Below are 61,671 nucleotides of genomic sequence, written 5' to 3' on the forward strand. Positions count from 1 at the left end.
GTGGGTGGATGGATGGGTGGGTGGATGGGTGGATGGATGGATGGATGGATGGATGGATGGATGGATGGATGGATAGATGGCATGAACCTCAGTCCTCCCCCAATCGGAGCTGCACGCCCGGCAGGGGTCACTGCGCACTGAGGGGCAGGAAGGGGGCGCAGGCGCAGCGGGCGCAGGAGCCCCCCCTGTCGGGGGCGGGCTGGGGGTGGGGTTAGAGGAAGGCACGAGAGCAGGATCCAAACTTCCGGTGCCTGCGGAGTGCGGGCAACGGCTGCGCCGAGCGAGGCTGCACCGGGAGCGGCTGCAGGCAGACGCGGCGGCGCAGCCATGGTGAAGATCAGCTTCCAGCCCGCCGTGGCCGGCGTCAAAGGCGACAAGGCCGACAAGGCTTCGGCCTCGGCCTCGGCCTCGGCCTCCGCCCCGGCCGCTGAGATCCTGCTGACGCCGGCTCGGGTGAGAGGGGCCGGGCCCCGGGAGGGTCCCGGGGGTGCCGATGCCATCCGTCCTACGGTGGGGAGGGGCCCGGGGCCTGGCTAAGGGGGCAGCGAACGCCCAAGTTTGGGAGGGGGCCCGGGCCGCTGGCGCCCAGGTGGGAAGCGCTGAAGGACTCCCCCAAAGTACAGGGGCCCGAGGAGCAGCCCCCGCTGGAGGGAGGGGGCTGGGCCAAGCAGTTGGAGGGACTGGCGTTCGCGTCTGGTTCCAATCAAGGGGAAGGTGGGGGATGGGAGGAGGGCGAGCATTTCCCCGAAGCTGGGCGGTGGGTCGTGGTTGGTGGGAAATGGGGCGTGGGGGGGGGGGGGGTCCTGGTGCCGTCAGGGGGAAAGGGGAGGGGGGGTCTGTCCGGGGCGGGGGACGGGCTGCTACCCTGCACCTGAACTGGTGGAGGAAGGGGTGCCGGATGAAATGGAAATAAACCAGAACCCGCCCGGCTGCACGTCCTGGGTCCAGAATTCGGGGATCCTAGGCTGATCTCGATCCCCGAACCCGCTGTCCCCTCTTCCTTCCTCTCCGGGCTCTCCCCGGGCTGCCCCCTCCCCGCTGCCCGGGCGTCCGACCGCCGCTCAGCTGCGCTTTGTGGGGGCGGGCCCGGTGCACCCCGCCCCCGGCGCACCCTCCCCCGCCTCCCCCCCGCCTCCCCTCCTCCCCAGCTCCCCCCAGCTCCCCCGCCTCCCCCACACAGCTCCCCTTGCCCCCTCCCGGCTCCCCCTGCCTCCCCCACCCCTGCTCCCCTCCCCCCCAGCTCCCCCCACCTCCCCCGCCTCCCCCACACAGCTCCCCTTGCCCCCCCCCCGGCTCCCCCTGCCTCCCCCCTGCCTCCCCCCTACCTCCTCCCCACCCCCGTCTCCCCCGCCTCCCTTCCCCCCCCACCTCCCCCGCCTCCCCGCCTCGGGCTGGGAGAGGAGGCATTTCCGCGGCGGAAAACGGAGCGGGTGAAGTCTGACTGGGGAGGCCCGAGGGGGCAGGACCGGTGGCTCGGGCCGGAGGCGAAGGGAAGGGGGAGCGGGTCCAGCCAGGCGAAGGCGTCTTCGCAGCGTCGCCCACGACGATCCTGGGCCGCATCAGGGCCCCCAGAGCCTCTGGAGACAGGACTTGGGAGGAAAGTTACTATCCGCTCCCTCCCCCTGATGGAGGCTGCGTCCTGAGGCCTCCCCTCCGCGCCAAGGCCCTCCTCAAGTGTGTGGCCTGAGACACACCTCGCCCAGGCTGGATCTGCCGGGGCTGCAGGGGAGATGGGACCCTGGAGAGGAGTCTCAGCCATGGCTGTCAGCCTGAGCAGGCACCCTGAGCCCGCAGCATCACGGACCACCTGGGCTGGGCTGGGGGGTCGCTATGCCCCCCACCACAACAGCTCCATCTTGTTTGGACGCCTAGGTGGGGAGGGGAACTCCATATTAGAAGACTGATCTGCAGCTTTAAAAATTTCCAATGAGCACCTTTCCAGCCTCTTTCCTCCCTTCCTCTCTGCCGAGGGCGGTGCAGGGATGAGGGGCCCAAAGCAGCATTCTTGCCCCTTCTCCCAGCTCCTGGCACCCAGCCAAGGCCTGGAAAACAAGACCCTGTCTCTAAGAGCTGCAGGATTTGGGCAGGAGGGGGACCGGCCAGATTAAGGAAAGATGTAACTCCAACTCCATCAGAAGGCCCACAGGTTTGCGGGAGCGGCACATTCTCGGAGGCACCTTGCTGATAGTGCAGGCCGGTGGCAGATGCTAGCTCGCGTCACCTTGGCAGTAACTGACATCTAGCCTCTGACTCTTCCCCCTCACCCAGCGTGAAAAGGAAATATCCACCTTCTCCTGGTGCTCTCGGTAATGGCCTTGAGCCTGCTGAGCAAGCCTCCTCCCTCGACCTTGTGGGCAGGGTCCCCTGCCTCATTTAATCCCGGAGAAGGGGGTAAGGAGGGCCTGGGAGGAGGATTAAAATCCCACCTGTCCAGGACAGGTGTGCATATTAGTGAAATGTTATAGCTGCTGCAGGCCCCCAGGTGATGCCCGGGGGCTTGGCTGTTTGCTCTCCTGCGGTTGGGGTCTTGGGAGGACAGTTCAGCTCTGACGGCCTCCGGTGGCCTCTCCTGGCCGCTGGCACATTTCTCACATCCAGCGCCAGGGCAGTGAGCACGGCCCACCAGCATTCACAGATGTCGCCCAGGACAGCGTACCAGCCATTGATTAGGGCTGGGAAGGGGAGGTGAGTGGGACAGGCCGGCTGCCCTAGGAGCTGCTTTAAGACAGGTCATTTGGGTTTTGTGCCACTCGGGTGGGGACGCAGAGGAGAGCCTATTAGAAGGTGACCTCCGGCTGGGGCTGACTCGGACCCCTTCTTGGTTACTGAACTGGACTCAGCAGTAAGACTCAGAGCCGAGGCAGGACCACGGGATGCACAGATGAGCTTGTAAATGTGATAAAATGTCACCTGTGTGCAGGCCTACGGGCCAGGGTGCGGTAGCACCGCCCTCAGGGCAGGCTCCCCTGCTTCTGGGCAAAACCTGGGACCCAAGGAGGATTTTGTCCCCAGACCCGCTGCTGGGAGGCAGAGCCTTGGTGAGCCCCGGAGGGATGGGTGGGGGCCCAGCCGGGCCTCCCGCTGACCACTCTCCCCACAGGGTGCTTGCCTCTGAGATAATGAGAAGCCTGCACGGATGGGCAGCTGGCGGGGGAGCACCCTCTCTTAGTACCTTCTGGCCATATCATTATGGGCGAAAGGGAACAATAGAGGCCCAAGAGGAGGATTACAATCTGTCCTACACCTTTAGGACATGCGCATGTTAGTGAACACGGCCAGCTCTACACCCCTCAGCACCCTCCCCTCTCCCACAGTTCCTCTGTGCCTTAGGTATTCTCTCTCCCTCTCTCTCTCTCTCTCTCACACACACACACACACACACACAGCCAGGAGATGTGGACATGTCCTCACTCGACCCAACTTCGGAGCTATTAGAAGAACGGAACAAGTTCAATACTGTCATCTTCTCAGCGCTGCAATTTTCTCTGGCTTTTGCCTTTGATTAATGGCCCCTGTGTCGCTCCCTCCCAGCCTGCATACCTGAGAATTGGATTTCGCCTTCTGTGCCCTGGCCTCAGGCCCTTGGCAGGGGGGAGCTGGGTCTCCCGGAGTGGTTGCGGGGGGAGGTCCCTGCCAGCCTGGAGGGTGGGTCTGGCCAGGCGTGGAGTCCTCCTCTCCCACAGGCCCCAGAGGCTGGGCTGAAAGGACCTTCGTGAAAATGCAGGCCAGCGCTGGGTCCGGCCCCCATGGCAGTGGGGACATGGGGCTGTCCTATTCCTGGCCTGCCCTGGGCCTTCCCAGAGCACTAGACCTTTCTACTCTCTGTTCCGTTTCCCTCAGCCTGCCCTTGCATGTTCCAAGGCTGTGAGCAGCGTGCCAGGGAGGACGAGTTTCTCTTAGCGACAAAAAGAGCAAAATGATGTGATAAAATCACAGAAGCGCAGCCTCTCCGAGCTCGCTCCCCGGGAGAGCTCCAGCAGCCCGCCTCATCCTCCCAGGCCTCTTCCGGGTCTCGTCCGGACCGGACCGTGGGGAATGGGGCAGAATCCACCCCGAGCACCAAACGGAGTGGAGGACTGTGCAGGAGTCCTCAGGGTCTCCCAGTTCTCCTCACCCTCCGCACCGGGTGCTGCTGGGTCCCACCATAGGAATGGGTTCCAGTGATGGCAAAGTCATGACCCCTGTCAGCATCTGAGCACAGCTCTGCATTTGCCCATTCTCACCACCACACCCTGTCAGTATTCTGTCTCTCTCTCCGCCCCCCCCCTCTCTCTCACAGACACACACACACACACACACACACACACTGCCCTTGTCTCTGAGCTTCAGCCTAGGAAAGAAAGATGCTGAGGAGGGGAGGGGAGACCCCTCGCACCAGCCGGCAGTCCTGGCCTGCTGGCTCCCCGTAGCCTCCTCCTCCAGCCTGCAGCTGTAGCTTAATCCGCGTGCGGTTCTTTTGGACCTCGCCGCCAGGGGAAGGTGGCTGGGCGGCTCTCCCTGAGCCGGGGGTCTGCTGAGTTAATGCTCCAGTTGGCTCGGTTCCCCTGACTGCCTTGGCCTTGCCTTCGCGAAGTCGTTTAACGAGCGCCGTTGTGGGGCTGAGTGAAGCAGGCGGGCCTCTCCTGGGTCCCCACAGGTCTGGCTCACGTGCCTCACAAGAGTACAAAGCCTGGCACTTGGCTCAGAAAGCCCAGTTGCTATGGAAACAGTATGCAGTTTTTTTTTTTCTACTTTCTAAATGGAAGCTCCCGAATGCCTGGATGTAGTAACTGCTTCACGTGGGGGCTGCGTTTTCCTGGGTCTGGAGCGCGGCAGGTGAGGCTGGCCATCTGCTGAGTGAGCTGGGCAGCCAGGGACCCCAGCTGACTGCAGGGCTTTGGAATTCGAGCCTTGGTATTTTTTTCTTTTTTCTTTTTTAATTTCTTTATTGATTAAGGAATCACATATTTGTCCTCATTCCCCCATGAGCCTTGGTCTTGACGGTGTAGTAAGGGGCCGGGGAAGCAATGGCAGCGTTGGGGCAGGATTCGGGGGCCCTCCCTCCTGTGTGGGCCTTTTGTCTGGAAGCAGGGACATCCATGGTTTCCCATCTGCCTCATGGCGGCCTCTGGTCCTGCTTTTTCTCCCCGCCACTGCTCCGCCAGGCTTCTGGGGTTCAGCCCCCACTGTGCACTCAGTGGGTGTCCACAGAGGCAGGAGAAGGAGCCATTGGCCCACTGCACATCTAGGAAAAGGGGGGATCCCCAATCTTCACAGTGACTGACCCCCACAGAGATGTGAGGGGACAGGGCAGTGTCAGGTGTCCTGGCTGGAGGCTGTGTCCTCAGCCACATTAGCCGCCCTCACATTCAGCTGTGGGCGGAGGCCTCACCGCCTCCCTCCGCCCTCCTTTGTCCTCTCTGACCTCCGCTCCTTCCCGCCCTCTGCAGCCGCCTCGCCCGCCCCTGAGAAACACCTGACCTGACCGGCAGGAGCAGAAAGGCAGCTGTAACCCGCAGGCCTCACCTTGACCAGGCACTTCCTCTGTGGAGCAGGCCCTGGGGCTCTGGCGTGTAGCACTTTGTTCTGTTGTTAAAGCAGATCTCACAAGCTTGCTTCTCTGGTTTTCTTGAAGGAGCATAAGCCTGACCCCCTTGCAGCCTCAACAGCTGTCTCAGTGGCGGCCCTAACCAGGGAAAGTTGAGCTGATAAAGATCTGCTGTTTATGACAGCATTTATCTGAATCAAGGGCTTTCAGGTCTTTGTCTCCTTTACTCCCCACAAACCCTCTCTGGACAAACGCCCCATCAGGACAAACCCCCTAGGACAAAACCCTGTGGGGAGGCAGGGAGGAGAATCTGCCGGATCCCAGCCCCTGCTGGGGCCTCAGCGCTGGGTCCCACCGAATGCACATGTGGATCCAGAGGGGCACGAGGCACAGCTGGCAGGGTCCCGGCTTGTTCCTCTGAGCTGCTGGCAGAGCCTGGCTCTTGGGTCGCCCTGTCCAGTGCTGCTCCTGGGAGCCCACTGGAAAGTCAGAGCCATTGCTTTGAGCAGGGTGGGCAGGGGCACCTCTCACCCCTTGGCGGCAGAGGCTGGAGCCTGGAGCCACTGGCCTGGCGAGGGATGTGCCCAGGGAGGGGGAGGGTCCTCCAGGCCTTCTTTGCCCTCCCCAAGCAGGAAAGCAACAGCCCCTCTGATGGGACTTTCCTCTGCTCCTCGAGGCCCGGGCCACCCCCCCACCCCAACATATGCTAAACCGGGGCCACAGGGGAGAGGACTTGAGGGGCACAGCAGGCCACGCCCCGTCTCTACCAGACCAGACCTCCTGTGCTGAAGGATATGGGCCTGGCCTGGGTAACTAGGACCTGAACTGTGTCCCCACCCTCCCGCCACCCACTCCAGGATGAAGGGAGAGAGGAAACATGGCACAAAGAGGGAGGGCTAAGCAGGCAGTGAGGAGCTGGGGGCTCTGATCTGGAGCTCCTCCCCTCCCCCCACATTGCCCCAGCTCCTCGAGGGTGGGGTGGGGCGGGAGTCTTTGGCACTGGCCTCTACCCTCACCTGGCTGTGTCTGGACGCCACGGAGGAGGGTCTGGATGGTGGGCCCTGGAGGCAGAGACCAGCCTGGCACCTTTAGAGCAGCTCACAGGGTGAAGGAGGGCCTGGGGTAGGGAGGACGGGCGTAAAGAGGGATGAGCGAGGTCACCCAGGTCCAGTGCTGCAGGTGAAGTGATTATACACATCCGCCATCCACCCGCCCGCACACGTGGTGTGGCCTGCAGCTGGGTCCGGTTGGCTAGCTGCTGCTTGGCAGCCCTGCAGCTACTGTCCTGAGCCCCAGCCTGGCTCCCAGGGCAGGTTTTACCGGAGCCTCCTGCCCCAGCTCCCTGGTGGCAGCAGCTGCTGCCACAACCACGTTCCCTCCTGGCAGAAGCCTCCTGACAGCCTGCCCGGCACTGCCAGCCAGGCCTGTGTGAGGCCATCACTGCCTGGAAGGCTGAGCTCTGCTCAGCGAGGACAAGCCCAGTGCTGCCTGGCCGGACGGAGACCAGCCAGACCCTGTGGGCCTCCTGGAGCCCGGGTCCCCATCAGTCCGTGGCTGCTCCCTGCCACGGCCCCCTCCCGCGGCCGCAGTTCCAGTCCACCTGTGGACTCCAGCCTTCAGCTGGATCTTGTCACTCCCCACCCCAAAGCCTCCCTGGCTCCCCACTGCCCAGAGCGCCCAGTTCCCATAGGTGACGAGGCCTGGCACAGTGACCGAGGCCGTGTCTGTGCTTCCCCCTCCCGTGTTTGAAAGCATACCCTGTGGTCACAGCGGGCCCCATGAAGGGGCCTGACGCAGGGGAATTCCAGATGCGCCTGCTGAGCCTCTGTGTCATTTTGTGGCCTCTGTGACAGGAGGAGCTAGGAGCGCCCGCGGCTTCCTTTTCCTCCAGATAATTTCCCGTCCATCACCCATCCTCTCCCCTGACCCCAGGCTCCCCCAGCCAGCAGGGCGAGGTCTCACTTCGGAAAGGGGGGGGGGGGGGTTCCAGGGCGCAGGACCCCCAGCTGACTGACCTGCGCTGCTGTCCGCAGGAGGAGCGGCCCCCCTACCACCGCCACAGGAAGAGCGGCTCCGTGGGCAGCGTGTGCTACCTGTCGATGGGCATGGTGGTGCTGCTCATGGGCCTCGTGTTCGCCTCCGTCTACATCTACAGATACTTCTTCCTTGCTCAGGTGAGGCTGGCGGGGGCGGGGGGGAAGGGGTGGGGAGCACTCAGAAAGGGGAGTGTGGGAGTTTGCAGCAGATGTGGGAGCTAGCAGGAGAAGGCAGCATGAGCAGTTGGGAGCCAGGTGCTTGGGGTTTGTGAAGAGGAGGAGCGGGACGCCCTGGGCATGACCCCAGATGGGAGGAGTGCCCAGGCTGGCCCAGAAGACCTGCCCCCTCATCCTCCCCGGAACGTCCTTGGGCTCAGTCAGCTCACCCTTAGCCCCTCATCTTGGGAGCCTCGCTCTGGTCCAGGAGCCAGGCCTGGGCCTGTCCTCTAATGCCTACAGACCCTGGACGAGAGTCCTTACCCATTTCCTCAGACACACCTGAGGTCAACAGGAAACTCTCCCAGGAGTGCAGTCAGCGTGGGGAAGCCGGGATTAGAACCTGGGCCTGTGGCCGAGGCCCCTTCCCACAGAGTCACCCTGGGCTGTTGTCACCAGAAACCCAGACCGAGCACAAATCAGAACTCTGATCCCTCAAACCCTGTGCCCAAGGGTCACGCTTTAAGAAATTCCATCCAGTTTTATGTTTGGACATAGGTGAGTGGAGACACCCACTCACCACCCCCAGCTGGCCCACCCCCAGCGATCTGCTCCTGCAGCCAGGCTGGGCTTCAGCGAGGCCTGAACTGTTCACGGTCACAGTGACCTTGTGATCAGCCATGACCTGGGGAGGGAGGCAGTGCCCCTCGAACTCAGAGCTGAAGATAGCTCAAAAGAAGAACCTCAAGCACAACAAATGAGGAATCTCGGAGGGATGAAAAGGCTGCCCGTCATTTATGACCCCAGTGACCTCTCCCACACTTAAGCATTGGCCTTTACCTCGGTCTTCACTCAAGTTTCCCATAAGGGGAGTCACTGAAGAGTTTCTGTTCCTTGGGAGTTTCCCCCTGGAACCCGCTGACTTCCCCTTTTGTCCTCCCTCCCCTCAAGGCCTATTCCCCACCTTCCCCTGGTTCTCACTTTCCTGAGCGGACCCGGGGGCCTTTTCCTTCGTGGCCACAGCCCTCTCCTCCACCCACTCTGGCTCCTGGCCCCTCTCTTCCCAGTCCCCGCTCCCACTCCAGGGTTCCTCACCCGCCACGATACCCAGGGCCTGGGGCACCTCAGACTACCCTCCGTCAGTGCCCTGGGACCCTGTGATTCATGCGTGCTCACCCCTCCTGGAGCTGGCTCGCACAGAGACAGCAGGAAAGCCCTGCCCAGTTCAGGCCAGCTGTCCGGGCACAGATGGAGGAGCCCCTGGAGAATTACCAGTGGGCCCACCCGGTTGGTCCCTGGCCTCGATCATGTCACACTGCCTCCCTCCCCTTATTTTATTAAAATATACTTTTATTGATTTCAGAGAGGACGGAGAGGAAGAGAGATCAATGATGAGAGAGACTCATTGATTGGCTGCCTCCTGCACACCCCACACTGGGGATCACGCCCACAACCCAGGCATGTTCCCTAGCTGGGAATCAAACCGTGACCTCCTGGTACTTAGGCCGATGCTCAATCACTGAGCCACATTGGCTGGCTCCCTTTCCTTATGATGGAGTGACGAGGCCGGCCACTCAGAGAAAACAGCGTTTGCCAAGGTTTCTCATGAGGCATGGGGCTCAGGGAAGGTGGGGGCTTGTGTGAGGCTGGACATGGAACCGGAATCACAAGGGCTGCCTCTCGGCTCCTCCCCGCCCCCACTCTGCCCCCAGGTCTTCAGGGCCCCACAGCAGGTGGCGGTGTAGGGTGCTGCCTGCCCCCAGAGCCCAGCTGATTCAGTGCAAGCTCCTATGTCTGCCCCTGAGGACCCTCCTGCTCACCCCAGGCTCTTTCTCAGGTGTCTGTCCCTCTGGGTCCTCCCCGTGCTGGTCCACCCCATTTCCCAAGCACAGACCCATGCACCCGAGGTCAGAAGAAGCCTGAGGGAGCACCTCATTTTACAAATGGGGAAACTGAGGCCCGGAGAGGTCACCTGCCTAGGAAATGGTTGGCCCAGCTCACCCTCCCTGACTCCCCACGTTCCTCAGTTTCTCCATCTGTGAAACGGGTCCCACAGTCCCACCCTTCCTGTGTCCTCCGGCCTTAAGAGAGTGAAGTGGTTGGGAGGTGGTGGTGGCCGTGCCCAGGGCACGGCGTGACCAGTCTCTCCCCACCTTCTCAGCTGGCTCGGGACAACTTCTTCCACTGCGGCGTCTTCTACGAGGACACCCTGACCTCCCAGGCCCACACGCGGATGGAGCTGGAGGAGGACGTGAAGATTTACCTCGAGGATAACTACGAGCGCATCAACGTGCCGGTGCCCCAGTTTGGTGGCGGCGACCCTGCCGACATCATCCACGACTTCCAGCGGGTGAGGCCAGCGGGGGCTGAGGCTGGGCCGGGCGGGAAGAGGGGCGCCCGGGGGCCGAAGCCCCCTTCCAGGAGTCACGAGGAAGAACAGATGTGAAAGGAGGATGCTGGCAGCCCTAGTACATCCTTTGACTATAGACAGAGTGATATCAGCTGTGTGCAGGGCATGGCTGACTACGGCTTAGCTTTGTTGGGGTTTTCTAGACATTGCTTTCATTATGCCAGGTGCTAAAGTTAAGTTTATAGCTGCGAATATACAAAGCACGAAGTTTTTGTATTACTCGTTAGTAATGGTATCATTTTCATACGAACAACTGAGCCCACTTCTGCCATCCCTGCGTGGGGGACGCAGTTACCTCTGAATGAATGAGCCACGGGTTCTCCCCCGCCACCTGCGGCTGCAGACCGGGCTTCGTGGGTCAGGGCGTCCCCTTTTATCGCCCATTCCTGTGCCACGTTCATCGAGGTGCAGCACAAGGAGGGCCCGGGATCGGGGTTTCTCCCTGAGGGTCCACAGAAGTGGGCCTCCCAGCTTTGATAGCATGCAGTCGGGACATCACTGTTTCCCACACCTCAGCTCTGTCACCCAGGAGAAGAGCCCTGTGACACTGAAGGGTTTCACACTGGGTGTCTTGCATCTAATAAATGAAACACAGGCTGGGAGAGGAGCAGGAAAAAGGGGTGTATCCCCATGGCGGGGTGGGGTTTCTGCCTTTGCTAGCCAGAGGCCTCTCCTAGCTCCCCCTCCCCCAAGGGCGAGGCCCTCACCTGCAGGGCCTGACATGGCCCCCTCCTTCTCCCCAGGGCCTGACCGCCTACCATGACATCTCCCTGGACAAGTGCTATGTCATCGAGCTCAACACCACCATTGTGCTGCCCCCTCGCAACTTCTGGGAGCTCCTCATGAACGTGAAGGTGAATGGGGTTTTGGCCGTATCTTGTCCCTCCCTGTGGAGCCAGGCCTGGCGCGAGGGAGGTTCCACGTCCTCACTCTGTGCCCCCGCCCATACCCCACTCTGTACCTCACTGCGTACCCCAGCCCGGGCCCCACTCCGTGCCCAGTCACAGTGCAGGGAGATGCGGAGGCCCTGCCCTCAGGGTGCGAGGCCAGACTCCCACACGCAGAACTCAGGGCAGCGCCAGTGGCAGTACATAGCCCAGCAGCACGTGCCTGGGGCATTGGAAGGCCACGCTGTGGAGCCTCTGAATGAGGGAGGGGGCATGTGTGCATGTGAGTGTTGGGGGACACAGCTCGCGTGCGCAGAAGGGTGGCGACGGGGGAGCGGGCAGTGAGCTAGTGGAGACCACGGGAGGGGAGCCCTTGTGCCGACCAGAGCTGTGGCCACTCCCTTTGCAGAGAGGCACCTACCTGCCGCAGACGTACATCATCCAGGAGGAGATGGTGGTCACAGAGCACGTCAACGACAAGGAGACCCTGGGCTCCTTCATCTACCACCTGTGCAACGGGAAGGACACCTACCGGCTGCGGCGCCGGGCAACTCGGAGGCGTGAGTGGCCCCTGCCCGGGCTCCACCCCAGGCCTGTCCCAGACCCAGCGTGCCGGCCCCAGAGCTGGAGACCAGCGTCAGACAGCTCAGATGGCAGCAGCAATAAATGTTAATTGAGCACTTAGTACATACCACGCATTTTACTTAAACGCTCTTTATGTCCTTAAAGTTATCATCATCATCATCATTATTGCTGCCCCCTTTAAAGGTGAGGAAACGGAGGCTCTGAGAAGTTAGTTAATCCCTCTAAACTTTAGAGTCTAAAGTCACACAGCAGGAGGGAGGCCATGCTGGCCGTGATGCCAGCTCCTGAGTGCTCAGCATTTTACTGCACTGCCTGGGATGAACTTGGGTTTGTTTTCCTGGGCTGCCTGCCCCTCCCTTCCGGTCCCCTCAGGCTCTGAGGCTGGTGGCTTTGTAGCCCAGCCAGTTCTGGGCCAGGACACGGCCTCACTGGGAATTCTCTGTTCCGCGCAGGAATCAACAAGCGTGGGGCCAAGAACTGCAACGCCATCCGCCACTTCGAGAACACCTTCGTGGTGGAGACGCTCATCTGCGGGGCGGTGTGAGGCCTCCCCGCCCTCCCAGCCCCACCCCTGCCTCTCCTCGTTTCTCTTCCTGCCCCTCTCTGGCCTTCCTCCTTCCCCTCTCTTAGCTTGTACTTTGAAGGCCATTCCGTAGATGTAACGTGCCTCCCCATCCCGTCCAGCCCTGCCCACCTCCCTGTACCAGAGCCAGGACCTCTCAAGGCCCTCACCTCTGCTGCCGTCCTGAGCCTGGGGGACACAGAGGGCGCCCTGAGATGGTTTCTGTGACCACCATCTTAAAGTTGGGTCCTGTGGGGAGGACTGGATGGAGGGGCTGGGCCTGTGGGGGTCCTGGGCTAAGGGATAGGGTGTGGGAGGGGTGTGGAGTGGGGTTCAGAAATGTCTGCACTGTGGGGGAAGTCCCAAAGGCTTTTTCCTTGGATGGCACACTTGCTCCCGGGTCCCAGCCCCGGGTCTGGGCTGAGGATGGTGGACTGTGCCAGGGATGGACCCACCGGAGCACAAGGGAAGGTTGTTGTCCTGGGGGCCTCCCCGGACTCCTGTCAGTGCCTTCGGCCCACCAGAGGGAGCCTGGAGCTTGGGGGTGGGGATGAGTTTGTCAAGCACAATCGTTCTCTGAGTGGAACCAAAGAGGGAGGAGCCAGGGCCCCCCCAGGAGTATGGCAGAGCCCCACAGCCACAGCCATGCCAGAACAGGGCATAGGAGGGTGGCTTTTGTCGCTGTGGGTCTGAGCATGCCGAGTGGGCGGGGCTCCTGGCTTCCTCCACGCTTCGGGCTGTTGCAGAAGATAATGTGGAGGGGAGGGAGAGCACCTGGTACCTGCACACCCTGCTCCTCGTTCTGAAATCCGTGCCCCTCTGCTTTGGGGGATGCACCATTTTTCCTTTTCCTCCTCACTTTTGCATGTTTTACTGATCATTCCATATGCTAACCGCTCTGAGCCCCGAGCCTTGAAGAGGAGGCTTCAACGCCTCCAGTCAGGCTTAAGTGCTCCCTGGAGATGAAACTCTTAAACGCTTTGTATATTTTCTCACTTAGATTTCTTTTCAGAAGTGTCTGTAGAACAATAAAATTCCTTGACTTCTGACTTTGACTCGAAAGTGGCAGGTGGGGGTGGGCAAGGCAGGGGTGCTACAGCCTGGGGGCAGAGTGGCAGGGGATGGGGTGGGGGAGTAGGCCGGGGCAGCCAGCAGGCTTAGGCGTCTGATCCCTGCAGAGGTGGGCCAGTTCCCTGGTCCAGCCCAGGACCGTAGATGTCCCCTCATAAGCCAGGCAGATTCACGTTTTACATGTGAGGGGGCTCTGAGGGCTTGCACAACCTGCCCAAGGTTATGCTGCTTCTAAGTGCCTCTGAACCACCCCGGAAGATGACATCATCATTGCTTGTCCTGAAGCACAAGGGCACTGACGTATTCTCCACGATTTCTGGGCATTAAATAACCAGGTTGGTGGGGCTGAGCTGAGATTGGCATGAGTCAGGTCCACGTTCTGCAAAGAAGGAAGAGGGAGAGCTGCCCAGAACCTTGACCGGATGAGCCCAGCGGTGGGATGAGGACAGGTACCTTCGCTATAGGTCCCAGTCAGGCTCAGTAATCCTGGGAGGGGCATAAAAGGCTCAGGTTAGTACAGACACGCCTTGTTCTAAATCTTGCAATGAAATCAGTCTAAATCCAATCAATTAAAATGCCAACAGTTTATTTTTTTAACTTGACTTTCAGTTCTTTTAGGAAAGTATGCATGGAGAATAGCCTCAGATATTAAGCATTATAAACTACAATTAAAGAGTTCGCTGTAGCAAAGGGAATGGATGTGGTGGAGGCCTGGAAGTTAACTTACATTCAAGAAAATTTAGGGGGGACGTGAATTTTAGTGGGACAACTGGGTAACTGTTTTGACAATAATTAACCAGGATCCTACTTACTTGCAACAAAATCCTAGATCAGGCGTCCTCAAACTTTTTAAAGTGGGGGCCAGATCACAGTCCCTCAGAGAGCTGGAGGGCCGGACTATATGAACTAATTCCTACTGTAACACCTCGGCTGCGCTCACTGCCCAAAAAACCTGGTGGGCCGGATCAGACTCCTCTGCGGGCCGCATGTGGCCCGCCTGCTAGATGGAGCAAAGGTTTTGAGTATGAACTGAAACCATGAAAGTATTTGAAATGATTTAAAAGATAATCTGGGAGGAGGAAAGACCTTTCTAAATGGGACATCTATCAATAACTTGAATTATGAAAGATTAGAACTTACATAGAGCAAAACACCAAGGCAAAAGATTAATAAGCTGCAAACTGGGGGGAGATGTTGAAACATAGGACATAAAAAGGGCTATTTTCCCTAATATGCCAAGTTCTTAAAATCATGAAAAATGAACAACTCGGTACATAAAAAGGCAAAGAATATAAATAGGCAGCTCACAGAGAAATACAAATGGATCATAGCTAAACATGAAAAGATGTTTTATTATTATAAAATATGAAACAAAAAGGGAGACACATTTTTGCAGGGAGGATTCATATTTATATAGCAAAACAAAGAAAAAATGTTATCTGTAATCACTAGTGTGTAAGTTGTGAAGCACAATATATTTTATTTCTTTAATTCAAATAACTAAAACTTTTATTTCTTTTTCTTAACCTGTCTCACTGACGAGGACCTCTCGTACCATGGTGATAATCACAAATCTTGGCTTGTTCTTGATTTTAAAGAGAATTCGCCTTGCATATAGTTTTAGATATTGGAAAATACTCTTCTTAAGGTTAAAGCAGTTGTCTCCTATTTCTAGTTTTCATCTTTAATGAGGGATGGGTGTTTAATTCTTTTATCAAGTGTTTTTTCTTTATTGATATGATCACATGTTTTTCCCCTTTAACTTGTTAATGTGGGGAATAACAGTAACTCATTTGGTCATGATGTGTTCTCTTGTTTCTATACTATTGGGCTTTGTTTGCTGATGTTTTCTTCAGCAGTTTTGGATGCATGTTTATTAGTAAGGTTGGCCTGTAATTTCCCTTTCTCACACTCTCCTTTACAGGCCTTTGTGTTATTAGAATAAGTTGGGGAGACTGGTTTTGTGGTTTGGTTTGGTGTAAGTTTAATAATACCCAGTCTTCTCAAGTATGTACTTGGTATAAGCCCTCTTTGGTGACAAGAGTCAAATTTTAAAATGCAATGGGTTTGACCCAACAATTTCACTGTTAAGAGTTTATCCTATGGATATATTCAAACAAGTTTACAGAAATGTAAGTGGGTACAAGGATATTTATTGTTGTAACAGCAAGAAACTAAAAACAAAACTCCCTCATCTGGGGACTTGTTTTTAAAGTGCATATTTTGTTGCCATTACAAACACTGAAGTATCTCAAATTTGTGCTGATGTGCAGAGTTCTCCAAGACCTGTGATTAGGGTAAGTGCAGACCAATGTGGCTCAGTTGGTTGATCATTTGTCCCATGCACTGAAAGGTCACCAGTTCCAATTCCTGGTCAGGGCACATACCCAGGTTTTAGGTTCAATCCCCAGTCCAGGTGCATAAAGGAGAAAACCAACTGATGTTTCTCACATCAATGTTTCTTCCTCTCCCTCTCCCTCTCTCTCTCTAAATCCAATTAAAGAAACATATAAGGGTAGAGTAGTTGGCAGAGCAAGAATAAAATATATATCCCATTTGTGAATTTTCTGAAAGATAGCTCTATGGATGTGCATGTACTGCTTCTGGAAGGATACTCCAAACCATGTAACAGCCATGTCTGGAGGGCAGGGATCTGGAGGCCTCTATCTCTCCTGTGGAGAAGATGCATTCTCTTTATAGTCTAAGTGTGTGTATGTCTCCGTGTACATGTGTGCCCTGCAGCCAGGATGGAGGAGGCCTGCTGGCTGAGGCAATATCCTCACTGTCAGCTAATGGCACAGAGTCACCCAGTTCGCCTCTGGCCCTTGTGGTCTGTCACTGATCCTAGACAGGAAGCCCTATATTAGGCCCAGGTTTGGCCTGAAAAAATAGAGCAGTTGCAAATGTTAAGTTGACATAAATAGGAGGCTCTGTAACCGACTGTGGATGTTGCTATGGGAACTGGAGCCTGGGCAGTCTCCATGGAAACCGTTCTCAACTCTGCCTGAAGGAGTTGCCACCCACGGGTGTTGAAATCTTATCAGGGACCTGAGAGCTTCAGTAAATGCTAAGGGAGGGAATGGTGGGTTGGCCCCTGTTCGCCCAGGTGGGCTCTAGGCACCACCAGCTGTTGCTGGAGAAGGAGGAAGGGCCACCATTCCCACAGGAGGTGCCCTTATGGGGAAGCAATGTATTCAGTGTCCCCGGAGGGAGCAGGGCCCTCATCTGGAGGTCCAGGGACCTGGACTCTGCCACTGGCCACCGGTGTGCTGCTTAACGGTGGTGGACTAACTCTAAAAGGAGCCTTTTCCCTGGAAGTGACATGTCGGGCCCAGCCCCACTGAGGCCAGGGCTGAGAAGGATGTGGGTAGCAGTGTGCCAATGGGGCTGGGAGGGAGGGGCATCCTGGTCCAACATTTACCGATGGGGACCCACACTTTTTAAGCATATGCCCGGGGCTTTCATTGATTTACTTTGTTTATGTCTTACATTGTCTCTAAGATAGGTGTGCATTTCATAATCACACACTCAGGCATGCAAAAACTTATTTTTCTATAATAATCTATTTTGTATAGAAACCTATTTTTCAAATCCCCATTTAGTCTGGTGGCAGAAAATGTCATCTTGGTCATTTTGGGGTAAACTACAGTTTTAAGCTCAACCAATGAATGGTTCACCCTTTTAGTAGATGTTCATTTTTGCCTGCACCAGGGCCCTGTATTTGGGGTCTTCCCTATGATGGGGCTTTGATGGGAGATAGCGGCGGCCGCCTAACATTTCTGTGAATACACGGAATGGGGCACCACAAAGACGGAGTCACCCAGCATCCTGTGGGCAGAAGGCGGTGGGGGCACCTTTCCTAGAGTTGGTAGATTCATTGAGTCATTGGTTCCCCTCCTCGCCCCCAATTGCTGAGGCTGTTTCTCCAGCCCAGCGGGGGTTCTCTGAGCTCCCCAGTGTCCTGTCAATAGCGCCTTTCCTCCTGGGTTAGCCAGAATGCTTCCTGTTACTTAAGCCACAGTTTTAGAGCCAGAGTACCTTGTGATCAGAAAACAACTTAATTCTTCCCACTTCCTTTTCACAACCTGTTCCGTGGGGATGGTTCTCACCCAGCCTTGAATGAAATCTAAGGTAGATTTCTTGGTGTTTTTTTTGTTTGTTTGTTTGTTTGTTTTGTGTGTGTGTGTGTGTGTGTGTGTGTTTGGGGCGGGGGGGCGGGGAGGAGACAGGGAATTCATTGTAGATCGTAAAAATTCCTGGAGACACTTTTAGGCACAGAAGTCCAATTTCAAGAATTACAATGTGTAGTTATGAAAATAGTTGAGACTCCAAGTTCATTGGAAGCTGTAGCTGCTCCCCTCCACCCTCTGAGACATGGAAACCTGTGGCTGGCAAAGGAGAGCATGGTCAGCATTATCTCCATGACCCTCCTCTGGGCATGCTCCGTGCCCCCACCCCCAGGCTACCCCAGCACCATTGGGTGGGGAACCGGTGCAGGACAAGGAGGGGCAGGAGCAGTGGCTGGTGGTATCTGGCACCATTCCCCTCCCTGGAGTAGGTGCTCATGGGAGTGTTTGATTCCCCGCATCTTCACTGCTCACTGCACCTCCACGCAGGTGAGCCCTCTGCACTCCAGTCTTCTTGGGCTTGTCTCAGTGCTTTTGAGACATTCCCCCCGCGCTCTGATGCTGGGCTACAGCCGCAGGGCGCCTCTCCTTGCTCTGTGCTCCAAGCAGGCAGCCCCAGCCACTGCGCTGACCGTCACACACCAGCTCCTCAGGGGACTCTCCCGACAGCAGGGGATCCCTATCAAGCTCTGCACAGCCTCATGGAAGCCCCTCTCGCTAGGCCAAAGGCAGCAGCTTGGTGAGTGGGACACAGATTATTCTCAGAAATGTTCTGTGCCGTTAGCCAGCATGGAGTGGGGGATGGACAAGAGTGGCATGGCAGGATTGGTTTGGAGTCACTCCTTGGCAAATCCTCTGTTTTGGAATGTCCAACAAGTGGGCACATTCCTGTTTTTTCTCAGATCCCTGAGGGGTGTTAATAGGTTTCCTTTTTGGAATTAACTTCAGGTGATTTGGCGGGGGAGGGCGGGTCAATCGCATGGAGGGTCTCCACCGGAGCAGTGTTGGGGCATCAGTGTTGGAGCACAGGCCCATCCTCTGGAACAATGCCAGCATGGCTCACCCCTCCCGACGTGAAGCCCCTCCCCAGTGGGTCCCCTTGCCTCGGGGAGAGTTATTGTTGTAAAACTATGAGCTGTGTAGAGAAAGGGGGCCTTGGGAGAAGAGAGAGAAGTGGTGAGTTTAGGCTCTGAAGAGGAGACCACCCCTCCCCCCACTCATTCTGCCGGGACCTGCATTCAGGTGGCTCAGTGCAGTCAGCAGCAATCTGATGGAGCACCATGTAATTTGGGAAATGGGGCAACTCTAAACCAGTCTAGGGAGCAAAAGTCCTTTCCTTTCATTTCAAAACTTCATTCTCTAATATCCAGAAATGGCCAGTGTATGGACAGTGAGGCCAGGCCTGGCCTGTGGCAACTGTGGGCTTTGCAATAGGGGTGTTTTTTTGGGGGGGAGGTGGGAAGCTAATGCAGCCTGTTTCAGGAGTGCCCTCTTCTCCCAGGCCTCATGAAGACATCCTAGCCCCTGACCACTCTAGGTGCACCCACCTCCCAGCCCGGCAATGCAGATGGAGCCCCAGTGCCCACCCAGGTCGGTTCGCCCCTGGGGGCACCCCTCACAGCAGAGCTGCCCACACAGCCTGCCCAGCTGGCTGCAGAGTCCCCCAGCAGGCCCCAGTTCCCATTCTGGGCCACTGTTACCCAGGAAACCACTGTCACCAAGGCCCCTGGGCCAGGCTATGCTGAGAAGAGATTGCTGCCTCCAAGACAGGAGGGTTTCCAGCTGGATCTAATCCAATTCTGTCTTTGTGCTGTTGTTGTTGCTGGTAATAAAACTCGCATTTGCCAGAACTGGGTCAAACACCGGGTAGAAAGAGCAGTGTTTCGGTGACATGCACCAAGCCCACTCAGGTGGCCCCTAGCCCGGACATTTAGACGCCCTGGCTCAGAAGAGCTGTCTCCCGCCAGTTTTGTTGGGCAGCCCCGTGGCTGCCGTCCTCGGGTGAAAACACTCCACACCCTGTGTCCTGGGGAGATCAGGAGGAAACCCCACCCACCACCTCCTCCTTGCTTGTCTCTGCACAGAGGGGTGTCGGCACAGTATTCCAAGCTGTTAAAAGAAGTCATCCCAGCCAAAGCCAGTTTGGTTCAGTGGATAGAGCGTCGGCCTGTGGACTGAGGGGTCCCGGGTTTGATTCCGGTCAAAGGCATGTGCCTTGGTTGCAGACACTTCCCCAGTGGGGGGTGTGCAGGAGGCAGCTGGTCGATGTCACTCTCATCGATGTTTCTAGCTCTCTATCTCTTTCCCTTCCTTTCTATAAAACATCAATAAAATGTATTAAAAAAAGAAGAAGAAGAAGTCATCCCAGCTATAGACTGAGGTGGAACCAAAAAGGAAGTGAGTGAGGAGGTGATGTCAGTCATTTATTCAACAAATGGCTAGAAGCCTCCCATGGGCTGGGCCCTGCCCGGGGAATGGGACAGAGATGAGCAGGACACCGACTCTGCCAAGCATCTCATTTGCCTCATGCCAGCTCTCCCCTCCCCCCTCCTGCTCCATTTGCTGCTTCCAGGTGAGATGCTCTGCACCTCCCCCTTGCAGGCTGTTGGCTGCAGTTTCAGATGCATGGGGGATTTCTAAAAGGGTGTCCCCTTTGCTCTCTGGATTCCGTCTCTGAGTTACAGCTTTCTCCCAGTTTCATTATAGATAAGGAACAGTAATGATAATAAAATATCATATTTAATATGATTATGGTAATTTAACTGGTATGACCTGCTTCACCAACTTAGATTACAAATATGTTCACATTTCTTTTATTGCCCTCGTTCAATGGGGCAGAAGCGTTGCCCCAAATTATAAATAAATAAAACACACACAAAAAAAAAACACCCGAGTCCTCCTTAGTCAAAGCAGAGGTCAGCTTTGTTTCCTCACCCCAGGAGGAGGACACAGTCCCCACAACCCACGGCTACTGTTGCTCCTCGCTGTCCCCTTTGAAAGCAATAGATTCTCACCCCTTTCTCTCTGGGAACCGCTTCTCCCACTTTCACCTCCAAGCACTTTCCTAAATACTCCCCTTTCTGAAGAGGGATTCTGGTAAATAACATTTTCTCAGTTTCACTGACATCTAGTTACTAAATTGGGTCCTGCCTTAGTTCAGGCTGCTACACCAGAATATCACAGACTGGGTGGCTCAAGCAACAAACACGCATTCCTCACAGTTTGGAGGCTGAAAGTCCAAGATCAGGGGCCAGCATGGACGGGTTCTGGTGACAGCTCTCTCCCTGCCCTGGACTGAAGATTTCTCAAATGGTGGAAGGACGGTTTGGCTCAGTGGTAGAGCGTTGGTCTGCGGACTGAAAGGTCCCGGGTTCGATTCCGGTCAAGGGCATATACATTGGTTGCGGGCTCATCCCCAGTGGGGGTGTGCAGGAGGCATCTGATCAATGTTTCTCAAATGGTGGAAGGAGCAAGGGGTTCTCTGGTGTCTCTGTTACTAGGGCATTAATCCCATTCATGAGGGCTCTACCCTCATGGCCTAATCACCTCCAAATACCATCACATTGGAGGTTAAGTTTAAGGAACACAAACATTCAGTCCATAATAGGCCTCTTAACTGAGGGGAAAACCCCGCTAAACGAACTCAGTGGCTACAGAGGCCTCTGCAAATAGTTCAGCCATGGGGGGACACTGTAAGGTGGTGTGGACACTTGGCCTTTGGAATTGGACATCACTCATTGGTACTGTGGCTTTCTTTTTATTCTTTTTTTAATATATTTTATTGATTTTTTTTACAGAGAGGAAGGGAGAGAGATAGAGAGCTAGAAACGTTGATGAGAGAGAAACATCAACCAGCCGCCTCTTGCACACCCCCTACCGGGGATGTGCCCGCAACCAAGATACATGCCCTTGACCAGAATCGAACCTGGGACCTTTCAGTCCGCAGACCGACGCTCTACCACTGAGCCAAACCGGTTTCGGCTGGTACTGTGGCTTTCTCTTCTGGTCCTCTGAGCATCCCGCTACTACCCTGTTTCCCCGAAAATAAAACCGTGTCTTATATTCATTTTTGCTCCCAAAGATGCGCTAGGTCTTATTTTCGGAGGATGTCTGATTTTCAGGGAAACACAGAGTAGGAGCTGCAGAGCATCAGTTGGACACTAAGAAAGCCAACCCCCCAGCCTGCCCCGCCCCTCCAACCTACCCACTCAAAGTGGGGCTCTGCCCTGTTCTGCACGTCCTGTCCCACTCGGTAGAGACACACATGAGTGGCTCAGGAAGTACAGTCAGCTGAATTGAGTTGAAGCAGAAAGTGGTTCCACACACGGACAGCAGGGGGCACTGCCCATCAGAACTGCCAGGCACAGCGCCTGCCGGTAAGAAAAGGGGGCCTGGTAAGGAAGCTGGGCTGTGTGTCCAGAGGTCCGAAGAAGAAATCCCTGCAGAGCTGTTGAGGGGAACATAGAGGAGTGTGGCCAGATATGGGAGGTTAGGGCGACAACTCCCCAAGCCTGCTTCCTGGAAGACCCACAGGTGTCAGAGCCGCAGGCACGAGCCTCATCGGAAGGACTGCTAAACCCTGCTAAACGGACTCCGTGGCTACAGAGGCCTCTGCAAATAGTTCAGCCATGGGGGACACTGCCCTAGGGCTTGTGCGGGGTCCTGGGAGGGGGAGGGGCCCCAGGGATGGAGCTGGACGATCCTACAGTAAAGCCAATGAATCCAGAGAGGGTTACATTCAATTTGAAGAAACAAAAGAAACGCAGAGTAAATCCATATGCAACGGGCTGAATTGTGTCCCCCAAACCTCACCTGTTGAAGACCTAACCCCCAATGTGACTATATTTGGAAACAGGGCCACAGGAAACACACAGCCCCCCTCCCCTCGCACCTTTTGCGAGACTGCGGGTGCCCTGGGGAGCCTGGGGTCTCAACAGCCTCCCTGCAGGCAGCATCTGATTGCACTTGCTCAAAGGCTGCCTGAGACCTCAGGGTGAACTCAGGGGGGCCCTCCACCAAGCAGAGTTCATCTCAGGCTTTGAAGTGATAGTGCTTTGGCTCCCGAAACTTAAAAGAGCTGAGGGCCAAGTTAAGGTTACGGCTCACAGTTCAAGCACCCAGGGGTGGGGAGAAGGAGGAGGGGAGTATGTGAGGGGGCCTCCTGCAGCAGCTTAGTGAGGGGGATACCTCTCACAGGCTCTGGGCAGGGATGGGATGCTCAGTCCTGAACTGGGGAGAAGCTCCCAGAAGCTCCCTGAGCCACCCATTTGTGTCTCTCCTGCGTGAGACAGGAGAAGCTCCCATTAAGCTCCCTGCCATACACCCGGTCAGTGCCCATTCACAGCTGTGCCCTCGCTCCTTAGAGGAGCCGGCTCTGTGTGGAAAAATGCAAGAGGCGGCTATGATGGCAGTTTCAGGGGCTGCTACCCGCCAAAAGCATCACTTTTTGGGTCTTGAGTCCCCTGCCCCCTCAGCAGTAGGTTCTCACAGTGGCCTCCGTTGCCTCTCCCTGGCCCTGGGCGGTGGCTGTTCACAGCACAGCCTATTGTCTAGGATGCATGGATAGCAGTGCAGTTGGGCAGCTCCTCCAGGTCCACCCGGTTCCTGGGTGGGGACACCTCCCTCCGTACCTAGGGACTGTTCTGCACACCTGCCTGTCCTCACTTCCACACGGTTGCCCTACTCGGTTTCTGTCCTCACCGATCCACTAACAAAATTCCTCTTCACCTCCATTAGTCTCTACTGTCACCTACCAAGTCTCAGCCATTTCAAACCGCTTTGCAATGACTGATTATTTGTGACAACTTGCTACAAGGCTGTATCTTACTGTTCCAAATGCCACTAGTCTGCTGCAGTGGTACAGCATTATTAATATAATGATTTTCAGCTTCATAGGGTCCCCAGAGAGGGACTCGAGAGGAATATAGTTGACAAATGCAGCTCGTAGACTAGCATTCTCCACGTCAGATGCTCCCCAAGGGCTAACAGTCCAGGGAGAGTCAGCCCTTGTCGCTGAGGGGATGTGGCTCCTGGGTTAGCAGAAGATGACTGTTGTATCAGCCTTCTGGGGCTGCCATAACAAAATACCACAGACTGGGTGGCTTTAATAATATGAATTTGCCGAAACTGGTTTGGCTCAGTGGATAGAGCGTCAGCCTGTGGACTGAAAGGTCCCAGGTTCGATTCTGGTCAAGGGCATATACATTGGTTGCGGGCACATCCCCAGTAGGGGGTGTGCAAGAGGCAGCTGATCGATGACTCTCTCTCATCGATATTTTTAACTCTCTATCCCTCTCTCTTCCTCTCTATAAAAAAAATCAATAAAATATATATTTTAAAAAATAATATGAATTTATTTCTCATGGTTCTGAAAGCCCAAAATCCAAGGACAAGGCGCCAACAGAGTTTATGTCTGCTAAGGGTTGTCTCCTTGGGTTGCAGATAGCTACCTTCTCCCTGTGTCCTCATATGGCTTTTCTCAGTGGGTGCAGGTGGAGAGACAGAGAGAAGGAAGTGCCCCGGTGTCTCTTCTTACAAGGGCACATACATCACGAGGGCTCCAGCCTCAGGACCTCATCTAATCTAAGCATCTCCCAAAGGCTTCGCCTCCAAATATCATCATATTGGGGTTAGGGCTTCAATATATGGATTTGGGGGGGACACAGTTCAGGCCACAGCAGCTGTCGAGGAGTCAGGATGTGCATAGTTAGCCATCGACACCCAGGCCGTGAGTAGGCTGTGCTCAGGAGTGTGAGGAACTCAGGAGAAAGGAGTGGCCCAGGCCGGTGCCTAGCAGTTCTTCACGTTCTTCAGGAGGACTGGGCAGGTTAGTAGGATTCACAGGTGAGGAGCCACGAAGGAAAATTCAGATCCAACCTGGGAGAGTCAGATCCATCTGTCGGTGGTCAGGAGGAGGAGTCAGCAATGGAGGACTTCTGGAGCACTGGCTGTGTCTTCACTCCATCAGTGACCAGCAGGTCTTCTGTGCTGGGCCATGATGTATGCAGAGGAGCCAGGGCCTTTGAATGCAGCTCCAGTGTCATGGTAATGAGACCAGATGGCAGGAGAAGGGCAGCACTGGAAGGAGCACAGGGCTTACAGGGTCTGTGGCCCAGTTGCTATCAGAGAGAACCAAGTAGAGTCCAAGGTGTGGGGAATTGCAAGATATGGGATCTGGCTCCTGGCCACTTCGGACAAGCCCCAGCTGTGCCTCTGGGCCAGGCCTGAGTGTGAGTCCCTATGCCCTCACACTTGATGTCCAGGTGCCCCCTTTGATCGAGCCCACTCTTGGTTCTTTGGACCTGGATTGTTGGGTCACCTAGCAAAGATGATCAGGAGCCAGCTCTTCCCTGGAGCCAGAAAGTACAGCCCAAAACAAGGTCATGCAGCAGATAAGAATCTATCTATTTGGCAAATCAGATTCATCAACTCATTTTTTCCAATCAATTGTGCTGGTTTCACACGTGTATAAGTAACAAGTATGTCTCAGATTTTCTAGCAGTGCTAATAAGCTCACATTTATGCCCAAACACCTCCAAGTTCCACTGGCTTTAGTAACAGGAATTTCAACCTTTTCCAAAGCTAAGTTCAAGGTTTCCCAACTCACTAGCTGCACTTGCTGCAGGGCTGGGCCCTCCGAGGCATCTGTACCCTAACCCTGTCCCTGACTCTCTGCCCCTTGTTTGCCTGCTAGGTCCAAGTGCTGACCCAGGGCTAGGCTCGGACCCAGCAAGTAGACCCCCTGCAGAACAGCTTGGCCTGCAGTGCTGGGCCTGTGCCCACTCTTGAGGATCCTGAGAAGTCCTCTGTGACTTGCAGGCCAGGATGAGTCCCCCCAGGGAGAGAGAAGAGGCTCCTTTCCTCCCCCTCAGTGTACTGAGATCGGCCCCACGGTTCACCCACCAGTCCACAGTTGTCACATCGACCCAAGACTGCTATTCCCTTACAAGGACCTACACTTTATATGGGCACAGCTTTTGAGTCAAAAGTCTCCTCCACGCTCTGTCAGCTGGCTCAGGCAGGGTCATGCTGCCCACAACCCAAGATTTTGTGCTTATGAACAACATTGGAGTTGACAGGTGGTCAGACCCTGCTGTCCCTTTTCTGTTAGGAAGACTGTCTGGCCAGCACACTGGTAGATACAAATGCAGCATGAAGGGCGCCACTCACCTCCACTGGGTAAGCGCTCAGTTCCCAATGCAAAGAGAGAAATTGGAAAAGAAGTGGTTCCTAATTTCACTCTCCCATGAGCTCTGACCCCAGTTGTTTCCCCAAATGTCCTGCTGGATACAACAGCCTGGCTTTCTGACATAGCACAGGCGTGTCTCCATCCAGGATGGCCATGGGACAGTGCAGTCGGAAAGCAGGGTGAGGAGCATCCATGGCTTGGGGAAGCTGGACAAGACTCATTTCTGGGTCTGTAGAACCATGACCCTGGCCACTAGTCCCTGGAGGTCCAGTTTGAGGGTCAGGAGCCTCTGGTCCTGGGCAGATCTATCTTCCATACCCATTCCAACCCCTGTATTGATACTTTCACCTTTCCCTCCAGCCCACCAAGCGCACCTCATTACTGAGGCAGCTGCAGGGAGGCAGGGGAGGGGATCATGCCCTTCCATGGGTCTCAGTCAAGTTTGGGACCTCTCGGGCAAGAAGCAGCTCTGCCCTCCATCCTTCCTGCTCACTCCCACCTTTTCACAGAACTCCATGTCATCACGCAATGGGCAACCACCCAACCTCACCTCTTCCTCCCATTAGGTTTTATCTAAACCACCCTCTTCCTCCCCCAAGATCACCCCACCCTCTATCCACCGCTTGGTTGTGGAAGCCTCTTATCCCACAGGTAGAAGGTGGTTGCTCTTCTTCTGAAAAACCTTCCCCCTTGTCTCATTTGTCATTTCTCTTCCCACTCACTCCACCCTCCGAAACCACCCCACAATCTAATTTACCCTTGCAATCATTTGGCTCTCTGGCGCAGCTGAGTCATCGAAGGCTTTCAGCTATCACTGCTGCTCATTCTCAGATCATGACAGGAGCCTGAGCCAAGTCATGACTCAGCAGTTTACAGCCTCCAACCAGGGACTGCCAAGAGCCTTGTGTCCTCAAGATGGTTCCTCCATTCCTGGCTGACTCACTTTCTCCCTCCCAGCCACTGGAGAGGACAGCTCCATGAACACATCACTGTGGCCAGCTGCCCAGCCAGGACTCAGGTGGGCAAGACACACACATGTTCTTTATTCCCCTCTGGCTGAACCAAATCAAGCCTGACTCTATCTCATCATTCTCAGGGAAACTACCATGTGTATCAGTTAATAATGTGTGGGTTTGTTTGTTTTTCCAATAGATGCAGTTACACATATGTTAATATATATGCAATTTGATATTATGCTATTTTATTGTATTGACAGCAAGTTTCAAAACTTCATATGTCAAATTTTCTGAAGGTGTTAATGTCATAGATATTTCTACGCTTAAAAAGGAGCATTTGTGGGAAGTTTTAATTCATTATTTAGAAGAAAAGTGCTGCTGAACATTATCGTATACTTCGGGAAGCTTACGGTGAACATGCTCCATCTCAAGACACTTGAGAATGCTGGTGTAAATGCTTTAAAAGTGATGATTTCTATGTGAAAGACAAAGAATGTCTAGGTCAATTTGAACCACGCTTTGATCGTAAAACAACCAGAATGGGCCAGAAGGCATGACAAAGTAATTTTGCTTCACAATAACACAACATCACACACTTCAAAACCAGTTAAAGACATGTTAAGAGATCTTGCCTGGGAAGTATTAACCCACCTGCTGTATTCACCAGACCTTGCTCCTTTAGATTACCACTTGTTCCGATCAATGGCACACACACTTTCTGAGCAGCACTTCAAAACATAAGAAGAAGTGGAAAGTTTGGTCTCTGAATGGTTTGCTTCAAAACAATAAAAGTTTTATTGGGACGGTATCCACAAATTACCTGAAAAATGGGGGAACTGTGTAGCTAGTGATGGACATTACTTTGAATAAAGCACTTTTGATATTTCTCTTGAAATTATCGTGTTTTCTTTGATTACAAAATCTGCATTATTAACCAATACACCTGGTAAGACTAACGAATAACGGCCCAGTCTGTTCAAGATAGCAAACTAGTCATATTCAGGAATTTCCTTCCCTACAGGCTTGTTACCACCGCCTCTCCTCCCCCAGGCATGCGCTAAAACTCAGGCAAGGGACACCCTGTGGCACTGGGGGAAGAGCTGCCCTTGGCATGTCTCCTTCCTTCCCCAGATGTATCCTCATGGCTCTCAGGTCTTACCAACAGCTATCCACTCTGACCCCACTGCTTCCACAAAGTATCTGCAGCTTCACCATAGCCTGATCCATACCAGTCCCTTCATTCTTCTGCAACCTTTTCATAGGCTTCCCAGGCCTTTCAAAAGTCCATAAGACACTTGGGGCTCTTTGTGTGTACCTGATCTGCTCTGATCATCCCACTTGCTATCATCTCTTCAAGGTTGTTGGCCAACAGAGCCCCAGAAGGGACTGGAAAGCAAAGTCTTCTCCACCCTGGGATCCCCAAACTAGAGAGGAGCTTGATCCATCCCTCTCCCTGCATCTTGGCCCAGGATACCTGCCATCATGGCTGACTTTCTTGATTCTCTCTCTTCCTTTCCAGAATTTTCTGATCTAACAAGAGGTAGGGGAGAGTTGAGAACCTGCCTTGTCCATATGGACTCATCTTATTATTCTGCCTCATGCTTTTCAGACTTAGAAATCAAGAATTCACCTAGTTCTTAGGTTCATCAGGAATCTCCAAATGCTGGGCGACTTATGTTGAGCTGTCTGGGTGTGATGGGAAGGTTTTGGGGGCATAATGAGCAGACACAGCATGCAATGAGCATCTAAAGGGAAAGCACACCAGTCAAAGCACCACGTATCATCCCACCACAATACAGTCTTGGGATGGGATATCTGCTCCTGGAATTCAGGGTTGGAGTTTCCCTTCTCTGAGCAGGACTTTCTTCTCTTAACCTCTGGTGGTCTTGATATCCACCTGGCCACCAGAACGCTGGCGAGCCATGATGCCCGTGCGGAATTCTTTGATGACAAAGTAGTAGCAGAAAACATCCAGGCAGCAGTTGATGTTGGAGAGACACATGGACAACTGCAAGAACAAGCTGATGTTCCACTTAGCTCTGCACTCCTCAATAAAGCTGTTCCTCACCAGGAACTGCAAGAAGAAAGCGAGGTGGATCGGAAGAAAGGAGACCACAAAGACAGCCAGACTGGAGGCAATAGTCCAGATGCAGGCCCTCTGCTGGCCCCCGTCTTGGCTGTGGTCCAGATGGCCAACCAGAATGTGAATGCTCCTGAAGGAGCAGAAACCCATGATGCCCATAGGAAGAAGGAAGCCAAACACCTCGAGAGGGAAGAAGACCTTGGCACTCCAGGTGTCATCGGACATATTGTGGAAGCATGTGTACCCTTTTCCCACTTCCCCATGGAAGTTGTAGATGGGGATACTCCCAACCCACACCAGGACCCAGATGGTGAAGCAGATCCCAAAAATCTTCCTAGGGGACCGGCAGCGGCTGACCAGGATCGGGTACCGGATGGCCAAGAATCTGTCCAGGCTGATGAAGCAGATTGTGAAGACACTGCCATACATGCTGATAAAGTAGAGGCACTCCACAAAGGTACAGAGAGATGGTAAGGGATCCTTCCAGTGGCCCAGGGCGACCTTGAATGGGAGCGAGAGCACCAGCAGGAGGTCAAAGACCGCCAAGTTGATCATGTAGATGGAGGTGGCAGCGAACTCCGGCCACCTCTTCCTCAGGAAGGTGCGGAAGCGCCGGATGGCCAACACGTTGAGAAGCAGACCCAGGAGGAAAGTGGGGATGTGCACCACCAGCTGCACGGTTTTCATCAGCTCATCCACGTCATGCAAGGCGCAGTTCTTGCTTTCATTTGGCTCGCTCATGTTCTTCCCTACAACATCAACACAGATTAGATGAAGTTCCTCTTGATCTCTAGAAGTGATGGATTCATATGACTTTGTTACGAATGATAAACACTTCCCCTTTATCACCCAGCAATTGAATGCTCATTGAATAACCATTAGAAAACACAGGGAATAAAAACTATCTCTAATGCTGCTGTCTACATGGAACTGTTCTTATTTCATGTATATCATTCCAGACTCTCTTCTTTTCACACACACACTCACTCACCACATGTGTGTGCCTTTTTCTTTTACAAAAATAAAATTATGCTTAAACATTTGTCTTTTTTTCCCCAATCAAAACTCCTTCTGTTGAAAGGAGTAACGACACAAACCTTGACCCAAACCTGTTTAAGTAAAGAGAGAATCTAGATATATATAAAAGCCTAAGTGACCTTCTGACCATCCCACCAGTAGCTATGATGTGCACTGACCATCAGGAGGCAGATGCCCAATGCAGGAGCTGCAGAGCTGCGGTGACTTGGCAGCTATAGTTCTCAGGTGACGCACCAGGAACCAGAGAGGAGGTAGCCAGTTTCTTGGGTGCATCACCTGAGTACTGCCCTCTTGCAATCCAGGACTCCTCAGAGAATGTTGGAGGGTCAGCTTCAGCCCAACCCTGCAGGCCAGGCCAAGAAACCCCACTGGTGCACAAATCCATGTACTGGGCCTCTAGTTTAACATAATGGAAAACATGAAAACACAAGACAGAGCTGACTTAAGCTCCTCCTTCCTCTTCTCTTTTCCACCCACATTCCCAAAGGTCTGACAGAGTTCACCCTGCCTGACTGTAGGGCTGGTCACAATCAGCGCATCACACTCCTCTGAACTCGGTGACTGGGTCGTTGGTTCAGGAATGGACACCTGACTCACACAGAGGTGATGAAAAGCAATGAAACTCTTGCTTGGGTTTCTAGGCAGGGGTTGGGGCTCTTTCTGTAGGATTTGAAGTTGGGAAGATGTAAGGTCTGGAGCTGCTGTAAGTTCTTGCTATCTCATGGAGAAAACTGGACAAAAATGGAGAAATATGGAAGAGGGAAATGACGTAAGGGCCTGAGGTCTCCACAGGGCAAAGAAAGACCTTGAGACAGGTGAACGACTAGAACTGGTCCCAGGGTCAAGAAGACCGAGTCTGCGGGCATGACTGCACAGGGCTTATGTGACTTGACTGCACCAGGTGTAAGTGTGGAAAATAGACAAGGTTTGGCTGCCAGTATTCTCCAGTAAGACCATCCTAAAGATCACATTAAAATTACTGACAGACGTCAAATGGGAACTTTTCAAATGATAATTTTTGAAGCCAGAGAAAGCACTCTAGGGACTGGCAAAAGGGGGAGGGAATGTGTGGGGATAGGAAGAGATTAACCAAAAGATTTATATGCATAACCCATAGACAGACAATAGTGCTGTGAAAGCCTGGGGAGGGAACAAGAATGGGTGGATAGGGTCAATGAGGAGGAAAAGGATATCGGTAATACTTTTTTTTTTTTGAAGGCTGAGATGATTCATCAGCTTTCATTTTTTAAAAATATATATTTTATTGATTTTTTGCAGAGAGGAAGAATGGGATAGAGAGTTAGAAACATCCATGAGAAACATCAATCAGCTGCCTTCTGCACACCCCCCATCAGGGATATGCCAGCAACCAAGGTACATGCCCTGGACCAGAATCGAACCTGGGACCCTTCAGTCCACAGGCCAACGCTCTATCCACTGAGCCAAACCGGTTTCGGCATCAGTAAAACTTTTAACAATAAAGATAAATTTTTTTAAAAGCACAAAATAAATTCTAAGTATTATTTGAAAAAGTACATCATTAAATAGAATTCAAAGAGACATTGGTAAAGGTACATTGTAGTAGCAAACTTTAATATACTATCGATTTGAACACATCAAGTAGGCAAATATAAAACAAGATATATAATTATATAAGCAGTATAATGAATGCAATTTAATTAGTAGCTCTTGGATTTGGTTTTAAACCAAATATTGAATAAACAGTTGACAAAATAATTCTCTGCCTAACAAGAATAAAACCTTCCATTAGAAACACACATACACACACACACACACAGAAATTACATTGGCTATGTTCTCTGACAACAATATACAGAAATCTAGGAAGTAAAAAATAGAATTGGCTATTTACCAATAAGTAAAGTCGGAACTACAAAACAAAACTCCTGGGATATCATCTGAAATTGTAAGAACTTTCTGAATTGATTATATATATATATATATATATATATATATATATATATATATATATATATATATATCAGGATGCAGCCAAAACTATTCTGAGAGATGCATAGCCCTAACAGCTTTTTTCTCTTTGTATGAAATGTTTTGATAATTATGAACCATTGACCAGTACAGACTTTAAACTTTAATATTTCTTCTTTCCTATGTAAAACCAGATCAATTAACACTGTCTATTTCAAGTAAGACAGAATACCACAGTGTGAATGCAAGTAATAGATAGTAAAGTCTGCTTACACATCTGCTGGCTTCAGTGAAGTTAAGAACTAGAGTGCTCCCTGTTTCTCAAGTCAGCAAAGCAAATTCAATTACACATTTTTCCTGCTCGTAGTTCCAGTTGAAATACAACAAAAAAACTACTTTGCATCTCAATAGAATTTCTTATCCAAAACACAATGCCCTTTTGCAATATTTTCCCTACCCTCAACGTTCTGTGGAGTAGTGAAGGGAAGGATCAAGGACTTGTTCTTTTTTTAGAGGAGAAAACTTAAGGTGAATTTTGAACTCAACCTTGGCAACATATTGGAAATTATCTGGAAAGTTCTAAAGAATCCTTAAGATCATGTCATATCCCAATCAACATCAAAATCTTAGGGTAGGGGACCCAAGTATCAATATTTTAAAAAACACACATGACTCCAAAGTACAGCTAAGATTGAGAACTATTGGGTTAGATGATTTATAGTCAATCTTTAAGGGCAACTATCTTCTAAACCTAAATGCCCTCTCAGTACCAGTGAAAAAGAGATTCCATTTTCTTGAACATTGTAGCAGTTTGTTTTAATATTCTGTACTGTTGGTCTCCAGTAACAAATTCATTTATCAGGTTAAAAATGAAGGCTCTTCGTTCCCCAATGCTTATGCTAAATATGAACCTCTATCTTATAAATTTTGCAAATGAGATATTAGAGAATTTAAATATTTTAGATAAGAATAGCTTGTCGTTAAATATTGAGGCACATTTGATTCTAGGTTCGACGTGCAATAACTATGTTTTTGTTTTCCATTCGGCACTTTCAAAACTTCATTACAAAATGAATGTTTACTAATAAGACCAAACAGAAGTTATAAACAAAACTCTCAGCAAAAACTCTTGGAATCGGCTGTATCATAACCTTGGCCTTGTAGTTCTGCAAAACCTCTCTGTTCTCATCGCTGTGCAGGCAGCGGTACCAGCGCTTGCACACTATGGCTCAGCTCCGCAGCTCCGCAGCTCCGACAGCTGCAGGCAGGAGAACCCCAACTCCGGCACCTGAAGGGACAGCTCTTCGGCCTCTCGGACCCAGAGCCCAAGGCCGCTCCAGCCTCCCCCACTTCTTCCCGCCCCCCCCAACCCCCACCCCGACACACACGCCTGCCTCCCTTCCTTGCGGCACTGCCATCGCCTCACCAGCCATCCCCAGAGCAGCCACCCACCCGCTCCCACTCCCATGCAACAGCTTTAGTCTGTTGTTGTTTTTTTTTAACAAAAGAAAATTAAATAAACACTCAACTTCAACATTTAGCATTTAGAAGGAAAAAAAAGTGGTAGAGGAATCAGAAATAAAATTACAAAGATTAAAACTGAAATAAATGAATTTTAAAAGGAGGAAAATACCAGAATTCATAAATTTCTGGGTGATGGGAGTAAATAAAACAAAGCATATATCTCCAACAACTATGATAAAGAAAAAAGACTCAAATGATCATAACTAGAAATGAAAGAGGAAATGTTAAGCTTAGAGGAAGAGAAGAGAAAAAAATAGAAATAAATTACCTTATTATGTGAGTGCTAATCCATTAAAAAACCTTAATGCAGTTGATGATTTGGAGGCAAAACATAATCTACCTCGATTGATACAAGAGTGGACAGAGAAGTATTGATTGATTAGACTAACAACCATGAAAGAAACTGAGAATGCTATAAAAAAATACTCTTAATCAGGCTCTAGCTCATTTAAAATGTCAAGAAATAGATAATTCCCATATTCTAAAAGTAATTTCAGAACATAAGGTAATATTAATGAATTTGTGTTATGAAACCAACTTACCCGAATATCAAAACTTGACTGATGTAGCACAAGAGAAAAGCTATTGTTCAAATGACCAAATCTGTTTCAATGTTAGGAAATCTATTAACATTGTATTAACATTATGTATTACATCATTAAAGCAAAAAAATGAAAAACCCTCTGCTTTATCGGTAGATAGTTTTTACACAAAAGTCGTTTAAATGAAAGGATAGAAGGATACTTTTTACACATGATAAAGAGCAACCTGTTCACATCATTGACTAACTTTGCATTTAATGGTTAAAACAAACAAACAAGCAAACAGAAACAGTCGTTTTTGTTGAAATTGCCAATAAGACACTTGCCTATACCCAGAAGTTCCAAAGATGCACTAAGACAATAGAATAAATAATAGAAATGGGAGGTTTGTTCAATAAATGATATTGAAACTATCAGTAAAAACCAACTTAGGTCTCCATCTCACACTGGATAACCATAGAAATCCCCAATTCATTAATGAATTAATTAAAATTTAACAAATCAAGCCATAGGAAAAGTAGATGAAAATTTAAGGACAACTTATGGAAGCAAGCTCTTTGTCATCTTAAAATGATTAAAAAGCAGAAGAATTAAAAAACCAGACACAGCAAGTTTGCACAAAATTAAAAAATTTTTTTTTTGTTAAAACACTTTAGCATCAAGTAATATGCTGGAGGAAAGAAAATGCAATAAATGCTAGATGAATGATGTTCTTTCTCTATGAAGAATATAAAAATGTATAATATCAATATCCTCAATAGATAAAAGATAAAGGGCATAAATAGACAGTTCTCAGAAAAGGATTTAAAAAGAGATAACATTTTTTGCTTATCAAATTTAAAGAAGCTGGTGAGGATTCCATGAGACAGTCACAGACATGCTGATGAGTATACAAATTTATATACTTTTGGGGTTTGATGACTTATATTATAAACCATAGAAATAATATTTATCTTTCATCTATTGATTCTGAAATTTTACCTTAAGTAAGTTATGCAAAAGTAGGAGAAATTAGGTACAGAAATATGTTCATTTTAACATTTTTCTGGTAGCAAAAAACACTCACACATATTTAAATACCAACAACAGCTTATTTTTACTTTGGTAAATCTAATCAATGGAAACATTTTCTGTCTGTGTTATGTCTATACTAATTATGTTAAGTACAAACTCCATAAACTGCAGAATTGTACATTCAGAAAGTGATTTCAACTATGATTTTTTTTTTTTTTTTTTAAGAAAACACCCATGGTTAGATGGAGAAAACCCCAGAAAAAAAATTTCCATATGTCAAACATAGGTTACATTCTCATAGATAGTGGGTGATTTTTGAATCTTTTATCTTTATCTCTTATCTTTCATTTATGTGGGGGTGTATTTTTTTAAGTATATTTTTATTGATTTCAGAGAGGAAAAGAGAGAGAGAGAGAAAGAGAGAAAGAGAGCCGAAGCCGGTTTGGCTCGGTGGTGGAGCGTCGGTCTGCGGACTGAAGGGTCCCGGGTTCGATTCCGGTCGGGGGCATGTACGTTGGTTGCGGGCACATCCCCGGTGGCGGGTGTGCAGGAGGCGGCTGGTCGATGTTTCTCTCTCGTCGACGTTTCTAGCTCTCTATCTCTCTCCCTTCCTCTCTGTAAAAAATCAATAAAATATATTTAAAAAAAAAAAGAGAGAGAAAGAGAGAGATTGAGAGAGAGAGAGAGAGAGAGAGAGAGAGAGAGAGAGAGAGAGAGAGAGATAAATAAGAGAGAATAGATTGGCTGCCTTCTACATACCCTACATTGGGGATCGAGTCCTAACCAGGAATCGAACCTCGACCTCCAGGTCTACACTCAACCACTGAGACATGCCAGCTGGGCTGTGTGTGTATTTTTAATTAGTGAATGATAATATGAAAACAATTAAAATTTTTTAATGTATTAAATGTTGGAGAAAAAGAAGAAAAATAATAGCTTTGACTTCCCTTAAAAGGGGAAGTTTTGGTGTGGGTTTGAGGCAGGGGTGGGAGGGAGGTTACACAAAATTTAAAGAAATGCATTGAACTAACTAGTGCTCAGCTGATGAGGCAGAATCTTGGCAGGTCAAAGATGAACATTTCAACATTTAGCATCTGAGAACAAAGCATGAATGACAGAGAATTGCAAGGGACAGGTAATTGAAAGCAGGTGCCACTTATGCGATAAGAAAGGCATCAAGAACTTGATTACTGATAAAAAGTTTCACCTGCCAGCAGTTCAGCTAGTACATCATAAAAATTGTACCTAACATAAAGAGTAAAGAACAGTATACGAGAAGAAAAATGCCAGGTTAACAATGAAGACTGGGTGAAGGGAAGGAACAATATTTAAGTGTGATTCTCCCAGTATTTAGAGAGCTATTAATGGAAACAAATGTAGAAGTTGAAAGTTAAATATTTTCTATACTGGAAATTTCAGTTACATTATCCTGTATATTTTTAAAGGGACACAAGGAAAACTCACAATAGAAATTAAAAATGAAAAAATGTACTCTCACTATAGAAACCAGAGGGGCAACCTTGTGAGAGTTTACACAAATATAACAATCCTATACTAATAAAAGCCTAAGTAGTCCTCACACCCTTGTGCGACACCCTCATGTCATCACAAGATGGCCACCACAAGAAGGCCAGCAGGAGAGGGCAGTTGTGGGTGATCAGGCCAGCAGGGGAGGGCAGTTGGGGGCCATCGGACTGGCAGGGGAGGACAGTCAGACATCCCTCTCACAATCCGGGACTGTGGGATTGGGCCTAAACCAGCAGTGAGACATCCCCTGAGGGGTCCCAGATTGGAGAAGGTGCAGGTCTGGCTGAGGGACACCCCACTCCGATGCCAGAAATTCATGCACCGGACCTCCAGTTATAATATAAACAATGCTCCTAACAATTAAAATATTCCCTATAAAAAGGGGCACCCACTTAAAAAATCAAAAGCTAACCTAATTTTGTGTATATGAAACACAGGGGAAACCAAAAGACTTAGAGAGAGGAAACTAATAGGATAATCGATGGCTTTTCAGGCACATAGATACTATAAAAGAAGGGACTAGAACCAGGTGATTCTTTTCAGTAAAAGGAATTAAGAGAGTAACACAGAGACTCCACAAAGGTAAAAGTTACGATAAACAATTAAACATAAAACACCCGATTGATGTTCCAATGAGCATAGCAAAGAAGTACATAATGGGGACATGCCAGAAATGCAAAAAGAAATCACAATGGAGATACAACTGCAGGTAGAGGCCTTACTACTCCCCTCTGGGAATATCATTGATCAAGTAAACAGAGAAATGTGGAGCTCTGAACAGCCCAATTACTAATAAGGTACAACCAGCTGATCAATAAGGACTAAATGGTAAATCAAGGGAATAAGCTCTCTTTGAGAGAGGACAAGGGTTTTCCACCAAATCTATCCCATGCCTGGGCCCAGCCAAGCACTCCAAAGCCACAGCAATTTTACCTTTTTCTTCTCAGACCACCAAGAAAACAACTAATAATATGTAAAAGGTACTTTTATGCATTCTCTTAAGTAGTCTCTTGAACTCTGTGTGCATCAGAGAGAAAAGCAGAAGTTATTGACATATCGGGAAGGAACAAATACACACAAAACAAGGGTGCAGTCCCAGCTCAAAGGAACATGGGGATTCCTACGTGTCCTTGCAAACAGGAGAGATGGTGAGAAAGGAGGTGAACCCAGGCCACGTGGGAGGAACACAGAGTGACCGTGGCCCTTGCAACGGGTCTGATCACCTGGGCACCGCAGGTGGCCTGTCTCCAGGGGCCGCATGCAGAGGGGCTGGGAAGCCACAACACAGGAGAATACGGAGGAAGGACTGGAGTTGCTCATAATATTTGAAAATTGACATATTAACATTCTCCAGGGCTCAAAGCATGCATACTGTCTGATCCATGGGGGCATCAAAGGGATTGTTTCAGGTACCATAGAAAGCAGATCTAGCCCTCACTGGTTTGGCTCAGTGGATAGAGCTTCGGCCTGTGGACTGAAGGGTCTCAGGCTTGATTCCAGTCGGGGGCATGTATCCTGGTTACGGGCGCATCCCCAGAGGGGCGTGTGTAAGAGGTGGCTGGTCGATGTTTCTCTTTCATCGATGTTTCTGGCTCTCTATCCCTCTCCCTTCTTCTCTGTGAAAAATCAATAAAAGAAAAAAAGAAAAAAGTAAGCAGCTCTAGCTACCAGAGTGTTCGAGAGCAGACCGAGCAGACCTCACCATGTTGCGAGCTCTCTGTCACCAGAGGTATGCACACTTAAACAATTTTTTTCAAAAAAGCAAAACCCTGACATGGAATCTTCTGTCGTTAGATTAATATCTGGTGTCTAGGAAAGAACGCATCCCAAACGTGGAAAGGGACTGGGCTGGACCTCGCTCTGTTCCTGGCTCTCTCTCTGGCTGAGGGGCCTCCGTCTGGGTTCTCTTATCCAAACAGCACTATTCATCCCTGTGAACCCAGAGCCTGTGGCCTCACCAAGCTGGCTCTCTTACTGCCAACTCGGCCCCACGCTGGGCTGTGCCTTCTACAGCTGCTTGTGCCCCGTGGTGCCCTTACCCGCCCCTCTCAGTTGGGACAGGCCTGAGTCCATGCCTGCGCAGCTGGGGTACCTAAACCCAGCCACATGCCTCAGACCAGGCTTTCCAGAAAACAACAGCCAGAGGAAGAATGCAACCTTAGGGGGTTTGCAGGCTAAGCAGGAATACCAGAGGGAGGGCCAGGCCTGGCCGAGCGGAGCTGGTACAGCCCAGCGGATGTAGTTGGAGGAGGAATGCTCCCCAGACCAGCATCATCCCATCCAGGTCCCACGCCTGTAATCCCAGCCTCCTGGTGGGAATGCCACAGTTAGAACACAGATATTTACTTGGACGCAGTTACTGGTATCTGCGACTAACACGGTACACCAATTCACCAGTCTACCGCTGAGCTGGGCATCTGAGGGACACGATGCAAGAAGGAACAGGACACAGAGGGGACAGAGCATGGAGACAGAATGTCCCCAAGTCCAGAACTTTGTTGGAGCTGTACCCCTGAGCTTGGTGGCTTGATGTGGGGGCTCAGGAAGTGGAGGTGCCAGCCAGCTCCTGGGCTTGAGATGTGGCCGGTCCTGTGTTAAATGCTCTGCGGGGGGACTCGGTATATTCCTGGGACATTGTTACAGTTATGCCCATTTTACAGATAAAGACAGCGATTAAAGAATCTACCCAAGCCAAAACTGGTTTGGCTCAATGGCTAGAGCATCGGTCTGAGGACTGAAGGGTCCCGGGTTCAATTCCAGTCAAGGGCATATACCTTGGTTGTGGGAACACCCCCAGTGGGGGGGGTGCAGGAGGCTGCTGATCCATGTTTCTCTCATCGATGTTTCTAACTTTCTATCCACCTCCCTTCCTCTCCATAAAAAATCAATAAAATATATTTTAAAAAAAGGAAAGTATACACAAGGTCAAGCGGGCAGCGAGGGGCCTCTCTGGAACTCACATTCAGAGCCTCTCCTTCATTTTGTCCTCACTATAGCCCCCCTCCAGTATCCCCAGCATACCCAGGAGCTCCCTCCCAGTCCCCACTCTGCCTGGCTCCATCTCACATCTCCTCCCCTCCCTCAGAACCTCCTCAGAACTCCACCCTCCCTCCAAATGTCCAACTGCGTGGTCCACTGGTGTGATTTGACTTGACTTTCTTGCTGTGACTGAGTAAGGGCCTTTAAGTCACTGTGTGCCATTGAGAGGGTCCAAGCGACCCCAGGACAGGGCCATGCCTCCTTTGTCCTGTTATCACCCTGCCTCCCCAAAACAGGCCCCGGGGAAGTTCTAGCTTAATGAAGCGGGCACGAGTGAATGACCGGGCCTGTGGGCTCCGAGTGACAGGTGTTCCCTTTGGAGCTGGGACGACTGGTCAGAACCAGAGGAGCACCAAGCTCTGGGCAGCTCTCTGCACCCCCAGTCCCTAGCCCCACGGCCCCGGGCAGCACAGAGCCGAGCCCAGGCCAGTCCGGCAGACATTTCCTGACCCCTATTCTCCACCTCCACACTCCAGAAAGAATCCAGAACCCCCAGGGTTCCCCATGTTGCTGCATCCCCCTCCCCCAGCCCTAGCCTCTCCAAAAGACACTTAGTTAGGGTTCAAAAGTAATCCAGTTATAATACTTTTATAGCAAAGCTTCCTGGGTGCTTCCTGGGGGACCAGCACTTCCATCACTCACTGCTCTCAAGACCCCCCGGAGGAAGAAACTTCTATTGCTCCCGTTCCCCAGCGGTACACTGAGGCCAGGGAAGTAACGCCTGCTTAGGGGCTGCAGGGAGAGTCCTGACTCTGTGCTCTCAGGCTCTTGGAGCTTTCCCAGCCAGATTCCCAGGAGCAGGCAGGTTGGCAGAGGACGTGGCACATAGGCCAACTCCCCTGGGGAAGGCTCCTGGGCTGCCAGCCCTGAGGCTCCCCACCCCCAGCCTGATACTGCAATCCTGAGCCAAACCAGGAGGAAGTTGAAGCCCAGGCCGTGGAGGCCCGGCTGACATCAGGAAAGACGCCTGCAGTCCACGAAAGCAAGGTCAGTCTGCGGCTCTGTGCCTGGTCTTTCTAAGTGGCCCAGGGGCTGTTACCTGTTGGTGGTCCTGTGCAGCTGAGCAAGCTGGGAGGTGTCATTTCTCCTGCAGCCTGGTCGCCAGCCTGCTCTGGAGAGAGTCACTTCCCCTCTGGGGCTCGGCTTCCTCGTCACTGAAATGAGGGGGTGGGACCAGGTGCTTTTCAAGTGGCTGTGGCTGGGGGCTCCTTCTTTCGGGTCTGAGGACGTCTGTGGAGTCATCTCACACGCCTCTGTCTAAGCAGTCTAAGCCCGGTGTAACGCAGGGACAGCCAGCGTCTTACAAAAGACCTCGTGGCTTCCATCGCTTCTGGGGTTTAGGATTAAGAACTGCCGCCCACAGAAAGGAGGGTAGTGCTGGGCACCTTCATATTTAGGACTTGGGGGGCAGGGATGCCCAGCCCCTGCCTGAGTGTCTTCAAGGACGGTCAGCTCCCTGGCCCTGGCTTCGATGCCAGGTCTCCACTGCCAGGTCTCCTGCTCAGCAGGGTCCTGCAAGCAGAGATGGCCTCAGGGCCTCCCCTGACCTCAATGCACCTCTCTGGGGAATGGGAGCAATGGAAGTTTCCTCCTCAGAGGGCTCTTGAGAGCAGTGAGTGATGGAAGTGCTTGCCCTCTGGGGAGCACCCACGGGCCCAGGCTGGTGTCTCTCAGCAGGGAACCTCGCAGAGTCCAGACATTCCGGAAAGTACCGCCCTGGCAGACTCAGCCCTGGGCGCGAAGTGACCAGGAGACCCCCTGAGAGCCGAGGCTCAGCTGTGCTCACAGGCTGGCACGCCGTGGCTTTCGGTGTCTACAGGAATAGGAGCTCCCTGGGTGGGGCCGGGCGGCCATCTCTGCGTCAATAGCAGCGGGTGGGTGACTTCGGGGAAGTCAGCTGGGGCCCCCATCGCTCGGGGAAGAGGTTGATGGGGCCATGACAGTCTTCCAAGTGTTCGCCCACCGTCTCCAACTCTGATCTAACCCATGTCATGCGAAGGAGGAGGAGAACTAAGTTCAATCCCTGCCCTGGGCCACAGAGCCCCGAGCTGGCTGGAGCTCAAAGCAGGGCTCCGGGCAGTCCTTCCCCAAGAGAGCTCCCCCTTTGCCCCTCCCCTCCCCCTACCCAGGCCCCTAGGGCAACCTAAGCAGAGGGGAGGCAGACAGATCAGGGCATCCTGGGTGCAGCTGCAGGAGGCCAGGAACCTGCCCTAGAGCAGCAGGGAGGAGACCCACAGGTTTCGGGCGGGTGGGGCCTGTGGCCTGGGCGCAGGACTAAAAGGCCTGTAGAGCCACTCACTGCTCAGTTCCTCTTCAAAGGGAGCCTTATCCACCTCCCCTCCAGCTATCTTCTTTTATAAAAATGAGTGTTTCCCCACCTGCCCCTCAGGGTACCCTCAGCACAGCTGCTTCCAGAGTTTCTGTACCAACATGTATATAAAAGTGTTATTTTCTCCCTCTTTTAACTCCAAAAGTTTGAGTCCTGTGTGGGCTGTTCTCCCATCTCCCTCTTGTGACGAGCTTTGTTCTGACCTTCATCAAGGGACTAACGTGTGCTCAGAGAGACTCAAAGGGTGGTGTTCCCCTTCCACGGCCCCCTCCTCTCCCCGCCCCCCTCCCGTTCCCCAGCCGTACAGGGCGAAATGTGCTGGGCCAGAGCTGTGTGGGATGCCCCCCAACCGACCCGGGATCAGGGTCAGCAACAGGTGAGAGACGAAGACTAGAGGAGAAGGAAGCAGCCTAAGTGCAGACCCGAGGAGAGAGGAGCTTCGTGTTTTGGGGGCGGGAGGGGTCCTAGGGTCTCTCTGAAGGCTGAGGAACTAAGGGAATGGCAAGAGGTGAGGCTGGAGGGCTGGTGGTCAGAAGGAGGAGGAGCAGGGGTCCTGTGCCCTGGACCGGACCACTACACAGGAAGTAACCCATAAGAGAAACCTCTGACGACATAGTGCCTTCCTTCTAACCTCCGCCCAAATCGGGACCAGCTCAATGGGATGAGGCCGTTCAGGGACCGGACACAGGACAGACCCACTTGGAGGCAGGGTCAGGGTGGGGTGAGGGCAACAGCAGCAGTAGCAGTACCAGGAAGAAATCAGGACATGGAAGGGCAGCGTCAGCTGGGGCAGCCTGATTCCAGTTAGAGCCTCAGGCAGACTGGGGTTCAGTTGTCGGTCCCCTATGCAGCCACACGATAAACCTGCCTAACCGCCCAACTTCTGTAACTGGAGTCACACGTTCATTCAATCCACACTCATCTCTGTTGACCATCTCCTGTCTTCCAGGCAGTGGTGGTCAAGACAGACAGCAGTACCTTCTCAAAAACACTGTTTTCAGGACTCTGCGTGACAGCAGGGGTGAGAGTACCCAGCAAGGATGTGGTACTGGTGATGCAAAGACCCCCCCAGCTGCCACTGACGGGGGTGGGGCCCCAGAAACAAAAGGAGGTCCCAGTAGAGAAACGAAGGACAGAAAAGCCAGGAGAGGGAGATGGTCCCAGCCCTTCCCACCTTCTGCTCCCAGTCTCCAAGCTCTGCCACAGTTCGGTCCCCAAGCTGCACCTATGCGTCTCATGCCCACAAAGTGGGCCCCTCAGAGCCTCCGGCAGAGATGGAAATGCCCAGCCTCCTTGAAAGTGGGCACGTGGGTAGCCAACAGCATCAAGCTGGCAAAGCTTAACATAAGGCAGGATGGAGTGAAACACTCAAGGGGTCATAACCCTTTAGAATTCACCCTTCCCCTCCCACACGGCCCCTCAGGCCCTCGCTGGAAATGCAATAGTGAGGTTAAGGCAGGAAGTTCTGGACACTCAGGCATCTGGGGTGGTCATTTTTTCAAGCTCCCTGCCCCTGTTGTGGGAATCACTTCCTTCCTAGAATTAATATATATATATATATATATATATATATATATATATATATATATATATATATATATATATATATATATATATATATTGGGTCGGCAGCTAAGTAATTGCGGATTTTTTAAAGAAAATCAAAGACAATTTTTTCATGGAAGTAAATAACTTTATTCTGTAATGTATTGCCCATTTTGATCAATGACCTTTTGCCATCTTTCAGGCAGCATCATAATCCCACGTTCAAAAAACTTCTGGTTTTTATTAGCCAAAAACTGAATCAGGTACGATTTGACATCATCATCATTATTGAAATTTTTACCATTCAAGGAGTTTTGTAAAGATCGAAACAAAAAGTAATCAGATGGTGCAAGGTCAGGACTATATGGTGGATGTGGCAAAACATCCCAGCCAAGCTCCAATAATTTTTGCCGAGTGACCAAAGATGTGTGTGGCCTTGCATTGTCATGATGGAATACAACACCTTTTCGATTTGTCAATTCGGGCCGCTTTTCTTCAACTGCATTGTTTAATTTCGTTAGTTGTTCAATGTAGACATCAGAATTGATCATTCGGTTGGGTGGTAAGAGTTCAAAGTAGACAATTCCTTTGTAATCCCACCAAACTGATAACAAAACCTTCTTTTGATGAATATCAGCTTTTGATGTTGTTTGAGTTGGTTCACCTGGCCTGCTCCACGATCTTTTCGGCTTGATATTGTTGTAAACAACCCATTTTTCATCGCCAGTTATCAGTCGTTTTAAAAATGAATCATTTTCATTACGTTTCTTTAGCAAATCACAGCTGCTAATGCGTGGCGTTAACTGTGATTCTTTCAGTTCGTGAGGAACCCATGTATCGAGTTTTTGAACATAGCCAAGTTGTTTTAAGTGATTTTCAATGCATGTATGTGATACATGAAGCTTCTCTGCAATCTCACGTGTTGTACTGTGACAGTCCGAATTGATTATTGCTTTGATTAGGGCGTCATCAACTTCAACTGGACGACCAGAGCGTTTTTCATCTTTGAGTGAAAAATCACCAGAACAAAATTTGGCAAACCAATTTTGACACTGCCGTTCTTTTAAGGCTTCGTCACCATAAACAGCACATAACTTTTTATGAGCTTGCGATGCATTTTTCCCTTTGAGGAAATAAAAAAGCAAAATATGACGAAAATGTTCCTTTTGATTTTCCATTTTTCAACGAACGCCAAACGAAAACTACAAAACAGATCAAAAAACTTTTTTTACTGATTAATAGCTGAATAGCCAACTATCAAATAACAAAATGTGTTTTACATTTGTACTATGTCTGCAAACCTAAAAATTCAACTGAAGCCATATATGTGTGAAACCCGCAATTACTTAGTTGCCGACCCAATATATATATATATATATCCATCTTGAGTTGAAGAATAAAAAAGTCTTCTTTGGTACCAAGGGCCTGGCAGGTCAGAGTTAGGGAGGCCCCAGGCCCATCCCTCCCCACCCCTCTCTATGGTGAGGCCAGCACTCCTGTTCTCAGGATCCCTTTGTCCTCAGAGCCTCCTGCCCGGCATGGAACCCCCACATCTGCTCACAAAAGCTCAAATGCATTGTTTACGGTCCCCAGCCACGCTCTCAGCCCTGGCTCCGTCAGCTTGCTCCAGGACCTCGAGGAGGTCGGCCTGAAGACAAAATGTGAGGCGCCCAATAGGTGGCAAGGGTGTGAACCTCCTCTGAAAGCCCCACCCTGAGCTCTCAGTGCCAGGCAGCACCAGCCCTCATGCCCCCCCCCCGCCCCCCCCCCCGCCTCAAGTTTGCAATTACAAGTGAATGCAGTCTGCCAGGAAGCCCCACCCTTGAGTGCTGAGTTCTATGCCAAGAGCAGGTGGGGAGATGGCAGGGCTGGAGGACCTCATCCGCCAGACCCTTCCTCTCTCGGTCCATCTGCTTTAGGGGCAGGTTCTACCCTGAGTGGAACCTCTGCTGGGCCCTGGTCCAGGCACTGGCCAAAAGCCACGTATTATAATAAACTGCTCCCAGAGGCTCCGGCATCCCCAGGCTCAATGAGGCAGGGCTCCAGGGGTGTCCCCCGATGGAGGTGGAGGACTGGCTTTTCCGGGCCTGTGTGCTGTCGGGTCAGGCAAGAATCATGCCCTGATCCTGCTTTCAGAACAATGGTCTGCCCTGCCCACCATGCCCAGCTCTCTCACTCACTCCTTCACCAGACTCATGACCCCCCAATTCCTCCTGCCCCGCCTCTCTCTCTCTCTCTCTCTCTCCCTCTCCACACACACACACACACACACACACACACACACACACACTGCAGTTCTCCCAATACGATATGGGTGAGTGGCCTTTGCCCACTATAGACCACACACTGCTCTGTAGTCTGGACCCCTCCCTCTTCTTGATGGGTGAATGGGCACATTAGGTCTGTGCTACTGCCAGAGACCCACATACACTTGTACTTTGGGGTCAAAAAGCCCTTCCATCTCCTGCTCAGTGCCCCAGAAGATACTGCCGTGAATGACTGTGGAGCCTGTGGTATGAGGCCCAGACTTCTCGGCCAGGGAGCTGGGCAGCCCGGAGGGTACATACAACAGAAGTGGACCGCTCCCATGAGCACCATGGTGGACCGCACCCACCCTGTTTGGTTCAGAAACTTCTCTGGGAAACAACTAGGGCTCCAGAGAGCCCCTCTCCCGAGGCCCCTCCCTCCTATGACCTGTGCCCCCAGGCACCTGCGTCTCAGACAGGACTGACCAAGGGAAACCAAAGAGCCAGCCCCTGGGGGCTATGAGACGGGAGGCCTGTCTCCATGAGCTCCCAGCATCCCACCGTGGACAAAGGTAAGACTGGGTTCTCAGCGGTTCAGCCCAGGCCCCGGGGCTGCAGGGCAATGGAGAGTCCAGGCGAAGAAGCCTGTGGAGGGTTCATAGTTGGTTAGTCCCTTTGCTCTCCATCTTGACAGCTTGCCCTGCTGAGAGATGCACCTGACCCCCGGAGGGGAGGGGGAGCCAAGTTCAGCCAGTTTGCCTTCCCAGGTGCTCTTTGGGGGCCGTGATCTGCAGAAAAGCCAGGCCCGCCTACTGACCCCGGAAGTTGTTTCCTGAGACCCGGAGGATGAAGTTGGAGTCAGTCCCCATAAACATGATGGCACTAGAGGCTTTATGTCTTCCCACCCAGAATGACCTCTTTCAACGTCAGAGACAAGGTCATGGGACCTCCTGGAGAGCTTATGGCTGCCCAGCGCCGCGGAGGGAGGGCGGCAGGGGACGGGGCCTAGAGCCTCCTCTGAGCTCTGCCCTTGGCCTGCTGCGTGGGGTCCTGGAGAGTTCCTTATTTTCCAAAGCTGTAGAATTAAGCCAAAGAGTACCTGCAATCTTCCTGTGTCCCACCATCAGTCAACCTCCCTTGTCTTTCCTGTAAGTGAGACACCATCAGGAAGCAGCAAATATTTCTTACAAGGATAGAAAATACTTGTTTAAACCATTTTACAGAAATGGTTTAAACAAGGGCAAAAGACCAGGCTGTGCAGGGCTGGCTCAACTGTACTGTGGTCGCTGGTTGCAGAAAGATAGCTTTGGCCGAAACCAGTTTGGCTCAATAGATATAGAACGTCGGCCTGCGGACTGAAGGGTTCCGGGTTCGATTCTGGTCAAGGGCATGTACCTTGGGTGTGGGCAAATCTCTAGTAGGGCTTGTGCAAGAGGCAGCTGATCGATGTCTCTCTCTTATCAATGTTTCTGGCTCTCTATCCCTCCACGTAAAAAATGTTTCTAACTCTCTACTCCTCTCTGTAAAAAATCAATAAAATATTTTTTTAAAAAATCTTTCCTGCTTTTTCTGTAACGAAAGATATGCAATTCATAATTGTTAAAAAAAAAAGATAGTTTTGTCCTTCTTATAGATTTTACAATAAATAAATGGCATTAAAGTGTCTTTTGTAAAGAAAATTGATCCCACAGGAAGCCCATCCTGGCAGCTTCACTTCCTCAAATGGCCGCCCTGTGGCCCCTGCCTGCGGTTTCACAGGACCCTCCTGATTTGCAGGGTGAAAATGACTAATTTGTAAAGGATTCACAGATCTTGCTGTCCTTGGTGCATTTCCTTAATTCCATTTAGTGATTCCACAGCATCTGTGCTGTGTAATTTACAGATTGTGAGGGATGAGCATTAATCTTCAGCTTGATGAGGCCTTTGCCATGTGATTTTCTTTTTTTTTTTCCCTGAATGAGTCAGGGCAAGGCTTTTTCAGTGGCTTACTTTTTTTTTTTTTTTTTTTTTTACCCTGAATCCACAAAACAGGTAGTTGCTAATTATTACATACTATATTTTAAATACTTAATGTTAAGTCATAAGGCCCAAGCCACACTGGATCATCTTATTCAAGGAAACCAGCTACAAATTTCGTTAAATTTGTGTTTAGCTTGTTAACACCTATTTTTAAATTGGTTAATAAACTTAGGAGACTAGGGGGACCTAAGGAAGAGCAGAGAAATGTTTTTGCCACAGAAGTTTACACCAAAAGAGTCCCCGCTCCTATTCCTTTACATAAAAGCATACGAGGAGCCATCCTAAATATTGTTTACTTGCCATGTAGCCTCCAGCCAAACCTCTTAATAAGCCCATGGTACCTTGAGTGCTAACTCAAATAAGATTCAGTCATTGACTTTGGTATTATGAAAAGCTTTAACATATTCACCAGTTACTCAGGTGAGCAGCCTGGACTCGGAGTTTTTTTGTAGGCACGTTGTTTCTGTGAGTGAGATGCACCTCTTTGATGCTCTCCTGGTCCTCTGAACTGCACCTGAGGGAGAACGTCTGTGGGCATTACTGCCGTCCACAGCATGTTCCCGGTGTCCCTTTCCAAGATGCATTACCGACCACAGCTCACCTTCAAGGCTCCTTCACATACTGGCTTGACCTTCCTTTGGTTTTTGTGACTTGCTGCTGTTCTGCCTCTGACCAGCTCCTTTCCATCTTTGTGGAATCCACTCTTTCTGCCAACCCTTTTTCATGGTGCTCTTTCCCAGCTCCACGAATATTTCCTCACCCTATGTATTGTTTCCTACAAACCCACAGCTTCCTCCCCGTCCTTGCACTGAAGATTCCCTACTCTGTCTCTCCACGGGCGGGCGGGGCATCTTGTTTGGGACTCCAAACCCTCAGGTCCAAAATGAAACCCCTTTCCTCCCCGCCCGATCCTACAGCCCCACCCCTATTGCATCTCATGCGAATTCCCCCGTGATTCAGCCAGTCCCAGTTTTGGAAACAATGGAGTCACTCTCAGCTCTACAGCATTCTTCCTCTCGCCGACTTCGTTGGTCTCCTGGCCCATGAGTTCTCCTAATCACCACTGGAATCTACATTTCCGTCTTTATGTCTCCTCCACCCTCAGTTCAGGCAGTATCTTGTCCAAGAAGTATAAAGACTTTCTTACTCATCCTTGTATCCCAGTTGCTGTGTACAGAGCAGGCCCTCAGGAAAATGTTTTTTATTAATGAACTAAAACATAATATTTAAAGGTGGACTTTTCGGAAATGACAAATTAGCAAGAGTGTGTCCTCAGGGTTGATCTCAATAAATCCGATTCCTGCTTCTACAACATTCTATTCTGCTTTTACAAAGAAAGATATGAAATGCTTGAGGTAGTAACTTATTCTCTGTAGCTAGGTAGATTTTTATTACAATATACCTAATCTTTATTTGCCCATTTTACAGGAGTATTGGAAAAGAGAATTTCCACACAATGTCATTTTCCTCCCACTGCTAGCATGTTCTTTCCTGTGTGTTTCCCATTCATGTAGCCAGTACTTGTTTATCAGCACAGTTGCAATCATAGTAAAAAAAAATTCCATCCAAATTAATTTTCTTAAAGTTATATTATAGCTTATGTATTATTCCACATAGCTAAAAACATGATACAGTTCTTTCATGCAGGATACACAATAACTAAGCATATGTTTCACTTTTATAAGCAGTATATTTTCCATTTCTCATATATCATTGTAGAATTTATTTTCTAGTTGCTTTTTACTGGGGTTAGGATGCTATGAAAAACTTACAGGTTGCAATGATGTTTTTAAAATATATATTTTATTGATTTTTTTACAGAGAGGAAGGGAGAGGGACAGAGTTAGAAACATCGATGAGAGAAAATCATCCATCAGCTGCCTCTTGCACACCCCCTACTGGGGATGTGCCTGCAACCAAGGTACATGCCCTTGACCAGAATCGAACCTGGGACCCTTGAGTCCGCAGGCCAATGCTCTGTCCACTGAGCCAAACTGTCAGGGCTGCAATAATATTTTTACATTCTTCAATTGAAACCCCAAGTGGTGGGGGGTCTAGAGGCTCCACCCTGGCTGGTGGGCTGCGCTGAGTCTGAGGATTGTGCCATATGGAAGGACGGTGACTCCAAGTTTGTCAGCACCCCGGCTCCATCCCCTCTGAGTCTCTCTCTCTCCAACAACCTGCCACCACCTTTCCTGGTAAGGGCTCTTGGAGTGCTTGGAGACCAGGATGGGGGCGATGGGGAGGGCCAGGAGGTCATGTACCAGATCTCAGGTGATGGAGCTGCATGGGGTGGTTCAGAGGGTGTCAGAGGGTTGGCTGTGTGTCTTTGGGTGAGTGTATATTTTTCTGACTGTAGGGTACACATGTGTGATTTGTTTATATTGTAATTACCTGAGGTCTTTGGGGATGAGTGTGTATCTGTGGGAGCATAAGCATGTGTGGGTGTCCTTGGAGAGGGTGTGGGAACATGTGTGTGTGTGTGTGACTCTGAAGGTGTTTCTGGGTTAGGGTGTGCCCTTTGGTGTGTACGTGTGTCCACATATGTATATATCTGTGTGCGTGTGTGTACATCTCGGGGTGGGTGTGCACAGTTCAGGCTGTGAGCCTGTGAGGACCTGAGGAAAGACTACAGCACACGGCACATTTATTTTGGGCCCTGAGACTGAACTAATTGGGCAAAACCCACTTCGTGGCAAGGTGGTCTGTTATCCATTTGAGGCCCCCTAGGAGCCGGTTAAGGAGGAGAGACTTCTTGGTGGAGAAAATAATGAACAGACCTGTAGAGTCCCCTCCTCTTGCGCTGCCTGGGCCCCTCACCCTGTCAGGAGGCTGAGCTGGGGCTGGGATGGCACTGGGCCCTGGACCACACACTCCAGTTTCCTGAAATAGGCCATTTGGTGTAACCTGAAGTCCCTTCTCAGACATGCTCCAGACATTCCCACACGCGGGCCGCCCTCACAGCCCGAGGTAACTAACACACAGCCCCTTTGTCTGGCCGGGGCCTTTCCTTGAACATGTGGTCACGACAACGACGGTGTTGGAGCTGGGGTGCCTGCCAGCCCTCTCTGTGGGAGAGGAGAAGTGCCAGCCCCTGCCCCCGGTGTGTGGTCTGAGGCCCAGGTGCCTCTGCAGTGAAGGGGCCTCTGTAACGAAGGGGCCCAGTGTGCCTCCTGAGCGCCAAACCCACCGGGCCCATGTCCTTCCCGGGGTGGAGCCAGAGAGAGAAGCCCTCGAACTGAAGCAAAGAGCCAGTCCCTGGAGCTCCCTAACTGACCTGTGGTGGCCAGTTCATCCACATGTGTCTGGGGACTGTGCTGATTTTAACACAGGAAATTCGGGGTCCCAGGAATCACCCCAGCCTTGGGCATTCAGGATAGTCGACCCCCTAACTGCACCAGGTAGCAAACTGAAGCCTCCCGAGGGGCAGCTGCCTCTTACCCCGCAAGTGACGTCAGGCCCATGAGTGCATTGTGTGTGGGCAGAGATCAGGGGTGTGTTGGGGGCAGGGGGGGGGGGGGGGGAGCACGCTTTGGCTCTCTACCCTCAGACTGGCCAAGGCTGCGTTTTCCTGCTCTGTGTGTGTGTGTGTGTGTGTGTGTGTGTGTGTGTGTGTGGAGAAGGGGAGAGAGAGAGAGAGAGAGAGAGAGAGAGAGAGAGAGAGAGAGAGAGAGAGAGGCCGGGCAGGAGGAATTGGAGGGTCATGTGTCAGGTGAAGGAGTGAGTGGGAGAGCTGGGCATGGTGGGCAGGGCAGACCATTGTTCTGAAAGCAGGATCAGGGCATGATTCTTGCCTGACCCGACAGCACACAGGCCCGGAAAAACCAGTCCTCCACCTCCATCGGGGGACACCCTGGAGCCCTGCCTCATTGAGCCTGGGGATGCCGGAGCCTCTGGGAGCAGTTTATTAGATGGCTTTTGGCCAGTGCCTGGACCAGGGCCCAGCAGAGGTTCCACTCAGGGTAGAACCTGCCCCTAAAGCAGATGGACCGAGAGAGGAAGGGTCTTGCGGATGAGGTCCTCCAGCCCTGCCATCTCCCCACCTGCTCTTGGCATAGAACTCAGCACCCAAGGGTGGGGCTTCCTGGCAGACTGCATTCACTTGTAATTGCAAACTTGAGGCGGGGGGCATGAGGGCTGGTGCTGCCTGGCCTGCGAACGTGGTGCATCCTGGAGCAGGGACACCGGCCTCGGGGTGTCTTCAGGGCATGATTTCACCTGCAGGAAGGCAGGTATCAAGATCGAGACGCCTACAGGGGCCAAAAGAAAGTGTAATTCTGGACCCTGAGCACGCCAGGCTGTGTCAGGAAAGCCAGCTGGGGCGTGCGCCGTGGAGGGCAAGCAGCTGTGCGGTGGGTGAGTGCTGAGGAGCCCTCCTGCCATCCTCAGTCAGCATCCCAAGACTCACCTTCTTAGGGTGAAGTCTTGATTTTCGCTGGCCCAATCTCAAGCTATCTGGCCCAGCCGGGCCTTTCCTTGCCTCTGGCACCGTGGGGAAGCGGGAGTAGCCCTTGCTGCCCTTGGGCCTGCGGGGAAGATCAGTAAGGAGGGTGTGGAGGCCCCTCCAGACAGCCTGCAGCTGCAGCTGCAACTCCCCCCTCCCCCCTGCTCCCAAGGAGGCCGCAGGAGCAGGTCCTGAGCCGGCGGCTGATGGCCAGCCGCCACTGCAGAGCTCGGCAACTGCTCTCTGGAGGACAGTGAACAGGGTGCTTTGTTTGCCCCCGAGGGGTCCCCCAGCCTCCAGACCCCAAAACGTCACAGCGGGGCTTCAGCCCTCCTCCCACTGCCACGCTCCCCCCTCCCCAGCAATCTTCGCTTTGACAGAGGGATGCCCAAGTCACTGTCTTCCGGGAAGGCTGGTTTTGAGGAACAAGGTATGCACCAGGCAGGGGACACAGCCGCTCCTCATTCAGGGCCACGAGGAGGAGAGGGGCCCGTAGGAAAAGATGCCCCGAGCCCACCAAGCCCTTCCACCTCGTCCAATGGCGGCTCGGAGAGCCTCGAGCGGTCCAAGTGAAGATGCAGAAGAGCTTGTTACATTGCCTTTGGCCTGTGCACCAAGCTCCAGGAGGGGCATCCACCTGGTGGCACCGGCCAGGGGGCCAGGGGCCTGAGAACTCACTGGGGAAATCGGGGCTTCCTGGAGTGCTTGAGGACCCCCCAGGACTCCCCGCAGCTGCTGCCCACCATGTTCTGCTCCCTGGGCCCAGCAGGTGTCCGACTCCTGAAGCTTTGAGAGGTCCGGGTCCCTACTGGCAGGGACTCCAAGTCCCAGGGACAGTTTACAGGCCGGCCCAACAGAGGAGCGATGCGGGGAGGTGGCGACCGGGGAAGAGGGGAGGAGGGGCGGGTGAGCCGAGGGGAGGAGGGGCGGGTGAGCCGAGGGGAGGAGGGGCGGGTGAGCCGTTTGCCCAAGTGGCTGGAGGCCAGAGAAGGGCCAGAAGCGGGGTGCGGGGCAAAGGAAGAGTGAAGAGTAGAGAGGCGGACATGGCGGACAGGAGGGGCAGCGGGACTGGCAGGGCAGGGGGAGCAGGGGATCCGAGGGGGCCGATAGAGGCAGCAGGTCTTGTGGGTTCCCAAGTGAGGAGGTGCCCCCCTGGTGAGAGAGGGGAGCCTGCCTGGGCGAAATGCGTGAGCCGGAGGAGAGCCAGGCCAAGGGCCCAGCGTGGGGTCCGGCAGAAGGCAGCGGGGGAAGCCAGATGAGGGGGAAGGGGAAGAGGCAGGAGGAGGAGGGGAAGAGGGGGGGCTAGGGGCGGTGGGAAAATAGAAGGTTTGCTTTCTCTTCATCGCTGGCAATGCACAAAGTGAGATCGGACCCAGCCGTGGGGTTCTGGAACCTGCTGCCTCTTTTGTGACCTCAGAAGTAGAGAATTCTAGAGCGAGGAGGCCTGGGTGCCTTACAGACATAAGCAAACAGATCTTCATGGAGACTGTCCAAGGCAGCGCTTATTTAGGGCAGAGCCAGGGCAGGGCGTCCTGGATTACCTGCGTCAGCCGGGTTAGGCACCTGGGGGCCACGGACAGCATCCTGGCTGGCTCCCGATCCGAGAGCCTGCCTCAGAGCCCGGGGGCTGGTGCTCTGAAGTGGTCCCTTCTTCCTGGCCGCATCCCCAGTCTCCCAGTAGCCCTGCCCCGGGAGGGTGAAGGGGCTCAGCCAGTCCCTGAGCGTGGGTGCCTGGAGATGTCTGAGCTCAGGAATTGCCAAGAATGAGCAGGGATAGCCATGCTTGTCTCGGGCATGCCTGGCCTCGGGTTCTGGGAAACAGAGGCAGCAATGAGTGCTGGTCAAGAAGCAAGAGCCTGGAGAGCTGGGTCCTCCCAGCGCTGTGTGTGGGGAGCCTGTGGCAGGACGCTGCCCCCGGCCCCGGAGAAGGCCAGTGCCGGCAGTCGGGAGAAAGCCCTCAGCACTCTGGTCACTCATGCAGTCACATCCCCTGCTCTCCTGTCTCAGGAAGGACCTTGAGGAGACTTCCTTTCTAGTGATGGAAAGGGCCTAACCCTGGGCGCCAGACTCAGGACACCTGACACGGAAAGGACAGGTCCACACCCCTCTCACATGTGACTGAATAGGTTTTTCTAGAACTTCCACGAGCTTGACAACCAGGGCCAAGGAACCTGGGGTTCTGGAGTCTTAGTGGACTCACCTTGCAAATCCAGCGACCCCCATGTCTCCTCCTCTAGATGCTTCAAGTCCCCAAGCAAATGTCCAGAAAGCCTGAACCCCACAAACCACCAACTGGCCCCTCTTCTGTCACACCCCCACCCCCACCTGTTTCCTCTCAGGGGGTGGCCACATCCTCTGTCCTCCCCTTGCCTAGTGCTCCAGTGCAGCTCCTCTCAGGGCCCCAGGCCTCCAAGCATCATTCCACCGGCTCTTCCCTGTCCTCCCCGCCCCTCCCCTCCTCACTGGCTCTCATTACAGTGGCTCCTTTGCAAACACCCCGAATACTGATGGGTCATTCGCAAGGGGCCCTGTGCCTCCCACTCACATTCCTGCAGGGAGGAAACCACAGGGAGCATATGACAAAGCCCGAGACAGGATGTGGGGATCAGAAAGCAAGGAGGGGGCCGTGCTGCCCCTCCTTCCCCACCCCCACCCCCCCCACCCAGAGATCCCAGTGACACAGCTGCACACCTGAGAGAGGTGGGGAACCACGAGTCAGTCCTGGATGCTCAGGGGCCCTGGAATGACCACCGCCCAGCCTGTCAGGCCAGGGCTCCTCCTGGATGTCACTCAGAGTGGATCAAAGCAACCCCTGAGGCCAGGTTTGATCCCGTCCTACTCCCCTCACAGCCCCACCTGCCACACCTGTGGGATCCTGGGGAAAGAGGACAAGACTAAAGGTCCTGAAAACAGACATTAAGCCCTGGAGAACACGAAGAAGCCATGGCCCCATCACACCTGAGTTTAAGAGCTGGGAAGCGTGCCAGCCTCAGCAGTGAGGGCAAACCCCACCTGTTTAGAGGTGACGCAAAGAACGCTCTCAGAGGGGAGGGGGAGGGGGGCCTCCGGTTACAGTAACCATTGCCGGGTGATTCAGAGGGAAAGGCAGCAGCAGAGATGACTGTGAGGGGACACTGCACGAGAGTGAGTTCTCAGAATGAAAGGGAGAATGCCGTGCGTGTGGGAGCCCCGAGAGTGACTCAACACCGGTGTCACGCAAGGCACTTGCTTTGGCCGGAGCTTACCACAATCTTCCAGGGGTAAAGAGAACAGAGCTGGGTGCTCTGTTGTTGTGGCCGGCAAGACCCGGTGGAGGCGGGGCTCCAGATGGCTTAGCAAGACCCTATCAAGGCAGGACTCCAGGCCAGGGAAGGAACGAGCAACCAGACCCACAACAAAGAATGTAGCATAACTGTTAGTTGTAAAATAGTTCTGTTGCGAAGGCTCAACCCCCAGGCAGGCACGCCCTGTTTCCAGTAGCCGCCAGGCAGGACAAACAGACCAAACCAAGTCAAACAGAGACTGCTTAAGCTGAAAATAAACTCCCACCCGGGGTGTTGTATAAACTTTAAATGTTACTGTGCTGGTGGAATTTTTCTATAACTTATAACTGACCTTTCTTTGTCAAAACTTTAGCCAATCGTAATCTGCCAGGCATCCCTAAGGCGGGGATGAAAGTAGCATGCTTAGAGTGGGTCGGGGCTCTCCTTGCTCGCTGCTGTGTCAGTTGAGACGGAAACCCAGACTCAAGTTCGTAATAAAGGCTTCCTACATTCCAATTTGGCTGACTGGTGGTCGTCATTCGCGGGTTGCCCACAACACTGTCACCAGTGGACGTGGGGCTTGTTCATCACGGTTCCTCCGGCACAGGCCACCCTCCCAACGACAACACAGAAGGCCCGCAGCCTGTGCCCACGCCAAGGAATCCTTCCTGATGCCTTCAGGCGACAGGCACCATACTAGACCCTGCGGGTGCAACAATGAACTAAGTAAGTAAGACATTATCTCAGCCACAGGCACTGGCTGCCTAGCAAAGAAGGCAGACATCTCAATAGATAGCGACGCCCCTGACCCTCCTCTGAGAAACAGGAACAAGGATGGTCACTGTGCAACTGGCACCTCCTGCCTCTGTCACCAGACGCTGAGGGGACGGCCATGAGCCTGCTGCTCGGGCTGGGCTCTTTGCAATAACACACCTTGGTCATGGGCTGAGCAGAGAGAACACTAGAGAAGACCAAGGAGGTCTGTACAGAGAGACAGGGTGGAAGAGGGAAGCCCTACACACCAAGCTGCCGGAGGTGGGATGGGGCTGGGATTTGAGAAAGAGACTAAAAGAGAGTGAGTTCAGAGAGGCAGCTGCCTTCTGCATAGAGTATATTTCAAAGCAGGGAGAGGATGTCAGTTAGTTGCTGTGCATTAAGGATGTTTATTTGTGTGCTCACTTCAGTATCATATATACTAAAAATCTGTGAACTTCTCTGTTTCGTGCAGTGCCCTGGTGAGTGTCCTTATACCCTGTGATTAGCTCCAAAGAAATATGAATCAAAGCACAACATGTGACACTCAATAGCAAAACCCTGACTCGTCATTATAAAAATATTCGTGGAAGACAATCTGTGAAAGGAAAACAGAATTGAGTAATACCTCGGTGTTCATGCTAAGATGTTAACTTGAATTTCCTTCATAAACCTTAAAATGTTCTGAAATTAACTTATTTTTTAAAAGAATGTGCTTTCATTGGTTAAGAAAGTTATTTAGATTTCACATGTACAATTCTGAATACATCACCAGTTTATGGTATTGTGTGTTCACCATCCCAAGTTAAGTCTCCTACTGTCACCATTTAGCCTCCCTTTACTCTCTTTTACCTCCTTCCATCACCCCTTCTCTCTGGTAATCATCCTTTATAATTTTATTAACCAATATCAACCTAATAATTTTTAAAAATATGAAATGTACTCTCAGTGACTCCACGTCATTTTCAGTGGCATGAAAAGAAAAGAAAAAGAGCCGAAACCGGTTTGGTTCAGTGGATAGAGCGTCGGTCTGTGGACTGAAAGGTCCCGGGTTTGATTCCAGTCAAGGGCATGTACATTGGTTGCGGGCACATCCCCGGTAGGGGGTGTGCAAGAGGCAGCTGGTCAATGTTTTTCTCTCATTGACGTTTCTAGCTCTCTATCCCTCTCTCCTCCTCCCTGTAAAAAATCAATAAAAAATATATTTTAAAAAAAATAAAAAGAAAGAAAGAAAAGAAAAAGAAGGGGAGACTGTTACAGAATGTTACCTTTGAGTCCTGACCTCATTTCAGCTAACCAGCTATAAAAAGACATTTTTGAGATAACTGGGGAAATAAGTGAGTATGGATTGGGTGGTAGATGATATTAAAGATTTTTAGCCCTGGATGGTGTTGCTCAGTGTTGGGGCATTGGCCCAAGCATCAAAGGGTCACAGATTCGATTTCCGGTCAAGGGTGCATACCTGGGTTGTAGGATTGATCCCTGGTTTGGGTTGGGGCTCATGAGGGAGGCAACCAATCGATGTATATCTCTCCCATAGGTGTTTCTTTCTCTCTCTCTCTCTCTCTCTCTCTCTCCTCTGCCTCCCTCCCTTCCACTCTTTCTAAAAATAAATGGGAAAAATATCCGTGGGTGAGGATTAAAAAAAAAAAAAAGACTGACATTTACATTTGTCAGCTATGACGATGGTGGTTGCATTAAAAAGTATCACTTTGAAGTATTATTAGGCTGGGACGCCTAAAATCAGTGAATATGGACGTAGGAAGGAATACAGGAAGGAAGGCTGGTGGAAGTTGGTTGTCACAGCTGGATAGGAGGTCCCAGTGGGCCAGGAGGACTTGCTTCTCATCCTGGTCCCACACCTGGCAGAGATGGAAGCATGAAGGACAGCCTATTGGACCCTTGAGGACCTCCTGACATGTTCAGAACCACAGCAGGAGAGTGAGGTTTTTAGGGTTCTGTAGAGGTTCTCTGAGACATACCTCCAAACTGGAGGGCAGAACATCTTAGTCAAATGATACTCTAGGGCCGTAGTCGGCAAACTGCAGTTCACAAGCCACAATACATGTGGCTCTTTGGCCCCTTGAGTGTGGCTCTTCCACAAAATACCAGGTCCTGGGGGAGTCTATTTTGAAGAAGTGGTATTAGAAGAAATTTAAGTTTTAAAAAGTTGGCTCTCAAAAGAAATTTCAATTGTTGTACTGTTGATATTTGCTCTGTTGACTAATGAGTTTGCCGACCAATGCTTTAGGGCATCCCAAAAAGTAAAGGAGAATTATAGGTCCATGCTGAACTTTCTCAGCCTCACCTATTGACAATTTTCTCATGTTTGACTTTAGTAGATTCAACTCTCCAACAGCCCTATCCCCTGGGCCACAGTACAGACCGGCACCCTCCACACCTTTCGAACACCCAAGGCAGAGATCCATTAGCTGTCAAGTTGACATTTTGAACTATCACCTGGAGCACCTGCCTGGCAGCCAACAGCTCTTTGTGCAGCTGCCTCCCTTGGTCTGAACCACACACTGATCATGGGGCATGAGGTTAGTCCTTAATTGTTTTATGACTGTGAATGGGAAATACAAGCATTGATACCTGTGGTAGAAAATAACCTAGATAGGAGAGAAACAAAGACCGAAATGGTGAGGTATATGAAGCAGCCAACTTCAAGCATCAATTGACAGCACCTTGGACTAAGGCAGCCAACCCTGCTCCAATGTGAAGGGCAAGAACACGTCAAAGAGCACGTGCTCAGTGGTAGAAGACCGTGTCTGAGCTGTGAGGTGCCCAGTAAACCCTTCATCGTGCCCTGCAGCCCTTGCTTCCTCCGACCCAAGACCCTCCCAGCACTGGCGGCCTCCCAGCTGTGCTCCCCCAGCTCCGTTAGACACAGTGTGGCCCTGGCCCTTGGTTCGCTCCAAAGGTGCGGGACTCTGCAGTTGCCCTCACCAGCTCCTTCCTCCCCTTTTTGAAGTGAAGTGCTATCCCCACACCTGGTCTTCTGTCATCTCCCCATAAGCCTTTGGTAACAGCTGCTTAGCCAAAGGTCTCTCCTGTCACCACTGAAAGGGCGCCACAGAATGAGCTGAAGCATCAAGTCCCCATCCTGACTGGCACGCCCCATGTGCCCCCGCCACTCCTTCTTCCCCAGCTCCAGGGCCCCTGGTGACTCTGTGCTCCGCTCCCTCCTGACCACACTGACCTATGGGAGTAAGACAGTTCAGAGAGCCCTTATGTTTGCCATTACTTATTGCAAAATAATAAGCAAATATCAAAACAACATGGGCCAAAATAAAAACCTCCCATAAGCCCATGCCCATATATCAAACTGACCCAACTTTCCTTGCTCCCTTTGAGGCTTTGTCTGCAGACATCCAGTCTCCCGAGAGTGGTAGGCACCGTCAAGATTATAATTTGCATTTTTCACTGAGGGCGATATAATTCTTCCCATGCTAATAATTAGTAATTATAATTTTAGGCTGCAAAATATTCCATTAAATGGACTAACTTAACCATTTCCCAATTGTAGGTCATTTAAACAGTTTTCCTTCTTTGGGGGATTATTCCCTAAAGGGAAAGTATATTCCCTAAAAGGGAATCATTGTGTCAAAGGGCATTAATGTTTACTGGCTCTCAACAAATTGTTAGATATCCCTCCCATGGCCCCCTCTGGCCACCGTGTATCAATTCCCCCTGCCTAACTCAGTGGTTCTCAAAGTGTGGTCCGGGCACCCCTAAAGGCTCCCTGGGGTGCTTTTAGGAAATCCACCCTCTATAATTTTATTAACCAATGACGAAGGGGCTGGGGAAGGAGGATAGCTCATTGATTGGCTGCCTCGTTTTCTAATCCTATGACTTTCTTTTCCATTCTCATCCTCTTCTGAGTGTAGAGTGGAGTTTTCCAGAGGCTATGTGATCTGTGGTAACACAACAGACTGAGGACAGAAGCAGAAAGGAAAGGCCAGCCATCTCTTATTAAGTCAGATATCTGAGAGATCTGCAAAACTGTAAAAATAATGCCTTTCTTTTCACTAATTTTTTGTTTTGTTTTGGAAAATACATTTTTCATTTAAAAATATATTTATGTAAATATTTTAAGATTATGTTTTAATTTCTAGTATAGTATATACTGATGTTATCTATATAACTAAAAGATTTGAGGGGTTCTTAATAATTTTTAATAGTGTAAAGGGGTCCAGAAGTCACCTAGTTTGAGGACCCTGGCCTGAATGTGATTTGGCAAAGGGCAGGGTCAGCTGAGTGTGGCTCATTTCCGCCATCACCGACTAGCCTGTCTCCCAGGCGAGGCTTCTGAGGCAAAATGCAAAACAATTCTACTTTTTAATTTTTTTTCTCTCTTCTTCCCTGCTTTTCTTTCTTGTGCTCTTTCTTCCTCCTCCCCCCACCTTCCTACTTTTTCTCTTGTTTTTGTCCTTTCCCGTCCCCCAGCCTCAACTCTCATAACAAATTTGCACACATAATGACACCTTCTCTTTGCATGAATTGACATGCTTTCATATCTAAACAGAAACACTGTGACATTTCAAATAGGCTTTTTGTTATTACTCATCCCATTCAAAAGAGATAATGTGTAAATCTTAAAAACACACGTTCTTCACCTATAATCAAGAAACCGAAAATGAAAATAAGATTTTTTTTTTCTCATATGGAATTGGCAGAGTTTTATTACACAGCAATTCTCAGTCCTGGCAGAAATCCAAGGAGAGGGACATCCAGTAGGTGACAGATTTGAACCCAAAACACATTTGACTGAAAGGCTGGGTTCCTGCCCAGTCACATTCTTAAATCAACGTGCTATCCCTTTTTGAATCCATACATAACTCCACAGCAACCGTGAGCCCTGATCTTGTTGATTCCTAGAGAACTCTTCATCCTTCCCTCTGAGCATTAGCACGGCACAGTGAAAGGCACAGGAATTGTACCAAAATAGTGCCGCACGATGGGAGCATGGATCATTTTCATTTTCCTCGTCATGCTTACTTATATATGTGTTTCCCAAGTTTTCTACAAAGAGCAGGCATGGATGGTTTGGGCAAATGCATAACTTGTCAGATGCTGAAAGGCTCTTCCTAAGGGGTCACCTGTGCCTTTTAGGGCCAGGATGGACACACGGCACATGGCTCACAGGATGGACCCGTGGGCGCATGCCTGGGCTTACATGCCAACAAGTGGCCATTCAGTGATATCGATGATACATTCAGCACCAAACCAATTGGGGGGAAGAATCCAGTTCAACTACTGGTCCCTTTTCCCGGAGTCCTCATCACAAACAGGCTTTGTGCAAGCCTGCAGGCTGCTATCAAGCACAGAGAAGACTGAGCCTTGGACCTCAAATTATTTACAAAGTTTAACAGCAAGACAAAGAAACACACAAGAGACCATTTTTGAGGACAAGATAAGAAGTACACTTGGCAGCAGCGTAAGAGGAGTGACCACCACCTGCCAAGGTCAAATACAGGAGAGGTTATGGAGGCTTCAATAAATTTCCAGAAGAAAAGTCAGAACCACAAACCAGAAAGTCATTACTCTGAGAGATTTTAGAAGATTCTGGGCTTGCATAACGTTCCTATGTTCCTTTTATGTTACTCCATGTCTTTTTCCTATAGTCTTCCAATGCCTTTAAAAGGGAGTGGGCGGGGGGGAGAATTGGTAAGGAGATTGGACAGAAATACAAAACTATGTCTAATTCTGAATAACAAAAAGCCACCATAAGACAGCTCTTACATGTAAACAGGTTGGAAGTCGTTAGTTCCATCCTCACAAGAAAAATGCTAAGCAATCAGAGCATTAACAACTGTGCTTAGAGCCATTGGAGAACTGAGGCCACTG

The 61,671-nt window shown here is 51.3% G+C and overlaps 2 protein-coding genes across 2 annotated transcripts; one reads left to right on the forward strand and one right to left on the reverse strand.

Moving 5' to 3' along the window:
* The first annotated feature begins 230 nt into the window (after positions 1-230).
* On the forward strand, positions 231-13,212 carry ITM2C (integral membrane protein 2C). Its single transcript, XM_036422078.2, has 6 exons — positions 231-453; positions 7,561-7,701; positions 9,881-10,069; positions 10,873-10,983; positions 11,426-11,576; positions 12,054-13,212. Exons 1-6 carry the CDS (start codon positions 328-330, stop codon positions 12,143-12,145), a joined length of 810 nt encoding a protein of 269 aa, XP_036277971.1. The 5' UTR covers positions 231-327; the 3' UTR covers positions 12,146-13,212.
* A 14,266-nt stretch (positions 13,213-27,478) lies between these two features.
* Positions 27,479-40,439, reverse strand: GPR55 (G protein-coupled receptor 55). Its single transcript, XM_036422076.2, has 2 exons — positions 40,262-40,439; positions 27,479-29,337 (listed from the first exon to the last, which is right to left on the reverse strand). Exons 1-2 carry the CDS (start codon positions 40,302-40,304, stop codon positions 28,376-28,378), a joined length of 1,005 nt encoding a protein of 334 aa, XP_036277969.1. The 5' UTR covers positions 40,305-40,439; the 3' UTR covers positions 27,479-28,375.
* Positions 40,440-61,671: the final 21,232 nt, after the last annotated feature.

This window comes from Pipistrellus kuhlii, unplaced genomic scaffold, assembly GCF_014108245.1.
Source record: "Pipistrellus kuhlii isolate mPipKuh1 unplaced genomic scaffold, mPipKuh1.p scaffold_m20_p_7, whole genome shotgun sequence".
NCBI classification, from domain to species: Eukaryota; Metazoa; Chordata; class Mammalia; order Chiroptera; family Vespertilionidae; genus Pipistrellus; species Pipistrellus kuhlii.

What these genes read in the sequence shown, in the direction of transcription:
- ITM2C (XM_036422078.2), top strand. Translation starts at nt 328, where the DNA reads ATGGTGAAGATCAGCTTCCAGCCCGCCGTGGCCGGCGTCAAAGGCGAC. An exon ending in TCCTGCTGACGCCGGCTCGG is followed by an intron (nt 454 to 7,560) that starts GTGAGAGGGGCC and finishes TGCTGTCCGCAG; the next exon opens with GAGGAGCGGCCCCCCTACCA. An exon ending in GCGCCGGGCAACTCGGAGGC is followed by an intron (nt 11,577 to 12,053) that starts GTGAGTGGCCCC and finishes TGTTCCGCGCAG; the next exon opens with GAATCAACAAGCGTGGGGCC.
- GPR55 (XM_036422076.2), bottom strand. Translation starts at nt 40,304, where the DNA reads ATGACACCTCCCAGCTTGCTCAGCTGCACAGGACCACCAACAG. An exon ending in CTGCACAGGACCACCAACAG is followed by an intron (nt 29,338 to 40,261) that starts GTAACAGCCCCT and finishes TTGATGTTGTAG; the next exon opens with GGAAGAACATGAGCGAGCCA.